The sequence below is a fragment of the Lytechinus pictus genome, chromosome 15 (genome assembly GCF_037042905.1).
Source record: "Lytechinus pictus isolate F3 Inbred chromosome 15, Lp3.0, whole genome shotgun sequence".
NCBI classification, from domain to species: domain Eukaryota; kingdom Metazoa; phylum Echinodermata; class Echinoidea; order Temnopleuroida; family Toxopneustidae; genus Lytechinus; species Lytechinus pictus.
In genome coordinates, this window is record NC_087259.1 from 853,034 (window position 1) to 925,122 (window position 72,089).

General features: G+C 36.9%; 1 protein-coding gene and 1 long non-coding RNA gene across 2 annotated transcripts; both read right to left on the minus strand.

Moving 5' to 3' along the window:
• Positions 1-950: 950 nt before the first annotated feature.
• LOC129278107 (uncharacterized) lies at positions 951-6,714 on the minus strand. Its single transcript, XR_008586216.2, has 2 exons — positions 5,432-6,714; positions 951-4,922 (listed from the first exon to the last, which is right to left on the minus strand). It is a non-coding gene; the product is annotated as an uncharacterized LOC129278107 (long non-coding RNA).
• Positions 6,715-15,696: 8,982 nt separating this feature from the next.
• Positions 15,697-36,857, minus strand: LOC129278134 (stomatin-like). Its single transcript, XM_064110609.1, has 6 exons — positions 36,849-36,857; positions 36,110-36,313; positions 29,234-29,289; positions 20,533-20,611; positions 19,792-19,961; positions 15,697-19,056 (listed from the first exon to the last, which is right to left on the minus strand). The coding sequence occupies exons 1-6, from the start codon at positions 36,855-36,857 to the stop codon at positions 19,032-19,034; spliced, it is 543 nt and encodes a 180-aa protein (XP_063966679.1). The 3' UTR covers positions 15,697-19,031.
• Between the last annotated feature and the right edge of the window lie 35,232 nt (positions 36,858-72,089).

Sequence of the window (72,089 nt, forward strand, 5' to 3'; positions counted from 1 at the left end):
GCAATCGTAAGATTGCCTCATCAAAAACAAAAGTATGGGAAAAACTGTTGCATTTCCATGTGTCGTACGGGACATTGCCAAAAATAAGTTCTGAAAAATCAGAGCTGCCCCTATTAAGGATCATGAAAATTTTGTAGATATTATTTGGAACCATCAATGATCTATTATTCTATTGATCTGCAATATTTTCAATCTTCTTGTGCTTTGCCAATAATAGTTTCAGGCAATGTTTGTACGTTAATAATTAATCAGTAAAATTATTGAAAATTGAAAATTCAATTCCCCCCCCCCCCCCAAAAAAAAGCTATCTCTGACTTCACTTTTGGTTATAACTTATAATTTTCATAAAATTTAGGTATCAAATACCGTGTTTACACTTAATCGGCATTTGAATCGGCTCGCGGTTCTGAACCGCGAGCCGATGCAGCATCGGCTTTTTCATAGCGTGTAAACGCGAGTAACTTGCATCGGCTCGCGGTTCAGAACCGGCAATTTGCACCACCAAAGTAGTAGGTTCTGAACTGCGAGCCGATGCAGAATCGGCTTTTTTACTACGTGTAAACAGAAAGCCGATTCTGCACCGGCAATTTGTGCGCATTTCATTTACTTTACCATTGTGACGTAATTGTAAGCGCACTAATCCAGCGTTGTCTTTATTATGACGTTAACGTTGGTGTGCGTATCATATCAGGTTTTTGCATCGGCTCGCGGTTCACCGCGAGCTGTAACAACGTGTAAACGCAAACCAAAAGCCGATTCTGCATCGGCTTTTGGTTCTGAACCAAAAAGCCGATTAAGTGTAAACACGGTAATAGTAAAGCTATGAGTAAAGCTTTGACTTATTGAAAGCATATTGAAATTCATATTTTTTTTTTTTTTTTTAAATGTTCGCCCCCTAAATTTTGATGCTTCCGCCGCCAATGTAAAATAATACAAATTACTCAGAGATATAACATGAAAGAGTATCAACATTTATTAACAGGTACACAATGTATGAAACAATTGACACTGATGAATAATTAAATTTATATTCATTACAAATGAAAATTAAAACACATTTGTGCAAGGAAATTAAGGACAAACTGCAAAGAATGAAAGTTCTACAAAGGGGGTATACAAAACGATCATACCATGGCATTTATAGTGCTGCAAATAGATGAACATAATTACTAGTTTCCTAGTAGTATATCATTTTCCTAATTATTTCCAAGAGCTACTTTTAAAAATATCCTCATGAGGGGCGTTGATTAAAAGTCTATCAAACTGGCAAGAGTTTGGAATTATTAACCTGGTATAAATCTATTACATGATAAAAAAGAAAAATTCATCAGAGTAAAATTGTCATGATTCAGTTAAAACAGCTATATAATGTTATACTTTGTATAGATTGAATACTTTCATTTTAAATATTGGATACATAAATAAACACGTACATCATTTCTTTCAGATAAATACATGTATCAATTGACCGTTATGTTCAGAAACATTCAACTCACTCAGCAAGGTGAAAATGATGTGATTTTAGCAGCTTCTTATAGACAAACTCTACCTTATTCATTAAATACAATATATCATTAGATTTTTTATTTTATTAATCATTAAAATTTTTGAGCACATGTCAAATATAAAACCTATGCAAGCTTGCATTACCAAATATTAAAAAATGTCATTTTACCGGTAATCAGAAATGACACTAAACTACCAATATTTCATGTATCATTACATGTTTCGAGATATCACTTTAGTATATGCCTAAAAAAATATTGGTTTGAGAACAAGTCAACACAAAGTTATTACTGTTGCATTGGATAACATACTAAAAGAATCGAATAATACACAAAACATGTGATAAAAAACATGCAAATATATATTAAGAAAATATTCTACAAATTATACCACCACATGTATATCATTTCTTTTAAATCCATTTTTTTTTTGCTTCTCAAAAATATATTCAAGAAGACTGACAACCATACTCTTCATTACAACGTGAATGATATAATATGAGAATACATGTACTTGAAAATGATGATGATGATGCACAGCATTTGTATAGCGCCATATATCTGTCAAAGACATTCAAAGGCGCTTTTTTGGAGCCAGCCAATCTGGGTCGCCTAGAAGTGCGCGCACACAGAACTGTGACCCGCAGGTCTCTCCTCCTGATATAACTGGTTGGGGGAATGCAGGTAGACCACTACACCGGGTTTCCCCCTACTCTTATTCGAATCAGTGCAGTGGGTTCTTAACGTGCAAAGGTGGTGGCTCTCCTCTCCACGGGGCCTCCATTTAACGTCCTATCTGAGGGACGGAGTGTTTTCCACTGTAACGTAGCATGCATCTATGAAACTGGGGAGAGGCATAATCACACAACGCACTGGCTTCAGTCATCCGCCCGGGGTGGACTCAAACCCACGATCTTTGCTTCGACAGGCACACTTTACCGACTGAGCCAACTTGGCTCTCTGTATACCTTTAAAACAAATAAATTTCTTTATTTTCAAGATAGTATGATATTCGATAACTGAATATTTGTCATAAAGGAGTAGGTGCTAATTTGACTTTTTAATTGAATTGCAAATACAAACTTCTAATCTTTCATGAAAGACAAAAATCTACACTGCTTCTTTGATCCTTTTAATGTTAACTATTAATCCAATACATACTAAGCCAATGATAAACAATGCTTTGTAATAAATATATGTTTTCTGTACTTTGTTTTTACAAAATGTAGATATTTACAACACTAAAATGTACCACATTCCTTTCCTTCTCACAAATTAAAATTACTTTTTTGACTTTTATTTTCCAAAATATTGTTCTTGGCAAAGAAAACAAAATGTCCTTGCCCGTAAAAATATAAGGGGAACTTGGGAACAGTAATCAGGGTTTGTAACCACTTCATCCATTGGCGTAAATTAGTAACGTCATACTCTTCAAGTAGGGGGATGAAATACTAGATCATCCCCACCCCTCACCCGAACAAAAGGTCCGTCACTTGGACTTAGGCCAGTGACTTGGTCTAATTACCATTTGGTCTAACCATCACTCGGTCTCATGTCCAGATGGTACGTATCATTCACACTTTGTCTCCTACGTACTTCGTCAAATAAATATTTCATCATATCATAATTTGTTAGACCAAGGGGATACACAATGGGTATAACAATTTTACAAAGTGGATAATGTCCTCACTGGCAATATGACCTGTGACAGATCTAGCCAGGTTGAACATTACACCATTTTAGGGGCCATATTGTTTTTGCAAACTTTCAAAACTATTCATGTCTAATCTAGCTAAATCCACACCTTTACTTGACCACATTGGCAGTAAAAGGTTGTATATGAGACCATGTGACATGAAATGGCAAATAGACAAAGTGGTTCACAATTTACCTTATTTTGTCATATTATAATAGGGTTCCCCATGTAAAAAATGTTAAAATATCTTTTTTTCCCTTTAGCTCAGAGAAGGGGGGCGGGTGTGGTAAAGAGAAACATCTTAATACTCTTTAGTTAGCTACCTTTCTCCTGAAACCTTCATGTTCATAATACTATCAAGTAAATATTCCTGGAATATATCTCAATATTTCATTACATTGATTATAATAAAATAAAACTAAGAGAAGACACCACTTTCACCTCCTTTTCTTTAAGTTTGGTGCAATGAAATTTCCTGACATAATACAAAAAATAACAATATTCATCATGCATAAATAACATTATTACAAATAATACAAGTACAACTTAGCACAAGTATATTACAATGGTTTAAAGTGAAGCTTATTTTGATGGGTTAAATGTTCTAGAAAGAATGTTGGGTCTTGATATTTCCATATCCTCAGATTTCCAACATAAAAGACACCTTTTCATGTTATTTAGCATACAATATCACATGAATTTCATCTAATCATAATTTTCTACACAGCTATACATTTGGCAGTAGCATAAGATCTTTGCATACATGCCTGTACAATTTTCTTGTTCACTAAGAAAAGATAAATTCATAAATCATCAATAATACCTCCTTCTATAATTCTGGCAAAACGTATGCTCATTTACTGAAGGAATATCAGCTGGCAGAAGTAAATTTACACAGCTAAAACTATTGCACAGATATCAAGCACCTACATTTCCTATTTGATTAAAATAATAAGATAATCACCCAAAAAGCTATCTTTACCATATCAATGGCTATTTCCTGCATTTTATGTTGTAAAAAGGAAACCAGGATTCCCATCTCATTATTTCTTCAAAGGCAAATAAATTATGATATTTTATTTACATAATCATTTACTTCAACTATTCCTCTTTAAATTTATACCTAATATGAGACAAACATTTTACGAATTAATGAGCAAGACGAGTTAGAAATTTCAATGTCAAATCCAGGTTGCGCAGAAAAAATTGGACAAGATGGGTTCATGATATGACAACCATGCTTATTCGACGAGTGACTCTTCAGCATTTCTTTTGTTAAGTTTCTTTATTAAGTTTCTATCACTGATCTCTGAAATGAGAGTGGATTCAGAATAACACATGAAATTTCTGCGCAAATCATTTCTAATATGCCTCAATATTAATATTGTTTGCAATCTGCCATGCGTGAATGATTTGCTAAGCTGTTGGTCTCAAATTAGAGATGAGATTCCAATCTTGCCATAAGTAGCAAATTCATAGTAAAGACATATTTAATAGTTGTGAAATCTATCTCGAGTGAAAAAGGGTTTCCTTTTTTTGTGGGATGCAATGTATATGTCAATTAACAAGCCACTGGTTTGCTCAAGCACAGGAGATGTATTAAATACAGTTGTTATATTAAGGAACAGGTTCTAGTAATATCATGTAATATGATATGCAGAGTTGAGAGATCTCATATCTTTGTAGAATATCTCCACTTGCGTTATTATTTCTTCAGGGCACTAAAAACACAAAACGAGAAAAAATATGAATGAAATACACATGTCATATACATGTTCATAAAAAAATAACATATTTCAACATACAACAGCAAAATAAATCTTATATTTTTCAGACTGACAAAGGAGGTTAATGTATTGGTGTACTTGTGATGGAGATAAATGCATCTACATATCAAATCCCCCTCCCCTTCATTTCCTATTCCTTCAAATTTCCCTTATTGATAAAAAACATGTGTTTGGTGACTTGCCTCCTAAAAACAAGGAATTCATAATTGCACATATTCAGGTGATTTGGGCATTCTACTATAGAGCCAACTCAATAATATTAAAACTGAATATGGCAATGAAATTGAAAAAAATATAGTTGAGAAATATAATTATTCAAACATGAGTTAAAGATATTTTTTTTTTTTTAATATAAAGAGATAAATTAAAGTGAAATAAATTAGACAAAATGCATTAACAGAATGAACATGCTTTTATTAATCTCGGTGCTGAAAAATGCATACCTATGAAGGAAATGAAAGTTTGACCAAGAGAGAGAGAGCACTCCCTATTTCCGTTTCTGGAGGCTCCTGTGATATGATAAAAAGCAGTGCCAAAAAAAAAGGAGAGAAAATGGAAGAGTGATCACATAAAACTGATACACAACATGCCTTGGTCAGGGGCCGCGGAACGGTTTTCAAAGTGGGGGGGGGGGGGCTGAGCCAAAAGTGGGGGGCTGACCATGCAAAAATTCACAATCATATGGTCGTTTTTACGTTTTCGTACACGGTTTTTGAAAAAAGTGGGGGAGCTGAAGCCCCCCAACCCCCCGCTTCCGCGGCCCCTGTTGGTTATATCCACTTTGTCTACTAGCAGATTGTCTAATTCTCAGACTGTCTCATAGCTTAACCAAATTGGTCTACAACTAACTTGGTCTATTAATTTTGTCAAACCATCACTTGGCCTGAATGTAACTTAGACTGATGCCTGCATGGCCTATTTTTCACTTCATCTACTTATCAGTTTGCACTTTGTCAAATGAAAATTTGTTTAAAAGGGCAGTTCATTTATCATATGGACTAGGTGATGTTTGACCAAGTGGATATTAGATGGAATGGACATAACCTAACTTGGAATTAGATAAAGTATAAATGGGCTAAATGGGTTGTATACATACTACAATTAGACCATTAGACCAAATGGAAAGTGGACCAAGTGGATGTGGACAAAGTGGCAATTTACCACATGCCTTATAAAATATAAATTATCATGAGATTGAAAGGCTCTTAAGTGAAAATAAAGGAATATTACAGAATGGTAACAACTATAATTTTCCAATCAAAATTGAAGCAAATCTTCAAACAAGTCAGCATGTACATATATGTATTTCAAATTTGACATTTTGAATTTGAAGGGAAATTACTTTGAATGCATCATTATAAGCAAAAAATTTGATACTACAGTGTAGTTATCATAAAAATAAATAACTCAAATGCATCAAGTTCATAATGTATCAAGAAAATGCTAATGCTAATTTTTGAAAGCTTATATTCAGAGATAATTGAATATTACATTTAATTTACCAAAATATGACTGACCATTTCCTCAGCTTTTAATTAATACCTTTCTTGTAACTCTTAAACCACCTGTGACTCAAGCGAATGATGATGATGGCATCAGGTAAACAAAATGATTTGCAATGCTTTATTACTTTTATGCAATAAATTCATACATGCACATGACACAAGATCAAGGGCATCAAACACTACAAGTTTACTTCACAACATTTCCTTTCTAAATGGTCAGATTAAAGTTATAGCTGTCCAAATAAAAGAGTATTATACCACGTAGAAGGGTTCACTGCTAAAATAATGCAACACACATAGGGTTTATATGTCGCACAAAGAGTTATCCAATCATGTATGATGTCAGTGGTAGAAGAGGTATCAATAAAAAGATGAATTGATCTTAGTAGATATAAAATATATTATTAACCGTATCAGACATCTGAGCAGGGCAACTTTAATACATGTACATTATTGCCTGCTTAAGACTGGGATCTAGTCATTAAATATGACTAATATTAAAGGGGAATGAAACCTTTGGAATAACTAGGCTTGTATCGAAACAGAAAAATCAAAGAAACAGATCAACAAAAGTTTGAGAAAAATCGGACAATCAATGAGAAAGTTATGAGCATTTGAATATTGCAATCACTAATGCTAAGGGGGGGTCTTAGCCCCACCAATTTCCTGGGGTTAAGCTTAGCCCACTTCATTTTCACATGACGTTTTAGCAAAGTGGTCTAGCACGGTAAATATTACGGTTCTATCTGGCCCTGCAAAAAAGCAGGGTTAACCGGCTTATTGTGGTGCTAGCACTACAATTGCGGTGCTAAGAGATGCAGTGTGAAACGAAACAGGCTAAGGAAAAGTGGGGCTAAGCATTAGCCAACAAAGAAGTTGAAATTGCATGTTAATCACGCTCTGTACGGTAAAATCATCAATATTCATGAGCTGTGTGATAGTCCAGGGTTAAGAAGTTAACCATAGCTAAGCAAATAGTATGGGGTTCAGACAGTGTGAATCGAAAAAAATATATATAGTATGGGGTTAAGGATAGCCCGGGGTTAAGGATAGTATGGGGTTAAGGAAATGCAGTGTGAAAAGCATATTAGAAGATCCAAGATATTTCATTTCTATGCTCTATCAACCCTGCATGGTTGTTTCACCTCCGCAGGCAAGCCTGAGCGATGAGCCTTGGTTAGACGATAAACAGCAGCTGTAATATTGCGTAAGAGCAGCTCTGCCTGTAGTAGGCCTTTTGGAATTAAATTATTGTATTTGATATTTAATAAAGCTTTCAAAGGCATATTGTATTTAGATATCCAATGTTTTAATTTGTTTTCAATTTTTAACAAAGAAAATTGACCCTGAAATAAGGAAACTATTAAAGAGAATAAAAATGACGGCATGCGCTGGTGAGCAGAGATCAGTGGAATCGTCATACTGTGTATGAACACACAAAAGAAAGAACAAAAAAAGAAAAAGAAAGCAGAATTCAGGAAGGAAGAAAGAAAGGACAACATTGAAAGAAAAAAAGAAATGAAAAGAAGGAAAATTAAGAGGAAAGGAGAATAGAAACATAAATGGAGATAAAGAGACAGAAAGAGAGAGAATCATTAGGTGTAGAAAAGGGGGAAGAGCAAAAAAAGTGAGGAAAGAAATTTTTAAAAAGAGAAAGAAAAAAAAGGAAAAAAGCAGAAGGAAGATAGAAAGATACATGCATCCAGCTTTGTATTCAAGAATATAAAGCTTTGTGTGTGGCCCCCTGCTGTGATTGTGACTTACTCGTAGTTCTTTTTTAACGTCATAACACAAATGTTTAGATACATGGCCTGGGGTGATTTAGGGTTTTCACGCTTCGAAACTAAAGATGATTATTCGTCATGATCATTTTTAACTTTTCACACTCATTCTTTTACTGCTTAAGGCCCGGTCACATATGCGTGTCGCATGAGGGACACACGGCCCGCGCATTGAAAAGTGGACAAAATGATCAGTGCGTCGTTGTGCGCCCAACTCCTTTCAGGTTTTGAGAGAGGGGCTAGCGAGCTTGCGCCAAATGCATAACGCGTTGCTGACGTGCTGCGCGTTTACTGGGCGCATACAGACCGTACATAGAGTGCATATCTTAAACATCCCAACGAAAACACTAAGTATTGCGAACGTGTTGGACGAATAGCTAGCGCATGCACTGCGTGTTCAACACACAGCCTGTGAACAACAGCATGCAGTTAGGTGGCTGTGGACGCCCCATTAAAAAAAAAATCATAAAATTTGCTAAAAATGATACCAAATTATCTGTGACTCTTCTGTATGCATAAATGGATTAAATGATCCCTATGGCACATGTAAAGAGATTAAAAGCGTGTGAACATTTTGCAATTGACGAAGTAGTTGCCGAAATTTAAATTGATTAACAAATGAAGAAGAAAAAACATTTTTTGTGATTTATGAATAAATTTTGCAAAAATTAGACTAAATAATTTTCCAGACAAAATTTCAAAATTTTGTGTACAAGTTTCGTGAACCTCATGCAGCTCTACCAGATGGAAGAAAAAAAATCAAAATCTGTCAACAAATAAAGAAGAAGAGGCATTTTATGTAATTTATGAATAAATTTCGCATAAATTAGCATAAATAATTTTCTACTGAAAATTACAAAATTCTGTGTAGAAGTTTGGTGAACCTCATGAAGTTCTACCAGATGGAAGAAAAAAATTCAAAATCTGTCAACAAATAGAGGCATTTTCTGTGATTTCTGAATAAATTTTGCATAAATTAGCATAAAAAATGTTCTAGTCAAAATTCTGTGTAGAAAATTGGTGAACCTCATGAAGTTCTACCAGATGGAAGAAAAAAAAATCTAAATCAGTCAACAATTAAAGAAGAAAAAGCATTTTATGTGAATTTTTAAAAATATGAATAAATTAATTTCGCATAAATTAGCATAAAAAATGTTCTAGTCAAAATTCAAAATTCTGTGTAGAAGTTTGGTGAACTTCATGAAGCTCTACCAGATGGAAGAAAAAAAATCAAAATCGGTCAACAAATGAAGAAGAAGAAGCATTTTATGTGAATTTTTAAAAATATGCATAGCATAAAAATTGTTCTGGTCAAAATTTTAAAATTCTGTGTAGAAGTTTGGTGAACCTCATGAAGCTCTACCAGATGGAAGCAAAAAATTCAAAATCGGTCAACAAATAAAGAAGCATTTTTTGTGAATCGTGAAAAATGCGCATAAATTAGCATATTTAATTTCAAAATTCTGTGTAGAAGTTTTGAATCCCCCACCTAGTGCTATCATATAAAGCAAACAGAATTGAAATCAGACTTGAAATGGCGAAGAAGAAGCATTTTGAAATTGTGGACGGACGACAGACGACGGACGACAGACGACGGACGCCACGTCACCACATACATGTACATGTAAGCTCATTTGGCCCTTCGGGCCGGATGAGCTAAAAACTTGAAGTGCGAGGAAATATATTTGGGGAAGATCTATAGAGTACCGAAGTTTGACATCATCAATTTTCCAATTTTGTATTTCAGCATTTTTTATACCATATTTTGGTAGAGCATGATAAAATACTGCCACTACCAACATTTGGTGCGAATCGGTCCGTGTGGCCTGAGATATGACCTGATGAATACATAATTAGCCTCATTGAAGTCAATGTATTATTGGGGGACATCCCGATAGACCGCGGGTCCGATAGACCGCGGGTCCGTTAGACCGCGGGTCCGATAGACCGCGGGTCCGATAGACCGCGGGTCCGTTAGACCGCGGGTCCGATAGACCGCGGGTCCGATAGACCGCGGGTCCGATAGACCGCGGGTCCGATAGACCGCGGGTCCGATATTATGCGGGTCCGATAGACCGCGGTGTGTGTAAAATTATGATCAGGATCTAATTCCAATGTCATCAAGAGGTCCAAAGGTCAAATGATACGAGGCCATGGGGTTCTATCAGGTGCGGATCAATTGGGGGGCCGATCGAGGGGGAACTGCCTCACCCCCAGCTCAAAAAAGAGGGGGTAGAGGGGAAAAGGGAGAGAATAAAAAAGAAAGAGGAAGATGGGAAAAGAAGAGAATAGAAAAGAGAGTAAGAAGGAGAAAGGAAGAGAAGAAAAAAAAGAGAAGAAAAAGGGGAAAGGAAAGACATAAAAAAGGGAGAAGAAAGGGGGAAAGAAGAGAAAAAAGAGAGGAGGGAAAAGGTAGAGAAGAAAAGAAAGGAGAAAGGAAAAAAAGGAAGAGAAGAATATTTAAATAAAGAGGAGGATGGGAAGAAAGATAAGAAAAAAAAGAGAGAGAGGAAGAGGTTGGGGAAAAGAAGAGAAGAAAGAGAGAGAGGGAGGAAGGGGAGGGGGAGAAGAAAAAAATATTAAAAGAGAAAAATGGGGAAAGGAAAGAAAAAAAGGGAGAAGTAAAGGGGGAAAGAGAAAAAAAGTGGAAGGGGAAAAGAAAGAAAAGAACGGAGTAAGGAAAAGGGGGAAAAGAAGAAGAAAAAAAGAGGAAGGAAGAGAATAATATTTAAAGAGAGAGGAAGATGGGAAGAAAGATAAGAAAAGAGAGAGAGAGAGGAAAAGAGAAGAAAAAAAGAGAGAGTAAGGGGGAAGAGAGGAAAAACGAGAAAAGAGAGAGGAAAAGAGGGAAAGAAAAGACAGAAAAAAGAGAAGAAAAGAGGGAAAGAAAAGAGGGGGGAAAGGAAGAGGGGGAAAGGAAGAGGGGGAAAGAAAGAGAGAAAGAATGAGGATAAGAGAAAGAAAAAAGAAAGAAAAGGAGATGGGAAACGGAAAAGGGAGATGTTGACCTGGACGTCGATTTGATGGCGCCAAAATGACGTTCGAACTATGGGGCGCCGAACTGATGTTTGAACTGGGAGAGGGTCGCCAAACTGATGTTCGAACTATGGGAGCGCCGAATTGATGTTCCAACTAGGGGAGCGCTAATTTGAATTTTGACCATAATGCGACAAATACATGTTTCAGAGAGGGAAGGGAGGGCAAAGTTATATTTCACATAGGGGCGCCAAGTTTATGTTCAACCGAGGGCGCCAAATTGACCTTGAACTTAGAGGGCTTCATGCAAATTCATTTTCGACCGGGGCTCAACATTGCTCGTATTGCCTGTTTATAGTGAAATATATGTCCTGCCCAAAAAAACTTAAATTAATGCGGCTGAATTAAAATATCCCGCTTTTACGATAACAGACAAAAACAATGTTTTCGAGTTTTAAGTCTGTTCAGCGAGATAGATACCCTGTTCAGGGTCACAAAAAAGGGTTATTATCAAATTCAGCTCGTGCTACGCGCTCGCAATATTTGATTAATGAGGTATGCATCCTCTGCTTCAATCCCACATGTAAGTGTTAGTGTTTTTCAAGTCAACATACATAGGCCGATCCAGGGGGCTTTGCCCCCCATGGTGGCGCAAAATAGGGGTAAGAAACAGAAAAAAAGAAGAGAAAAGGGACAAGCAATTAGAATAGGAATTATACCTTAGTCCTTCTTAAGTCAGTATATAAAACATTTGAGCTTGCGCTTCGCGCTGGCATCAATAAATTGTTTAGTTATATACGCATCCCGACCTTACAGATTTTTATGCTAACGAGAAGCACAAGCTGAAAATATTTGATATTCTAACCTGACAACTGAAAATGTATTTTTCATTTAATCATTATAAATGTTTTCAGCTAGCGCTTCGCGGTCGCATTCATTTCTTAATAGATATGCATCATGTTCATCATAACAACTACTAACATAGGCGGATCGAGGCGGCCCGAGGCCAACCTCCCCTCTATTGACAGAGCAAATAAATTGGGAAAAACGGTAAAAGAAAAAAAGGGGGAAAGAAAGGAGAAAAAAGAAGACGAAACATAAAAGGAGGAAGACGAGTGAATAAAATGAGGTCAGGAGAAGACTTTGAAAACAATTTTTGAAAATATTTAATGTCACTATATTAAAGTTTCGCTCGCGCATCGCGCTCGCAATGCCTGTTAGATGAGATACATATCTTGCTCAATAGGCTGATATGTAGTTATCAAGTTTTTATATCAATATACAAAACATAATTCAGCTCGGACATCGATCTTTCATTTTGTTTTATTTACCAATTTATGTTTTTAAGTGCTCTGGAAAATGTCCGTTTTATGGTTTGAATCAACATTTGCAACATTTTGTGCGCTCGCACTATTTGCCAAGTAGGCCTACCTATTGTATTTTTGTTTTTCATATAAGATTCTCTAAATATACCTTTTCAGGTGTCTCGATCGTAAAAAAATAATAAAGGCCTATGAGCTAGCGCTGTCTATATATTAATTCTATAACAAACTACTCAAATCCCCTCATTAAAAAATTCCGGATCGCGATTTGCGCTCGCATTATTTGCTAAAAATTTATCAACCAAAGAATCCTATTCATGATTACAAAAATACTTAGAATATCCAGTTTTCAGGCCTCATGCAGTGTCAACAAATTTCACACACTCATTAGGCTTAACAGATTAATAAATATGAAATAAAATTTGTATGAATTCATAATAACTAAATTGTCCCTTTTTCAGAAATAAATATTAACAAGTTTTAGGAAAAGAAATAGAAGATAGTCATCATTCTTATATGATGACAAAATGTCCTTAGGCCTAAAATGTCTCGATCCTAGGTCAAAATAATAATAAAATATCAGCTCGCGCTTCGCACTCGCATTATTTATATGCTGCTATCAAATTTCCCTATATACACAGTACTGTAAACAGTGCTTAAATTGACCCTTTTCATGTCGGAGTTTCAAATATTATTTTCAGCTCGGGCTCTGCGCTCGCATTATTGATTTTTATGATGAAAAATGAAATGTATTCAGATTGCCAGGATTCTGTCTAACTCTAAAACACGCACACGCATGTTTTTTGAGATACAAAGCTTGATCTTATTCAAAACGTGCTAAAATTATCCAGTTTCGAATCAGAATATAAAAAAATTTCACCTCGCGCTTTGCGCTCGCATTATTATTGTAGGAAGATACCAAAAATTACCCATCATTTTTCATGATTGACAAACATGAATCGAATGTCCCATTGGGGGATTTTAAATCTCATCTTTTTAGGTTGGAATATCAAAAAATGTTCAGCTCGCGCTTCGCGCTCGCATTATGTTGCTTATAAAGTAAATCTAGAAAATGACTGGTAGGACATGGGCGTTTTGCCCTCCCCCCCAAAAAAAAAGAGAGAATCAAGACTAAGAAAAAATAGAGAGAAAAGGAAAGGGACTAGGATGAAATATAATATTTTTTTCCAAATATTATGTCAAAATCTATCACAACCTTGTATTCTTGTAATAGAAATGTCGACATATTTGCTTGCTCGCTTCGCTCAGTGGCAACTTCTTATCAATTTTATGCGATACGCCATATATATCGAGCCCCCTCGAAATTGTTGGCTCATTACGGCACTGGGACAACCCCTCTCAAAGAAACAACAAAAAAAAAATCAACTTTGAGCGGCCGATCGGGGAAAATATGGGTGAAAAAAATGGCCCCTCCCCCCTATAGGCGGAAGCTGGGTCCGCCCCTGACTAAGGCTTTCAGAAAAAAATACAGGAAAAATAAAAAAATCAGATCGCGCTTCGCGTTCTCATTATTTATTTAGGCCTTGTGAGATACCTCAATGTGTTTTGAAAAATAAAATCTCAGATTTTCTTTAACGTCTACCCCCTTTCCATTTCATTTATTTTTTTTTATCTTGGTGCCCTCCCCCCCCCCCCCCGTGCACCCATGCTGAATAAATATGCCAATGATGAGGAGAATTGGTCGAGATTGCACTATTCCCAAGAGGTTATCATTAATATTATTGAAGGGTATACTAAAACAACAGTACAGAAACTATACAGCTCCCGTTCACACAATATTCTAGTAGTGCCTACATTGGTGAGTAGTTAAACCTAATTGAAAGCCCCCCAAATCGCTCGTGCTTCGCGTTCCCATTGATATTACATTATATATTCATGGTTCTATAACAATAACCCAATTAGGTCAATCACCCCCTGACAACTACTTCAAGGAAAATATCATCCCCATATTTTTACCGCCGGGGACTGTTACCCCCCCCCCCCCCGGAAATTTACCCTCCAGACAATTACCCCGGATAATTACCCCTAGTACGGAGCTGTGAAAATGCCATCAACGTGACGACATGGCGTGGTACTTTGTCTTACCATGTCTTAATTAATCATTGGCGGCGGAAGGCAAGACATTTACGGGGTCCACCTGAAATTTTGGGATGGACACAGGTAAAAATTTGACAAGCAAATAAACCAAACTTTTAGTAGGGACCACCAAAATTTTTTGACAAGAAAAAAAAAACGGTTATCAACCAAAATTAGGGGGAAAAAATATTTTAGGGGGGTCTACCTCAATTTAGGGGGGGGGGACGTAGAAAAAAATTGACAAGCAAAAAAAAGGTTCTCAACTAAATATTTAGGGGGGACCGTCCCCCACCTCAAATTTAGGGGGAATGTCTCCCCCCCCCCGCTTCCGCCGCCTAAGTAATTAATACGCTTATTATTTCGACACAGCGATATATTCAATCTTGTCAAGTCGATATGTCCACATGGCGAGATGTGTACAAGTCCCGGCAAGAAACCCGATATATCGCCATGTTGACATGTAACTTATTTAAGTCGACTTGGCAAGATAAAATATCTCACCATGATGACATATAACTTTTTATAAGTGGACTGACTTGGCAGGATAACGTATCTCGCCATGCGGACATAATATGCTTATTTAGTCGACATGGCAAGATAAAGTATCTCGCCATGTCGTCAAGTCGATGGCATTTTAGAGGCTCCGTATGGCGTCTAGAGGGTAAATTTCCGGGGGGGGGGGGTAATAATCCCCGACGATAAAAATATGGGGATGATATTTTCCTTGAAGTAGATGTCAGGGGGTGATTGTCCTGTGGGTCATCGTTATAGAACCCCATGGACTCGTATCATCGACCTTTTGACCTCTTGATGACATTGGAATTCACTAGATCCTGATCATAATTTTACACACACCGCGGTCTATCGGACCCGCGGACTATCGGACCCGCGGTCTATCGGACCCGCGGACTATCGGACCCGCGGTCTATCGGACCCGCGGTCTATCGGACCCGCGGTCTATCGGACCCGCGGTCTAACGAACCCGCGGTCTATCGGACCCGCGGTCTATCGGGCTGTAACCGTATTATTGGCCTGGTTCCCAAATTTTAGAACGCCAATAATACATTGACTTCTATGGGGATAATGAAGTATTCATGAGGCCCCCATGGACCGATTCGCACCAAATTTTGGTAGTGTGTTTGTCTGGGTGAGTGTGTGTATGCTTGCGTGTGGGTAATGTTCCTGTTGTGATCTTTAAATACCTTGTATATTCTTCTTTTTTTTTTCTTCTCATAGTTATTCCATGTTTGAGTAAAATATCATATGCAGGGGCCCCTGATTATAAGCTGTGCTTCTTTGGGGTACCAAACCTGTCATTTTTTTCAGTTCTTTATAATGTAACCATTTATTTTGTTTGTACTTTGTTCTCCTTTGACTGGTTTGAATAAATTCAATTCAATTCAATTCAATTCAATTCAGTGTACATGTAGGTATTTTATCATGCTCTTCCAAAATATGGTATCAAAAATGCTAAAATGTGACGTCATTACTTCGGTACTCTATCCGCCCTTTCACATGGTTAGAAAAATCATAGTTTGAATGATGATTCCAGTGAAAAATAAGGCTAATGACAAATTTTTAGCATTGTTTTAGTACCATTTGAACAGGAATATTTATCTCATTAAACAGACAATGCGAGCACCAACAGTGATGAACACATTGGCCTTATAAAGCAAATTATGTTTTATAAAGTTTCGTTAAAAAAATTCTTATGTAGACATATAGGAGCGCCTTGAGCACCTAACAAGATGGATATGTGCGCAATATAAATACCCTATATTATTATTATATATAATATAACATAATAATATACTTTTCAATAATTAATTCTTTCCCCACTATGTTTATCTTTCTTTCTCCCTTGATCTTTTTCTCCCTTTCCCCCAGTTTTTTTTTGGGGGGGGAGTTACATGTATATGAAATTACAGATATGTGCATTGGAACGTAATTTCCAGTAATTCATTGAATTTTTCAGCAAATCAAGTCCTAAATGTACATTAACAAACGTTGTGGTGGAAGGTATGAAAACATACAAATGCAATTGTTTGTGTTCTGTACAGGTGACATAGAAGGGCAAATATATGTAAAATGCATAATCCTAGCGCAAAAGCTTTTATGCCACAAGAGACAGGAAACAGGTTTACTCACATGATGATTTACTGATATTATATTTTGTTCTATGGTAATTTCATCCTTCAGTGTAGATGTAATACCACAGTGGCCTAAAATGGATACATAGAAATACTTTCCCTTTATCGATTTATTTTAGGGGGGGAGATAAAAATGACCACTAGGTAGTAACATTTCTACATGTTCAATCTATTGAGGGTATTAGATATTTTAAGGAACCCAGTTTGAAAAATAAAAAATTTAAAGACCTTTATGATATTAATTGAATGAATATGAAATTAGTTTTGTGATAAATCATCAAATTCAACACATTTCCTCTTACGATACCCTGTCCATCAACCTATGCGATTGTCCATCACTAATTGAGAAGAAGAGTGTCGCTGGGAGGAGCACATAATACCCCTGCCTGTAACGCGGAAAATAGAGTTATTGGTTAAGCAAGAAAACTGGGATCCATGCTAGTATGATACACACTAAATTATATGAGCCTAGGTTAAGTTAAACTAAAGTTATCACGTTTACAAGGACTTCAGAAGGGTAAGATGAAAACGGACGCACAGACAGACGGACACCGAGCGTGATATCATAATACGTCCGGTGGGATGGGCATATAAATAAAAATGTCACCTTCAAGTCACCATGTCTCATTCATAAACGCTGCCCCCGAATTGTTCTTTTCACAGATATTTGGGTTGGACTGGGACATGGTTAAGGGTTAGAATTATTTGAGGATGAGTTAAGGTAAATCTTAGCCATAGCACATTGGTACCATCCATCTTCCGAGGTGGTTCTTCTAGAAAAGGATTGAACCTTTGTCATTAGCATCATCCATTGGGGCCGGTTGGAGGAGAAGTCATGAGATGGCGGAGCTTGGCACATTTATTATAACATATAGTCATGGACATAAAGTCTTGTCGCAGGTACTTCTGATGTAGTAAACACTTTCTAACTTACCGAAAATCCTCCGATCTTTGATAAATATGTTTCAAATTAATTCAAATGATTCAAATATTATTTGGCAGCAGTGATATAACATTTAACCTAACCTTTTTAGAACAGTGACATAATAATGTCAAATGGGCCTGTTTTCGGATGGACAAAAGTCACAGCCCCAGCAATTAACTCGGGGAAAATGCCCAATTTGTTTCGAATTTCTAACCGTCAACCACGCACATAGAGACAGAGTTCATTTTTTAATGAAAAATTCACTTGCTTATATTTTCGCCGTATGTATACAAAATTTCCTAAAATTCTCACAACTTATTTAAAATGATAATATCATTCTATCCTGAAAAAATCATAACGAACAATCAAACAGTTTTAATTTCTTGCTTACATTCATTCCCGTTGTCTCCAAAATAGTACCCTCAAACTTTTTCCAGATATATCTACACTCTGCATTGAATATTCATGATATTCGCTGTGCATATTTATGAGATATGAACAGATTTTCATGCCATGTTTTCGCTGTGCTGAAGACTTATTTCTTGAGAAATCTCTGTATGAAAATAGGGTTCAGACACAAAATAACAAGGAGTTTTTGACACTGGCGAACCCAAGTCCCACCTACACCACAAGGCGGGCCCTTTAACACACTACATTAATTTGATTGTATCACTAATCATACACAATGACCGTTGCAATAAGCTTTGGCTTTTCAAGCCCTGCAATCATTTACTAGCCTTTCTGTTACGGTATGTCCAGGTCCAAGTGTTTACATGCATTTGAATCATACTGAGCTGAACGAAAGTACAAGGTAAGCATAGAAATTTCCCTTTTTCTCAAAATCAGCCAATAATTGCACCTCTCCACTATGCATGTCATGTCGCAATTTACAAATCATTCAGACTGAATTTAAAAAAATAGTTTCTGACATCATATCAACATCAAACTGACTGCAACACCAGGAACTAAACAATTTAGTTTATGCTGTGACTTCCTTTGGCCTTGATAACAGTTACCATACGTCTTGGGAGGGAGTTGTACTGCAGTTCGTTGATGAAGGCATCAGGAATGGCATAAAAGATGGCCTCACAAGCGTTCCACAACTCCCCCACATTCTTTGGCTTTGTTTTCCATGTGTCCTCTTTCATTCTGCTCCATACATGCTCAATAATGTTCATGTCTGGAGACTGTGCTGGCCAATTTTAAAGACAGGGCACCGTCTAGATCCAAGGTACACCCAGAAGACCGTCAAATTTGGAGGTGGGAAAATAATGTTGTGGGGCTACATCAGATATGGTGGTGCAAGAAAGATCTGCAGAGTAGATGGGAACAATGACAGTATTAAAGTATCAACAGATTCTGACCTCCAGCTACATTCCCACCAACAAGGGCAGATTTTCCAGGACAGAGCTCCTTGTCACACTTCAGCGTCCACCAAGAAATTTTTTAAAGCTCAAGATGATCAAATGTCTTGAAAGTTGGCCAGCAGTCTCCAGACATGAACATTATTATATCTTAGGTTAAGATTTGATGTTGACGCCGCTGCTATGCAGGCGAGACCAAAAATGAAATTCATGCATTTTACATTACATAACATACAAAGGCAGCTGCTCGTTTATGACGTCACAAATCCAAAAATTGAAATTCTATATAACTTTCTTAATCTTTAATGGCTTTTCCTCAAAAACTTCACCAATATTTTTCATTATTTTCTCTGAGCACTATTTCTACAGCAAAATTTTCTTCAGGGTGGAATTCCCCTTTAACGTATGCCCCGCATGTGTCTTGCTTTGGTCTAGCGCGTTCTATGCGTGTCTAACGTTCTTGTGGCGCGTACATTCATGCATCCAAGCTCTGCTCAACTTTTTCAACATGCTTAAAAAATTGCACCAGCGGATGGTGCCGAATAGAATGCATAACGTACAATGACGCACACCTAGCGAATGACAATGAACTGGCCAAAACTGCAAAATTTCAATTCACTGGCCGGGTGCCCCTTATGCAACACGCATATGTGACCGGGCCTTTAGCTGTGGGTGTAACTTACTTAAGAAGATCAATGGGCAAAGGGAATATGATGGTGGAGTTCTTCTCAGCTGAGATGGTGTTTAGAGTCTGTAGATATCTAAGTTGTAGAGCAGTAGGTGATTCTGAGATGGTATCAGCAGCTTCCTTCAGGGCTCGTGATGCGTTCTGTTCTCCTTCAGCTGCTATCACCTATAGGTTGGAAAGACAAATATCTGCATTTAACTTTTAAACAGACAGTAGGCAGATCCTCAAAAAGTAGGTTCTCTCATCCAAGTGATATTCATGACTAAAAGGGTTCCGCATATTTAATAAGCTGGGTCCAAATCAAAACACCTCTTTTTATTTGCCATTGCTGCTGTAAATATTGAACGATTTTAATGTTTTGCTACCTTTGTAAAGACGAAGAATAATTCTTTCTCGTCATGTGTTTAAATTTTTAAAAGAATTTGTAGTTTGTAAGGTGAAACTTAGACTAATTATTAAATTATGACTTTAAGTCATAACTTTGTAATTATTTGTTCAAATCATATTGTTTTCAGCCTAGAATATTCTTTAAACATATTAAGTTCATTGACTATGAATAGAAAGAAAACACATACTAAAAAAATTATTCCCTTTTCAGTGCAAAACAATGTGACACTCGTTGAATGTGACACTTGCTATTGAAACATTATATCCCATTGACTTTTTACATTAAATACTACTGAACTTTGACAGGCTACAATTGTCTGAACCAAGCCAGCTTTTCTTGTAGTAATACCTTGGCTCTTGCTTCTCTGGCTGCTTCAGCTTCAGCAGCCATAGCTCTCTGCAGCTGTACAGGCAGGCGGACATCTTTGCTGTAATCAAAATTAGAAAAAAATAATATAAAACACACAACAGTTCTGCAAGGAAGACATTAGACCCTCAACAAGTAATCATCCTTCCATGTCAGAATCTTGCTTAGAGGGCTACCCTAACAAGTAGTTTTCATTCTTCCCTACTCTGAATACAGCCTCAAGTATTCTCTAGTGGCTAGGGCGACCCCGATCCGATTGTCCGTCAGATAGACATATTTTCGACACTATACCAATTATCAATCGGATCAGGGTCGCCCTAGCCCTAGCCACTAACCCGTCTCTGTGGTCTAGTGGTTAAGGCACCGGCGTTCAAAGCTGGGGCCCCGGGTTCCATTCCCGGCAGAGACATTTTTTCGGCATCACCAATTTTTTCAAAGGGTAGATAGCTCTGGGGAACCTTGATTTAAGCTACGCCTACCATTGTTCTCTTCATCCATTTTTTCACAATATGAACAATTTCTGTAATGTCTGCGATGGAGCAACTCACACCAGTGCTTTCTATCTTGCTAAGTCTACTTTTGAAAAAACCAGGTTTTGCAGCCACAGAGACTTTGTTTCTATTTGCCTGCAACCGAGTGTCAATCCTGTTGGATATCACATCATGACCCGCCCCTGCCTTGGGAGGTTTAGTAACCACACTATCACCTTCAACCTCAGACTTATGAGACTGTCGCTTCAGTCTTTTCAACGCAAGGTCCAAGACCATTCCTCAAGGACGCAGTGAGCTGCAGAACATGTGTACAGACCACCAATTAGACCATTCCTCAAGGATGTATGAGACGCAGTGAGCTGCAGAACATGTGTACAGACCACCAATTATCTTCAATAAATCTACATCCATGAGTGCAACGGTAAATATTACACTTGTCTTCTTTCATACAAGAACAAAAATTAACATTATTGCACATGAATAAGAGGAGGAATGTTGATGGAAATGATGCTGATGACCATGAACCTGATCACTATAGTTCTTATAAATGTCATGACTTAAAAGAAGAGAATGAGATGAACAGATGTGACACTTGTGATGATCCGAATGTGATTACCAAACATAGGGCTACTGTTGTTGTTGATGCTTCTACTAACAGTAAAAGACTTGTGGTAACCATACCCTATTCACAACTCACAAGACTTCGCTGATTGTGCAGCAGCTATGCTGATTACCGTGAAAATCTAAGGAAATGGTCTCTTTCTTCCGCAGAAGGGGTTAACCCGGAAGATGTAATAGCAAGTGCTGTATGCAAGGCCTCCAAGTTGACACGTCAGCAAGCTCTTCAGGAGAAAAATCTTCAAAAAACTAAGAGGGTACCACTAGTGATGACTTACCGACCCCAGACAGCCAAACTTGTCTCCAACTCTAACTCTATCCTTGAAATATACCCATCACATTGCAGAAACGTAATGGAATTTATTTTGCTTGTATAATTTATGATTAATCAATTCATTTCGCAAAGGTTATAATGTGCATTGAATATACAGACTCCCAATAGTTTTCTTTTCCAAGTATGCACTTCATTTATGTCTTTGTTATTTGCATGTTTATGCTTATGTTTGATTATCTTTGCATGATTAGATGCAAGTTATACATGTTGTTTGGTTTTGTGCAACCATATCTACAGTGGGCCCCTGCCCATTTCTTTAACAAATTATTATCTTTTAGGACATCCTCCTCCATGTCATTCTCTCCATTTCAGCAGGCATATATTTATTTATTTATTTATTTATTTTGTTTTATTTATTTTATACTGCAGGGTAGGCCTGTTCAGTTCTTAAAACTGCTTTACAAAGGCGCCCTGCAGTTTAAAATACATGTCAAGATAACTATGAACAACAACAACAAACAACATCAAAAATACAAAATACAAAATATCTAACATCAGAAACAATTAACACCAAAATATAGAGTGGGAAGTGACAATTTAAACATACATAGCATTGTAAATCAAAGGAATATCATTTCGCTCTTTATCAATTCGTATGAAAGGCTTTGCATAATTTTTTAAAAACTAACAAGGAGGTACAAACTTGTAAATTTGAAGGAAGTGCATTAAATAATTTGGGTCCGACATATGCGAAAGATTTTCTTTTATGTTCAATTCTAGCTTTGGGAAGCTGAAGGGGGCATCGTAAAGAATACCGTGTCCTGTATTTCACGGGCCGTTTACATACTAAAGGTTTTAAATAATTTGGAACTAAATCATTCATTATTTTATATACAAGAACACAATACTGATATTTTATACGCTGATCTACTGATTGCCACTTCAGTGACTGCAACAAAGAAATTTGTGATGTATTATAATCTTTTTTCAAAAGCATTCTGGCATATTTATTTTGAAGTTTTTGTATCTTATCTAAATGTATTTTTGCACTGCTTCCCCAAGATGTAATACAGTAATCAATGTAAGGTAAAACCATAGAAAAGTACAGCTTCTTCATAATATCAAAGGACAGTAAGTGCTTAATCCGCCTTACACAACCTATTGCCCGAGATATTTTACAAACGATATTAGTAATATGTTCGCACCAAGTCAAGCCCGGATCGAGCATGACACCTAAGTATTTAATCTTTTTTACATTTTCTAATTGTATGTTCCTGAATTTCACTGACAAATGAGCACCCCTCAACTTTTTCTTTTGACCAAATACCATGGCTTTTGTTTTTTGCGGGTGTAAATGCATATTATTTAAGTCTAGCCATTTACTTATTGAATCAAAATCATCTTGCAAATACTTTTGTACCTCCTTAATTGATTCACCGTGATTAAAAATGGCGGTATCATCAGCATAAAGAGACATTTTAGAATGTACATGCAATTTCAAATTACACATGTCATTAATAAAAATACAAAATATCAATGGACCCAGTATAGATCCTTGTGGGACACCTGATTTTATCTTCAAAAATTCACTGCGACAATTGTTAATCATTACAAATTGCCTTCTGTCTGTTAAATACGATTCCATCCAGTTGTATTCATTGCCAGTAATACCATAGTACTTAAGTTTTGCAAGTATAAAATTGTGAGGAATAACATCAAAAGCTTTGCGTAAGTCCAAGAAAATACCACCAGTAACATGTTTTCGGTCCATTTTATCATACAAAAAGTCTGTAATCTCAGTTAGACAAGTGGCAGTAGAATAAGACGGTCTGAAGCCAGAATATGCCTTTGTATTACCATTATATAACTTGCAATACACAGATTCAAACTAGTTTTCCAATTCATCTATTTGCAAGGTGGTAAGACTGGATGGTGAGGTTTGTGGTAACACCAATTAAGTTAGTACTGAAAAAAGACTGTTGGCTTATTCTTTCTGATTATATTCTCCATGATTCAAGCACGTAATATTTTTACATAATTTTTTACCTTCTATCTTAAAGGGCCTAGAGTTTTGTAATTTGACAATTATAATTTAGATAGTGAATTTTTATTTCATTAGAAGTCAATAAATATTATTATATTAATATCAGTTAATATTTTGTTTATTTATAAACATAATTATGATTCTTTCTCTACATGAATTAGATGGCTATATTATTTTATTAGAATGACCAAATTTAGTATCTATCAGGTTTCGAATATTGCTTGAATATTTGGAAGAAACAGAAACTTGAAGGAAATTGGTATAGAATGATAAACCACAGGTTACTTTGAAACATAAATTCATGATGCTGGGAGTAAGTTTCAGTATAAGAATCATGAAAATTTCTATAAGTCTAGGTAAGGGTCTTTGAAAACTTTGAAAATCTGAAGTAAATTACAATCCTTAGTTTGAATGAATTAGAATGCCTGAATTTTTATCATGCTAGTTTTGCCATGATGGACAGGATATTATGAACAAGTAGCCTTTTAAAAATTGTGTCCGACAATTCCATTTCCCCATGGTTCGGGCTTAAGTTCCCCTTCACTGTAGGACTCCAAGGTTACAGTAGAAAATAAATTAATGTCTAGTTATCTAATGACCAGATGGTCTCTATTCCACAATCTAGTCATTAAATCCATGTATTATCAAACACATCCGTTCACATAAAGTACAATGCCCCAAAATAATATCATTGCCTATCCCTCATTAGCTAGGAATGTGAGCAAGAGCAATACTAGCTTGTTGTCATCAGCTTGGGTTTTCAAATGATCTTGAAATTACTTTAAGCAGACTATCATTTGGGATGTTTCACTAAGAATTAAACACATGAATTCCAAGTTGCATGCAGTAGCATCACAGAATTGGTATACAGGTGATTTACCCCCTACAAGTCAATACTATAACGCACTAATTACTCATATTAATGGTGATTATATTTAAGTCAGGTATGTTTAACACTCAAAATTTGTATGTAGGTTGCATGTGCTGACATTTGTGTGACACTTGTAGTTAGGTCCCATGCATAGAACATAAAGACAATATTATTATATTACAGTACTAGAATTGAGGTGACAGAAATCTGAACAAGAGTGTCGCTAAGATGAACACAAAATACATCCGCCTGTAACACAAAAAATTGAGTTATTGGTCAAGCAAGAAAAGTGGAAGGTGGCCAATTCACCTTTGACCTTCTGACCTCAAAATCAATAGAATTGCTGGGATCTACGCTAGTATCATACACACCAAATTATATGAGCCCAGGTTAAGTTCAACTAAAGTTATCGCGTTAACAAGGACTTCAGAAGGGAAAGATGAAAACATGTCCCTGTGACCTTGACCTTTGACCTTTTGACCTCAAAATCCATAGGCTTCTTGGGATCCATGCTAGAATCATACACACCAAATTATATGACCCGAAGTTAAGTTAAACTAAAGTTATAGCGTTTACAAGGACTTCAGAAGGGTAAGATGAAAATATGTCACTGTGACCTTAACCTTTGACCTCTTGACCTCAAAATCAATAGGCTTCCTGGGATTCATGCTAGTATCATACACACCAAATTATATGAGCAGAGGTGAAGTTAAACTGAAGTTATAAAACTGAAGTTATCATGTTTACAATGGAAAAGTTAACGGACAGACAGACGGACGGACACCGAGCGTGAGTCCGTAATACGTCCCGTCTAGGACGGGCGTATAAAATATTTATGATGAACCATTGCAGTTAAACCCTTGATAAACAAATGAAAGGAGATGCAGTTGTAAAGAATCCCCTTTCAAATGTGCATAAGTGAAAAAGAAATTAACCTGATTCATCGATTTACCTCCAACTCATGATCATAACATTTCTATCAGAATAAAGGGCATGGTAGCGCAGTAGTATAGTGCCCGCCTCATGAACGGGAGGGTATGGGTTCAATCCCTGGTAAATTCATACCAAAGACTTTTGTCAGGTGCTCATCATAATTGAATGAGAGAGGGTAACATAAAAACATTCTTATGAAGGGCCTGCTATAGTCTGCAAGCACAGACTCATATTTGACACTTTAACCAATAACAGGTCTAGAGTAAAGACTAGACTCCAAAGACTCTGTCTGTGTCAAATAGATTTGGTAGAGCCAGCCACAGTACATAGTGAATCTAGTCTCACTTCTTCAGACTCTGTGAATTGCAAAAAGCAAGGATCTGCAGACTAGGTCTGCTAGAGGAACAATTCCTCAGGCTGAAGTGGCTACCCTGAGAAATATGATCATTATTATTAATCTTATTATGATTAACACCATCATCAACATCATCATATTTATTATTACATTGAAATGTTTAGAAATTTTAATCTACTACGCAGCATTCCATCAAGGAGAAGTTTCATTTATGATGAATGAACAATCTTAAAATGATAGTCATTTTCAGCAATTAACATTTACACATTTAAATGATGTTAAGAGTAAAAAATAATGTTAAAGGAGCAGGTTCACGGGGCTCAATCACCCTGCATCTGCCTTCAAGGCCAATATTCATATCAAATGAATATCTGATGGTTTGTTGAATGTGAATATGAGAATATATGTTCCTCTTTGAAATGAAGGTCTTTTATTTGAGAGAAAAAGTTACCAGTAGCAGAAAGATGACCTTGATTATTTTACTATCTAGACAATAAATCATATAACACACATTTTTTACATGATTATACTCCAAAAAGATTTGTCATTTTTCCTCCCCAATGTTGTTCTACAAGATGAATGCAAGATTGCAAAGTGCACAACTTTAGTCCAGGTAAACAATGTATGCTTAAATTACATTTATCACCATGGAAACAACCATCGTCAATTATAATAAATGCTTTTAACACAACCTGCCATCCATTAATTCATTAGTACAAGTAATGGCCATCCACAACAGGATTCCCATACCTTCTTCACCTGTCTCTTAATGCACGCTAAATGACCATGCAAACTCTTTAAACAGAAATGGAGTTATGCTTAACCCGTTGCAATAGCAATGCCCATAATCGTTTTACAGCGACATGTCCCGGTAGGTAATTTATAGTTCATAAGTTCCCCATGCAATAACTATACTGTAACATCCCTTCTGTCATTATATTATCTCAGTATTCTTTGAATGGATTGAAAATATCAATGCATAAAATTGTGAGTTTTAATCATTACATTTATGCATATTTTATGGCATTACACATATTGGGTACATTTTAGTTAACAAAACAAAATACAGTGCGTATCAAAAAAAAGTTTACACTTTGAAAAAGCCCTGGGAATTAAAAAATATACAACATGTGGGTAATTTTGTCACATATATTTTTGGGTTTGGGTCTCATCTATCCAATGAAAGTAAGTTATGACAGAATGTTACACTTGAGTGAGCACTGTCCAATTTGGTAAAACTTGCAGAAATCTGTTTGCGCAGATATGCTCGTTTTCACGCTGTGTAAAGGGGAAAAGGCGAAATCAAACTTACCCCGGTAAACATTTCTCATACATTTCCCTTGCACTTTTAGTCAATTGAAATAAAACGGATACTTTCAAGCATTTTGAAATAATTTTGCCAGCCAAATTGAAATTTCAACACTGTCTTAGTAGGCACAACCTTTACCCTTTTTGTGCCAGCTGGATCTAAGGACATAACTGAATCTGAACAAAATTTTATACAGACATCTCCAGCATTTTTTCACAAAGTTTTTATCATTTAAAGTGGGTTTACATTTCATTTTTCATTTAATACTTGTTTATCCACACTTTTCGAAAGCTTCACAATGATTAACAAAATAAAAATCAAACCTAAGCCATTTCAAGTAAATCACAGCTCAGTGTAAAGCAATTATCGTCACGATGGCCTTGGTGTGTGGGGGAGTGGGGTGGGGCGCAATGCATTCTTTGAAGTGTTTTGGGCAAGGAAACAAGTTAAAAAAGGTAAAAGATATCTTCAAATCAATTTTACTAGCTAAATTCCACGTGTTCTTCATGATTAAGGTCTCCCTTTATTCGCATAACTATTTCAAAGTTCTGCGCAAATCATTTTTCACATTTGCTCACTCAAGCGGAAATATTTTTCGACAGTTATATCGTTATTTGCTTAAATGGATCTGTACCAATGCTAAAATGTGGAAAAATCTACAGGATATTACATATGTATAATTTTACAGGATTTTTTCTAAGTGTAAACTTTTTTTTGATACGCACTGTAGTTTAGTGGGCCAAGCTATGTTGAATATGTTTGACAAAGAGTGTGAGTATACAGAAACAAGTGGAATGCCTCTGGCCGTCTCACCTGCATCACGCGATTCAATATAGCAGCAGTGCTGATTTTGAAAACTACTATAACTCGCACAAGATGTTCAGTGATACTTGGTTACTCTTATTTCCACGTTTTATGAACTAGACCAATACACTTTCAAATTTATGGCTGTAATTCAACAAATACCCCAATTTGGCCAAAGTTCTTTGACCTTACATGACCTTTGACCTTGATCATGTGACCTGTAACTCGCACAGGATGTTCAGTGATACTTGATTACTATTATGTCCAAGTTTTATGAACTAGACCAACACACTTTCAAATTTATGGCTGTAATTCAACAAATACCCCAATTTGGCCAAAGTTCATTGACCCTAAATGACCTTTGACCTTGATCATGTGACCTGAAACTTGCACAGGATGTTCAGTAATACTTGATTACTATTATGTATAAGTTTCATGAACTAGGTCCATATATTTTCTAAGTTATGATGACATTTCAAAAACTTAACCTTAGGTTAAGATTTTGATGTTGATTCCCCCAACATGGTCTAAGTTCATTGACCCTAAATGACCTTTGACCTTGGTCATGTGACGTGAAACTCATGCAGGATGTTCAGTGATACTTGATTAACCTTATGTATAAGTTTCATGAACTAGGTCCATATATTTTCTAAGTTATGATGACATTTCAAAAACTTAACCTTAGGTTAAGATTTTGATGTTGATTCCCCCAACATGGTCTAAGTTCATTGACCCTAAATGACCTTTGACCTTGGTCATGTGACATGAAACTCAGGCAGGATGTTTAGTAATACTTGATTAACCTTATGGCCAAGTTTCATGAACTAGGTCCATATACTTTCTAAGTTATGCTGTCATTTCAAAAACTTAACCTCAGGTTAAGATTTGGTGTTGACGCCGCCGCCGCCGTCGCCGTCGGAAAAGCGGCGCCTATAGTCTCACTCTGCTATGCAGGTGAGACAAAAATGATGTGTTCATACTTACATTTCGACACGTTCCACTTTAATACCCCAAGGATCTGTAGCCTCGTCCAAACTTGACTGAAAAAAAATGAAGAAATTTTTTTTTATACATTCATATGAAATATGATTGCTTCAATGTTGTGAAGGTATTTATAACTGAGAACATTTATTTCTTAATCCTGACTGCCTTGACATAAGTAGAGCTAAATGAACACCTCAAACATAGCACAAATCAAATATATGTTGAGGTAATATGTACTCCTTTGGGCGTATCTAATTTAAGGGGGAGAGGAGCATATATATACGATGGCGGTCTCCTGCATTCATTTAAATAATCTTGTTTTTTAAAATGTATAACACATCTTGTTGATATTTATTTACAATATTTATACTATATGCGACTATTATTATTTTGTTATATGTATTAACTTTGTATATTGTATATATGTATTTTGTAATTCTGATACTGATGTGAATGCAGAAATAAATAAAATCAAATCAAATAAAATCAAATCAAATATACCCCAATCACCACATTCAAAATGTGTAAAAAGGCATAAATATTAAAGAGGAAGAAAGAATTAATTAACTAGAGATGCTCGGCGGGTCGCCTGGCCGAGCATATGTATCCTCCGAACCCACCGCATCATCTGTCATTGCGATATATAGAGCTCACACAGAAATTTGCCAAATAAATACAATTATCATGGCGACAATGACCCTGCCCACATTTTGCCTGTGGGTACCAAATTTGATGACAATATTATGACACAGCAGCGTGACTCTGCAGAACCTAAAGTACTGTCCAGTATCACCTGTTGGGGAATACAATTATAGAGTAATCTGGATATATACACAACAACAAAAATAAGTCCCCCCTTAAACAAACATCAATAATTTCCGAACCAATGCGAGTTTTTAATATATTTTTACATGAGCGTGTAGGTAATTTTATAGGCTACCCTCTGAGTAAATGTTATGGACATATTTTACGTCATGCTTCAGTGAGCACCGTCAGAAGGCAAAAATGTCACTTTTTAAAAGTCACAAGCCAAATATCATGACTTTGATTCCATTTTTATTGGAACTAATTCCACATTCTCATCATGAAAAATAGTCAGAAGGCTTGTACAAGGTACTTTCTAAAAGACGATACAACTTTTCTGACTAAATTTCACGGTTGAATGAACACAAGTCCAAATTTGCTATAATTGGATTTTTTACACATTTCTATCAATAAAGATGATAGAATATGATGACAGTTATTTTTGGGAAGAGTATCTTCAACAATATTCATTGTTTCACGGTTCAATGAACATTTATTGAAAACAAAAGATACAATTTTCAAATATCATAGGCAAGTATTGTTTCATTTTGGTAACTGAAAATGATCTTTTCTCAACTTTTTCGTTATGTTCATGACCAATTAACATGCTTCAATGATTCAAAGGCATTTAATTAAACATTCACGCTTGAATAAACATGTGGAATGTGATTAGCTCTTTTTTACGTTATTGGAAAAAATGCAATTTGTAACTATGGATATCTATCACAAACCTTGCATGGTTCATTTGATTTGATTTTTATGAAAATCCCGATGTTTAATGCATCAGTGAGCACACAATATTAGAAAATTATGCAAATGAGAAGAAAGTTCAAGGCCCTGGCCCCACTCTGTGCCGTATCAAATGGTTATTTTGGTGTGCGCACATTTTGGATAGTGTTACACTGAAGCCATGTGCGAAGTTTCATGAAATAACTGTTGGCAGAAGTAACAAAAACCGTCCATGAAACAAACCCTCATTTTACTTTTGTTAAAATGTTGACTTTCTCTCATAGACTTGTGTACATTATGGGTGCATATGTTTAAGAATAAGTAACCCCCTATTCAATGTGGTGGAACTTTTTTTCAAGGCTGTCTTTAGCAATGTCATTTGGCAGTAATGTTTATCAACCTATGGGCAGAATTCTGTGCAAAAATGAAATCAATTTGTTTATTTATGGATGAGTGAGCACACATCAAAGTGGGAAATTGGGTATTTTCAATGTCACAGACCCATTTTAAATGGTAATAAAGTGAATATTGGGGCAAATTCGGTTTCAAATGTGACTTTAATTGCTGTTGTTTTTATCATCCATCATTTCTATCACCACACACTTTCCGAAGTTTTAAAATTTTCATGGTTGAGCGAGCACATTCGAAAAACTTAGGAATGAATACTCTTTATACTGCATAAATGTATTTTTTCTTACAAATTCTCATGATCAGTTTAATTTATGGACAAATCAGTGGTGGATCCAGAATTTTAAAATGGGGAAGGGGCCTATAATCGGGGGAGCCACCAACATTTTCAAATTTTAACATGATCTAACAAGTTGTAGAGGATACTACCATAAGCCCCTTTGATGATACGTCACTATACAGGGGCCGCGGAACGGTTTTCAAAGTGGGGGGGGGGGGGCTGACCATGCAAAAAATCACATTCGTATGGTCATTTTTACATTTTTGTACATGCTTTTGGAAAAAAAGTGGGGGGCTGAGCCCCCCCCCCTGCGGCCCCTGCATTATTGTGCTCACTCAACCATGAACATATGATATCAAAATTGTGTGTGGAGTGGCTAAATGATGGATAGTAAAACAGCATTAACACCATAAAATTCACCTAAAAACAACTTTTGCCCAGCTTTGTATTTGCACAATCTGAAAAACGACTCTTGTGACTTTAAAAAATGGTCATTTTTAATTCAATCTTTAATTACTCATGCATGACTCAACCAGTCAATCTCATTTTCCCCCAGAGGTTGCTTAATGAGTGTAGAAAACCATCTATGAAATATCATATCTCAAAATAATTCCGTTCAAAAGTTACAGCAATTTGATTTAGGGGGGACTTACTTTTTTTGTTGTGTATATTTTGTAAACCTAACCTAAGACCCCCACCAAATACGATAGGCATCTTCGCTTCATCTTCTAATATTGCTTCTGTGTGCCAACTGTTATGACAAACTGGAAAAAAAGCAGAAGTTACAGGGTTTACCAAATTTTCCACAAAAATATGGTTACCATGGCAACCATGTCTCCACACACTCCAAAATCATTAGGCAGCTTTGCTTTACCATAATGGACCTTCATGCCACATTTGAAGATGATCGGACAAGAAATGCAGCTGGTAGAGCGCTCACAAGGACATCTCTGCTATTTCTACAAAACTTGTTACCATGGCAACAATGTCTCCACCCACACTAAAATAAATAGGCGGCTTTGCTTTACCTTAATGGACCTTTATGCCATATTTGAAGATGATCGGACAAAAAATGCAGCTGGTAGAGCGCTCACAAGGACATCTCTGCTATTTCTACAAAACTTGTTACCATGGCAACAATGTCTCCACCCACACTAAAATAAATAGGCTGCTTTGCTTTACCTTAATGGACCTTTATGCCATATTTGAAGATGATAGGAGAAGTAATGCAGCTGGTAGAGCGCTCACAAGGACATCTCTGCTATTTCCACAAAAACTCTTGTTACCTTGGCAACGATGTCTCCGCCCACACCAAAATCAATAGGTCGCTTTGCTTTACCATAATGAACCTTCATGCCACGTATGAAGATGATCAGCTAGAAGAAATGCAGCTGGTAGAGCGCTCACAAGGACATCTCTGCTCTTTCTACAAAACTCGTTACCATGGCAACGAAGTCCCCGCCCACACCAAAATCAATAGGTGGCTTTGCTTTACCATAATGGACCTTCATGCCACATTTGAAGATGATCGGAGAAGAAATGCAGCTGGTATAGTGCTCACAAGGACATCTCTGCTATTTGCACAAAAACTCTTGTTACCATGGCAACGATGTCTCCGCCCACACCAAAATTCATAGTGGCTTCGCTATACCATACTCTACCTTCATGCCAAATTTGAAGATGATCGGAGAAGAAATGCAGCTGGTAGAGCGCTCACAAGGAAATATCTGCGGTGGCGGCGCGACGAGGCCAAATCCACAGTATCCTCCGAACTTTGTTCGGGGGATACAATAATGAATAAAAAGACAAACAAGAGTGTCGCTAAGGTGAGCACATAATACTCCCGCCTGTAGCGCGGAAAATTGAGTTATTGATCAGGCAAGAAAAGTGGAAGGTTGCAGCTTCACATTTGACCTGCTGACCTGATAATCAATAGAATTCCTGGGATCCATGCTAGTATCATACACACCAAAATATAAGCCTAGGTTAAGTTAAACTAAAGTTATCACATTTACAAAGACTTCAGGAGGGTAAGATGTGACCATGACCTTTGACCATTTGACCTCAAAATCAATAGGCTTTCTGGGATCCATACTAGTATCATACACACCAAATTATATGAGCCTAGGTTAAATTAAACTGAAGTTATCGCATTTAAAAGGAAAAGGTAACGGACAGACGGACACCGAGCGTGATACCGTAATACGTCCCGTCTAGGACGGGCATATAAAAAAGGCCATTGATCATTTTAATCTACATGTAAATGAACAAGCGAAGAAACCAATTGGGTAAGAAAATAGCGGTAAGCGGGCACAAATTGAACTCCCATCCCAGGGGTGTGTGAGCGAAGTTGAAAGTGGGGGGGGGGGGCACAGGAAAAAAAGTGCACCTTTTCTTTCGGAAAGAAACAAAGAAAAAATGACTAATATATGTAGTGTAATGAGCAAATAAATTGAGGAGGCTAGATTTATCGTATCACATACAATTTATATGATGTTGCGAGCTCGAAAAGCGAGCGAGACAAATTGACATATTCATTTTAAAAATCCAGCCTTCTCTCTATCCTTTTCTCTCTTTTTTTCGCAGTGAATTTTTTTGGAGGGGTGGGCAAAAATCCCCAAGCCCCCCCCCTCCATCTGTATACCACTGCTTATCTACTCCACTCACATGACTCATGAAAATTAGAATATTGTTTTGTTTCAAAGGGGTACTCATTAACTGTGACACAGGTCCTTCTAGGGTGAAAGGGGCACTTTTCTTGGGTAAAAAGGGGCAATGATACAGGAAAGGGCACCTTTAAAAAGGCAAGGGGCACCTGCTCACACAAAAATGGGTCTTTCTGAGATGAAAGGGGCATGCACAAAACACGTTCGAGAGGGGCATTTTTTTGTAAAAATTGGCACTTATACGAGAAAGGGCACTTGGTACCACCGTAAAAAGGGTCTCCTCAGATAAAAAGGGCACAGAACACGTTCAAGAGGGGGCATTTTTCTTGCGTAAAAAGGGGCCTTTAGCTTTGGTTCATCCCTAGCTATGACTATGACAGTAGATAATAGTCTAGATGCATGTTAAAGACTGCCTTTAGCTTTAGTTCATCCCTAGCTATGACTATGACTGTAGATAATAGTATAGATCACTAGCGTACCTAAGGGGGGTGCAGGGGGGGCAGTCTGAGAGCCACAACCCATGCAAAGGACGTATCCCTGCCCCCCTGACGAGCTTGAAAGACCCTTTTTGCCCCCCCTGACGAGCTTGAAGACCTTTTGACCTTTTTTTTTTTTTTTTTTTTTTTTGCTTGTCAATTTTTTTTCTGGTATGAAATCCTTTATTTGTGATTGAAGACCTTTTTTTTTTCCCCTGTGGAAAAATCTTAGGTACGCCACTGGTCTAGATGCATGTTAAAGAAAGCCTTTAGCTTTGGTTCATCCCTAGCTATTATTATATCCTACATAAATCAAATCCTGTATGCTGATTGGCTTAAATAGCATAATGTGACCAAACATATTCTCACTATTTTGCGATGATATCGAAAATGAAACGCCTACCGAAGAAAAATGTGCTATTCCATGACATCAATGATGGAATATTCGACTATTCCATCATTGACGTTACAGATCGTGATGGCGCAAGGCACTAATACGCGTTCCATGCACTGAGTGTGTACCTAAGCACTTCAGGAAAAGTAGGTCAGTCAGCGCGGCTGGTTTGGTTCAGATTTAAAAAAGGATGAGCTAAGAGTACAAGAACTAGATTATCAAGATCTATTGCTCTAACTTATCAAAGTAGGATATAAAACAAATATACTAGGCCTTTATTTCGAAAGTATAGATGGAATTATTCATCCTCGGTTGTATTGGCAAAATAACCATTCTCGGGAAAAAAATTGTAGTGCCAGTCCAACCTCGTATGAATGATTCCCGCTATACTTACTCAAAGCCTGGTATATTTGTATACTATTCCAATTTATTACTAGACTATATGAATATGTAGACAACTTTTGCTATCTGACATGAACATGTATTTGATCTGGTGCCCGATCAAAATAAAATACCTGCATGGTTTTTCTATTTCATATAAAACCAAAAGATGGATTTTAGATATAATCTGTAGTATCTTGATATCCATTCCATAAATGTGTAAGATAAAATGCTCATAGAGCCTTTTTAAGAGTAAAATATCATTAATAGAGATTATAGTGATTGTGAAGCTAAGAGAGTACAACAAAAACAATGAAAGAATAGACCCTTCTTTCAACTTAAAACTTTGTTCATTATAATTGAGTTGGTCTAATTTCAGTGATAAGGATAAAAATAGCAGAGGTAAAAATGACAAAGGCACAATGGGAGATGTAAAAAAGAGACTCATAAAATCAATAATAGCAATACTACTTATTCAGGAAAAAAAAACCAAGACATTGTTTAACATTCTAATGAGGATATCAAAATATTTCAATTACTTGAATACATACATGTAGTACATGTAAATGACAATCAAGGGTTACCTCATATACCAACAAGGATATGAATACAAATTTTGTGAAATTAAGCAAAGGTTAACATTATCATTACTTCTTATTTTAAATCTTACGTTGATAACATTTTCAGCATTAAGCTTGTTTACCCTTTTTATTCAAATCAAGTGTTTGGAAGAAATACCTGCATGAAATGACTGATACCCTCTCTATCTGAGAGGATTTCTGATAGGTTCTTGGTTCCAAGTACGTTACGCAGGGTGGTTTGAGCAAGGAGTCTGGTTGAGGCATTGGCATCTTCCACATTAGCAATGCTGATGGTTGCATTCTGTACGCGATAGTAAACGACTGCATCCACTGATACTGTCACACTGTCTTTGGTGAGAATCTTTGAAATGGGAAAGAAAAAAGAAAAGAAAATTGATTGTTTGATTAACCATGCACCTTTGCATTGAACCATTTTGTAGAAGTGTATTTTCTGTGCATTTTCACTAAGTCTGAGATAGTTCTTGTTCTGTTGCAATCTCCAAACCACTGTGCAGTGCATTCAAGGAATTATTTCTGCCGGGTACACATTCACTTAACCTGCGTTGAGTGCAGCACAATGTGGGCAAATTTCCTGCTGAATGAAAATACACAATTCAAAATGGCGGTCAATCCACAAGATCAACCATTAGAGACATATTTTAATAAAGAATGGATGGAATTAGGTTATGTTTCACTTTCTACCAGTTTTAATCACTTTATTTGCTTCTAACCGTATATGTACGTATTTCAAGATGGAGGCTAATGAAAATGATCCGCCATTTCAACTAAAAGTGTACTAGAATATCACACATCACAATTCAATCATTTCCCTCCAAATTTTGAATGGTCTATAATGCTAACAAACAGGAGATATGGTTCATAATACAATATTTCACGGTGGCCATGTTTTAGTTCAAAATGGAGGATGAAACATGGTCGGAAAAAATAGGTCCAAAATTTATAAATTCAGCACCCCTGAAATGACAAAGTAAGCTTGAAAGAATAAATTTTGACACCATTTTCTCACAGGATTTTAGAGTAGCCTCTATTATTTGTGGAAATTTCCATATAATTTATCTCCTATGCTGGCCAGAGATTGCATCACTCATAAATTTTGCAAAGTAAAATGGGCACATGTAAGATTTCCACACAAACTGTGATATGTACCAAATATTAACTGTGAAGGTGTTTCCATTTTAGACGGGTCAATATACGACCAAAAATAGCCTTACCCGGAACAAATTGCAACAAATGAGTTTTCAACGGTATTTTGTACTATTTGACCTCAGGAATAACATACTAAAAATCTACCAAAATCTGCACACGGGAAAGTGGTTATTCTTAAGATGGCGTCCAAGATGGCCGCCATTCACTAAAAAATGGATACAACTGACACATTATCCCCCCAAGAATCCTAATTCGGTTCATATTCCATGGTCTGGGGTTCCAAAATTGATTTAGGCTAGAATGAATTATAAGCTCTCCAGTGTACCAGGCAAATCCAAGATGGCGCCCAAAATGGCTGCAGTATGCTGAAAATCCACAATTCATCTAAATTTGTTTTTTATTCAATGGTTTTAAGGGGGAAATAGTACATTGAAACAAGTTACAAGGACAGCCAGTGGTCTGGTGTGTCCAAAAATCCAAGATGGCTTCCAAAAATGGAGTTTAAAATGGCTGTTGATAATTAAAATGGACACAGTTCATTTCATATCCGCCTGGGACATAATGATTTTGGTGTCTAGACCACGATTTCAATGGTCAAATAAATGGCTGCAGTATGCTGAAAATCCACAATTCATCTAAATTTGTTTTTTATTCAATGGTTTTAAGGGTGAAATAGTACATTGAAACAAGTTACAAGGACAGCCAGTGGTCTGGTGTGTCCAAAAATCCAAGATGGCTTCCAAAAATGGAGTTTAAAATGGCTGTTGATAATTAAAATGGACACAGTTCATTTCATATCCGCCTGGGACATAATGATTTTGGTGTCTAGACCACGATTTCAATGGTCAAATAAGACATTGGGACAAGTTACAAGGACAGTCAATGGTGCAGTGTGTTAAAAAATCCAAGATGGCTTCCAAAAATGGAGTCGAAAATTGCTGTTGCTATTTAAAAAAACCCGACATAGTTTGCTCAGTGTCCAGAAATATGATTTTTGTGTCTATACCATGGTTAAATGGGTCAAATAATACATTGGGACAAGTTTCAAGGAAAGTCAGTGGTACGGTATGTGCAAAAATCCCCGATAGATTCCAAAAATTGATTCTGAAATGGCTGCTAATACTTAAAGCGGACAAAGCTCATTTCATTTTGGCCTGGGATATGTGATTTTGATGTCTAAACCACTAGTTTCAAGGGTCAAATAATATATTAGGATAAGTTACAGTCAATGGTCTGGCATGTCCCAAAAATCGAAGTTGGCTTCCAAAAATTGATTCTAAATTGACTGCTGCTACTTAAAGCGGACATAGCTTATTTCATATCGGCCTGGGAGATGCGATTTTGGCGTCTAAACCACTGGTTTAAGGGCCAAAATAATAATAAGACAGGTTTTAAGGCCAGTCAGTGGTCTGGTATGACCAAAAATCCAATATGGCTTCCAAAACCTGATTTTAAAATGGCTGTTGATACTTAAAAGTGGCATAGCTCATTTTGAATCCGCCTGTGAGATATGATTTTGGTGTCTAAACTATGGTTTCAAGGGTCAAATTATATATTAGGACAAGACAATGGCAGTCAGTGGTCTAGTATGTCCAAAATTACAAGATGGCTTCCAAAAATGGAGTAAAAAAAATGTCTGATGTTACTTATAAAAGGACATAGTTTGTTTAATATCTGTTTGGGGAATATGAGTTTGGTGTTCAACCATGGTTTAAAAATGTCAAGTAATACACTAGGGTAAGTTTCAAGACCAGTCAGTTGTCAGTATGTAAAAAAAATCCAAGATTACTTAAAAAAAGGGGTGTAAATTGACTGTTGCTACTTAAAAGTATGCATAGTTTATTATAAATACACCTTGGAGGTATGATTTTGCTGTCTATACTAGAGTTTACATGGTCAATCAATACAATGGGTTAAGTTGAAAGGACAGTCAGGTGTCAGGTGTCAGGTATGTCCAAAAATCGAAGATGGCTTTTAAAATGGGGGTCTTAAATGACTGCTGTTACTTAAAAGTTGATTAGTCCAGTCAATATAGGGTTTGACCCACCACTAATTGCAACACGAGATATTCCACTGTAATGCTTTCAAGGAAGGTCCCCTAAACAACATACTAAAAGTCCCAAGAAATCCAAGCCGTGGAAATTTATGAAATTTGCATATTATGCAAATTAGCCATACAAAGTTAGAAAAATAAGGAAAATAGCCCAAAGATTACAAATTGAGTGTCCAAAACAATTAAATTTGAGCGAAAATTCATGATAAATAACTGTAATCAATGTTTTTTGTCAATAGTGCAAAAAAAATCTACCTCATTTGCATAATATGCAAATAAGCATCCTTATATGGAAAAATGTCAAGGTATTGTGATTTTTCTCTCATTATCTGCTTGAAAATTTCATTAATGTTGGAATTTACATGCTGCTATCACTAAGGATGTTGAGTACATTTGTATTCAGCTTAGTGTCTGTAGTGTAATTTGCATATTATGCAAATAAAAGTATCTAACATGTTATGAATATTCAAGAAAACACACTGGTGATACATCCCTAAAAAATTGCAAGTAGATTATCTATTGAAATTGGAATATGGCAATACCTTACAGGAAGGTTTCCTAAACACAATATTAAAAGTCCTTAAATATACAAGTATATAGGAAAATCACAAAATTAGCATTTTATGCAAATTAGCCATAATAAATTACAAATAAGGAAAATAATCCAAATATTGGAAATCAAGTGCAGAAATCAATACGAATTGAACTGAAGCCCATGATAAGTTTTACAAATTTATTTATTTTTTTAATAAAAAATCGTAAATAAATCTACCTCATTTGCATATATATGAGCATCTTTATATGGAAAAAAATCCAGAAATTTTGATTTTTCTCACAAAAACAGTTATGAAAACATTTCAGTCTAGATCAATATGATGTGATCACTAAGAATGGCAAATACATTAACAATCAGCTTAATATCTGAAGTGTAATTTACATATTATGCAAATAAGCATCCGACATGTTATAAATATTCAAGGAAACACATAAGTGATACTTTCCTCTAAAATTTCATGTAGATTATGTGTATTAACCATGATGACCTTCCCTACACTTCTTGCTTGGTTGATATTGACTTTTGTCACGAGCAGTTACCCCACTCATATTGTACAATGAGTCCATTCTACATGGATCCCACTGCTTGAATGCTTCATTATTTCCATCCAAGTCTTGCTCTCTTCTTGACTTTGCGTTTCTTGCGAGTATAGTCCACGCTAGCAACTCCTGGATTGCCAAGTGATCAGCACAAGATGTCACACCCGTACAAATAAAAGCCCATTAGCTTCGAATATTTGGTCCTTGTAGCACACTAATTAGCTTATAAACTTGGGGTCCTTGTATTTAAAGCGCTTAACGATAAATCTCCACCCTACATCTCAGAGCTCTTATCTCAGCATAGACCAACATGCAGTCTCAGATCAGCAGCTCAAGCATTGCTGAGGGAATCTCTCAGCTACACAACCTGGGGTGACAGAGCCTTCTACATCTCTGGACCAAAGCTGTGGAACAGCCTTCCCCAATTTATCAGGAGAGCAGAGACCAAATCAACTTTTGAGTCTTACCTGAAGACCTTTCTTTTCCCCACTCCAACATTATCCCAAGACAAGAATAACTCAATTGTAGCATTACTAGGACAGTACTAGAACTGAATGATGATCCTAAGCACTGTTTGAAGACATTGAAATTTGTGAGATATTTCCTATTTTGAGCAAGCGCCATGAGCGCCCAGCTGAGGCGGATACCGGCGCTTTACAAGAACCCATCATCATCATCATCATCACTTGTCTTGGTGGTCTTGAATATGAGTACTTGCTTGGATCACAAGATCTCTGGGCATGCTTAATAAGAGTAACAATGGGCATTTGCCTATCGGACATGAAAGCCATTCATAAATTCATGATGAAGCATTAAAGTGCATTATAGGCATCTTTCTCAGATACAGGAATCGTGATTAGACGTTCTTGCTGAATCCAGTTGCTGCTTCATGATGAAGCATCCATTTTCTGTTCTTTCCTCTTTGATAAATCTCCTATGGCAACCATCTCCAAATATTAAAGCTATAGTTTATAAGTAAGTTGTATGCAAATAATAATATTAATTTCCTGATATTTGTGGTAAACAGAAATTCCTCAGTGAGACAATGAACAAACCAGATGGAGGACTAAGCCAGATTATTGCCTTTCCAACAAGAGGACACAACATAATGGAACACCCTTAACATCACCATAAAATACCATCCAACATTGATTAGACAGTGTGTACCACTTCCAGGATTTATTTGCCACAATGTGCTACTCATGGGTATACTGTGAGATTATCCAGAGGAATAAACAATTTATGGTACGACTAAGGATGTACTCTGGAGGAATACTGACTTTAATAGTGTCATGCAGATGTACTTTGGACAATCATACAACTCTCTGTATACTGAAATCCGACAAGTCGAGCATAGGAGACTGAATGCCAATCAAGAGGACTTTAACAAGAACACACCGTTAACCATGTCTTCTTCCGACACAAGTTGCCTCAATGAGACAATGGACATAAGTTGTGTCGGAAGATGTCAAGATTTTTAGAGAAAGGCTAGGAAGGCTTGCACATTTTAGAGCTCCAAAAGCATCAGTAAGGTAAAGCTCAGAATTGCTACAATGCATTAAAGAGGACCATATGAGGGTTTGTAGACAAGCCTATAATACATAATTTGTTGACCGGATTGACAATGATCCAGGCTGTAACAATTAGTATGTTGGGAGCCCTTAATATCAATAGCTATGACTAAATTGGAATATCATTATTAAAGGAAGGCAAAGATTTTTAGTCTTGGTATTCACCACTGATCATGATGATGATGACGCTGAAGTCCTGGGACCAAGTCCTGACCCAGATATGGCCAGATAACATATTGTTTAGTCAAGCAGGTGTAGCCAGACTACTGAAGAAATTGTTAAAGAAAACAACCTGCATGAAGCTACTCGGCCAGACAGAATCTCTGCTGCACTTAATGAGACTACTCATCAGATCTTACCTGCCATAAGTTTGCATTTCCTGGCCTCCCTTTATCATGTTTATGTGGTGAAATTTCAAGAAAGTCGAAGCCGTTCCCATCCATATGAGAAAGGGTTGTCAACTCTAACAAACTACACACCAATTCAAATACTGTGCTTTGTTCTTGCCAATCCCATCATCTTGTCAGACTAACAACGCGGCTTAGGAAGCGAAGAACATATTTCCAGTATTTTTCCTTGAATACAAATCATATTAGGACAGATTTGAATGCTTAGTGATAGCAGCATATGAATTTGAAAAACTGAAATGTTTTCACTGCAGTCAATGTGATAAAATCAAAATTTCTTGACATTTTCCATATAAGGATACTTATTTGCATAATATGCAAATGAGGCAGATTTGCTAGCTTTTTTAGATAAAGACATTGAACTTATTTATTCATCATGAACTTTTGTTCAAATTTACTTGCTGTGGACATTTAATTTGTAATCTTTGGATTAATTTCCTCATTTTCTATTTTCAGGCATTGGGATGAATTCTCATGCTTAGTGATATAGTAGCATATTAATGTCAACATTAATGAAATGTTTTCAAGCAGTCTATATGAGAAAAATCACAATATCTTGACCTTTTTTCCATATAAGGATGCTTATTTGCATAATATGCAAATGAGGTAGAAGTTTTTGCACTTTTGATTAAAAACATTGAATTCAGTTATTTATCATGAATTTCCATTGAAATTAAATTGTTTTGGACATTTAATTTGTAATCTTTGGATTATTTCCCTTCTTTTTCTAATTTTTCTTGGCTAATTTGCATAATATGCAAATTTCATAAATTTCCACTGCTTGGATTTCTTGGGACTTTTAGTATGTTGTTTAGGGGACCTTCCTGGAAAGCATTTCAGTGGAATATCTCGTGTTGCAATTAGTGGTGGGTTACCCCCCTATTCTGGCTAGATTGACTGGACCAGATGTAGAACATTATAAATACACCTTGGGGATATTATTTTGGTGTCTACACTAGGGTTTCAAGGGCCAAACAAAACTTTGGGACTGGTTACCATGATATGCAGCTATCCATTTTGCCTCAAAATCCAAGTTGGCTTAAAAATTGGGTTCTAAAGTGACTACTGTTACGTAAACTATCTACCTGTTAGAAATAATCTTGGTTCTTACACTTAAATGCATGGGACAAGTTATTATTGTTTCATGAGTTGGTAACAGCACCCATTTTGATGAAATTTTAGAATCCATCATGGATTCTTTGACAAAATTGAGTACTAACCATCCTTGTTACTTGTCCGATTGTATTATTTGACCCTTCATACCACAATTTGGACACCAACATTTTTTCTCACAGATGAATATTGTAGAACTCTGACCACTATTGAATATGAGTCGTTTTAGATTCCTTTTTTTAAAACCCTCTTGTTTTTTAGGCAAACTGGACAACTACATATCAATGTAACCAGTCCAAACGTATTGTTTTAACCATGAAACCATAGTGTGGACACCGAAATCATATCTCCTTGATGGATTTAAATGAACTATGTCCATTTTAAAAACAGCAGTCATTTTAGACTCCGGTTTTTGGAAGCTTTCTTAGATTTTCGACATACTGGACCACTGACTGTCCTTGTAACTAATTTTCTTCCTTTTGAAACCATGATATAGGCAACAAAATCATATGCCCTGAACAAATATAACATGAACTATGTCCATTTTTAAATACCATCGCGGCTAATTGATACTATTTTTAAGCCACCGTGGACTTTTGGACATACTTGACCACCCATCGTCCTTGTAACTTACCCAATTTATTATTTGACTCATTTAACCATGGTATAGACACAAAAATCATATTCCCGGATATTGAACAAACTATGTTGGGTTTTTTTTTAAGTAGCAACAGCATTTTTTACTCCATTTTTGGAAGCCATCTTGGATTTTTGAACATACCGGACCACTGACTGTCCTTGAAACTTGTCACAATGTATTATTTGACCATTGAAACCATGGTCTAGACACCAAAATCATATCTCTCAGGTAGATGTGATATGAGTTATGCCCATTTTCAGGATAAACAGCCATTTTAAACTCAATTTTTGGAAGCCATTTTGTATTTTTGGACACACCAGACCACTGGCTGTCCTCGTAACTTGTCGCGATGTACTACTTCATCATTAAAACAATCGAATGGAAACCAAATTAAAGCCACTTAAGTAATAGATGAATTGCGGGGTTTTTAGACTACGGCAGCCATTTTTGGCGCCATCTTGGATTTTCCTGGTACCCTGGAGTGCTAATATTCACTCTAACTTGCATAAATAAAATCATTTACCCATTGGACCTTGGAATATGAACCCAAATAGGATTCTAGGGTGGATGATGAGTGAGTTATATCCATTTTTAGTGAATGGCGGCCATCTTGGACGCTATCTTAAAAATAACCACTTTCCCAGGTGCAGATTTTGGTAGATTTTTTGTATGTTATTCCTGACGGCTGAGGTCAAATACTGCCAGAAACAGTTGAAAAATCATTTGTTGCAATTTGTTCCGGGTCAAACCATATATTGACCCATCTATTTACTGACACCCCTATTCTGCTACCCCTTTTCAAAGAAAGGGAATTTGGCCACACCTCTTTTTGATGAAAAATACATGAGACACTAATAAATATTCACTACATGTACAAAAGTGAATGGGGAAAAGGGTGTCAGGTGTCAGTAAATGGAAACACCCAACTGTGAATGCCAAAGGGGTAATCCATACAGGATTGACATACAAACATAGCAAAAACACTTTCGTCAGCAGTCATCTGAACCGTTGTACGCAATGAAAACCCATTTTAGAGAAAATCAACGTCAAAGTTTATTATAATTTCCACACTTTGTTTCCCAGCCTTACAATATTTTCATTGCCAGAAATATTCATGGTTAAAAGACCAAGAGAATTGCTTGACATTGGCATCTTTATTTTTACACAAAACCAAACATCAGAGAAAATGTCACAGAAGAGCTACAAACTTGTAATTCCAGTTCGAGTGGTTTAGACTTTCCCTGACTGACCGCGATTTCAATGCGCACGATCAAGCAATACTTTGTATCGCTCTGTCACGTGTAAATTCAATGCAGTGCAGACATGTCAATTTAACTGACCCCGCATTTGCATATTAAAGGGATGGCTGAAGATATTTATATCTGAATAAATAAGAGTAAAATGCTGAAAATTTGATCGAAATCGGTTACAAATAACAAAAATATTGAATTTTCTACCAAGAACTAAAACAATTGGATTGACAACTGATTAAGTGCATTAGTTATTTATTGCCGCAACTTATTTCATCATAATGGAGCCACATCATTTACACATGTATGAAATAGTGGGCGCGTCGTGATCTGGTGGTTCTGACTCTCGCCTTTTAAACAGAGGGTCGTGGGTTCGAATCCTAGCCATGGCTTGTTTTTCTTTAGCAAGAAATTTATCCACACTGTGCTGCACTCGACCCAGGTAAGGTAAATGGGTACCGGCAGGAAGTAATTCCTCAAAAAGCTGTGCGCACCAGAATCGGTAGACTAGCTTAGCCGGGGTAATATAGGACCGCCTTGAGCATCTAGCAAGGTGGATATGTGCGCTATACAAATTTTATATTATTATTTTCATTAAAACATTATAAACATTTATGATTTCATGTAATAACATAAGAAAAAGGAAAGTGGGGATGTGACATCATTAGCCCACCTAATGAATATTCATGACGTATATGTGTATATAACTGTTTTCACAAAATATTGATAAACTTTAAAATTCAATAAATTCGTTATTTGTCATCCGATTTTGATGAAATTTTCAGCATTTTGCTCTGTGAATTTTACTCTACTTATTAAGATATGAATATTTTCAGCCCAGACCATCCCTTTAAGTGCATGCAGCTGTTTGTTTGCTTTGCTACAGTACACATTTTCAATGGGTTTGCACATTTTATCAAAAATTTGTGTGGCATCGCATTGAAAATCCCCACATATCTCAGAAACTTAAATAAATGGCTGCCTAAAAATTTAATTGTATATAGAATAGGAATTGTTCTTTCATTATCTGCAAAAAAATATCAAAATTGACTGGATACGCCTCTAATATCCCTTTCAAACTGAGCTTTTCCCGATGAACTTCGCCAGCAGAGTGGAAAGTGTCCAGTATGAAAGGTACACAGGAGAACTTCCCGACGAAACGGTTTCCCTGGCAAAGCTCATCAGATAACTTCTCCACTTTGATGAAGTCAGAGGTCAAATTTCATATCCCCTAATTACAATAAACCAAGATTCCACACGCTGAATAAAGCAATGGCCGATCAATCTATAGAACCAAATACCCTCTTTTATACAGTTTCCTTTTTATAAAAATATTTATTACAAAAGCGATTTTTACATGCTAAAAATGCACTAAAAATATTAAAATACTCTTGACCCCTTTTGGTTTTGCTTATAATCTTTATAAAATAAGTTGCAATTTAAACTTTTTTTACACTTTTTGTAATAGATAAAAAGTAATGTTTACAATTTTCTTTTTGTTGTGCACATGCTTAACTTGTTCAGCCAGGTCTAACGAGTAACGTTGTATATTTGGGACACATACAAATTTCTGAAAAATAAAGTTATTCATCTCATGAGAAAAAGTAAAAAAGAATATAATGCTAACCAGATTTCACAAAATCAAAACAATAGTAAGAAAATGTGGAGATGTTTGAGAGAACTTGTGCCCAAGTCATTACCTATTTCTCCCAACACCATAAACGTAGATGGAACAGATGTGTCGGGCAATGCAAATATTGCTGAAGCATTTAATGAATTTTTCATTTCAAATGCTACTAATATTACTGAGGACCTGCAAAGGGATACGTCTCAACAGAGAGTTCAAGTAGAAAATGATACAAATGTTGGTTCAATTCACTCTCAATTTGAGCTAGAGTTGATTACTAGAGATTTTGTTTTGAAACAGATTGATAATCTGAGTATAGATAAATCAACTGGGGAAGATCATGTCAGCTGCAAACTTTTAAAGATGACAAAAAATATTATCGCAGAGTCCCTTTGTGATATTATTAACAAATCCCTTACTACTGGAGTTGTTCCTCGTGAATGGAAAAAGGCTCGGGTAGTACCAATATTTAAATCTGGTGATATGTCTTCGTTGAATAATTACCGCCCAATTTCTATATTACCAATCGTTAGTAAAATTTTAGAAAGGGCTGTTCACCAACAGCTAAGTGAATTCTTGGACGTGAATGATTTATTACACCCAAATCAATCTGGTTTTCGGCCTATGCTTTCAACAACTACTGCCCTTGCAAAACTTGTAAATCAGTGGTCGTTAAACATTGATAACAATTTAATTTCTGGAGTTGCGTTCATAGATCTTCGGAAGGCCTTTGATACCGTGGACCATGAGCTGCTTTTAAAGAAATTAACTTGCATTGGTTGTAGTAAGAGGACTATCACTTGGTTCAAATCATATTTATTTGATCAACAACAAGTGACACAATTCAAAGGAGCCAAATCGCACCCTTCAATCGTCAAATTAGGCGTGCCACAAGGGTCAATTCTAGGTCCCCTTTTATTTTCAATATATGTTAATAGTTTACCTGAATGTATTCATGAAGGTATTATAGATATGTACGCTGACGACACGACACTTACCGTCAGTGCGAATGATGCGACAGTTTTGGAAGAAAAATTAACTGTTGCATTAAACAAGGTCATGGCATGGATTAAAGATAATCAGCTCGTCCTCAACACTGAAAAAACTTGTGTCATGATAATAGGTTCTCGTGCTAATCTCAGGAAAATAGATTCTTTCACGATTTCGTTAAACGGTGATTTGATAAATAGAGTTCAATTCACCAAATGCTTAGGAGTTTTGATAGATGAAGAACTGAAATGGTCAAAACAAATTGAAAATGTATGTAAACTTACTCAGAAAAGCATTGGCATAATAAAGAGAGCGAAAAGTTTTTTGCCTGTGCAGTCCTTAAAGTTGCTTTATAACAGTTTAGTGTTGCCAAGATTTGATTACTGTTCTGCTGTATGGTCGAATAGATTTAAATCCCATACAATTAAGCTGCAAAAAATTCAGAAGAGGGCTGCAAGAATTATATTGAACAAGACATACGACACACCGTCGGCTGATTTGTTCACAAGTCTTAAATGGATGACACTAGACAAACGATTTGAGCTCAGTCGCGTTTTGATGATATTTAAATGTGTTCATAATTTAGCACCTTCTTACCTTCAGGTAAACTTAACCAATCCAAATGATGTACATGAACATCATACCAGACAGAGAGACAGTGGATATTTACGCGTGCCCAAGTTTCGCACTGATTGTTATAAGTGTAGTCCAATCGTATCTTCAATATTTGAATGGAATAAGCTTGATAATTCAATTAGAACAGCTCCTTCTGTCATTTCATTTAAGAGAATGTTTAAAAGAACTTGTAATTTATAAATAACTTGCGGAACATCCACTGTTGTGCTTATTTTGTGTTAGCATGACCTTGATGATTTGGTGTATATTATCAGTATTTTCAAGATGTCCTTCATAATTAATTTGATTTATTGATATTTTATTATACGTCAAACGAGTGCCCGTCTGCGTTTTGTTTACCGCAAAGTTTGTTAATGTTTCGTTTTACATTCAAATCCTAATGTGAATCTTAATGCTGTAACATTCTGTACATACGTTATGCATTTTGTAAATATGTTTATTGTTATTCAGGGCCCCATGGAAGACCACTACTTATTGGTGAATGGGCTACCCTGTCAAAATATCAGAAATAAATAAAATAAATAAATAAATAAAATATTGCGATATCAGAAAATTAACAAATTACTTCCACACAAACAAATCTCCTGAGTCCCATCGACTTTTGCCGGGAAAGAGATGTCAGTTCGAAAGGGCACAACTTTCTCTTCGCCAGGGAAAAAGGATGAGGCCAGTATAAAAGGGGTATAATTGGACAGTGAAGGAGAAGTTCACCCTGAAAAAAAAATAGTTTAAATAAAAACAGAAAAACAAAAGAAACGTAATTAATAAATTTTCAAAGTTTGATTTTGTGATGCAAGCAGCTCCCCCATATGTCATTCAACAAAAAAAGCAATTTTCTGAAAAACTTAAAAGAAAACTTTTACTTGTTCATTCAATACATCACCAGAAACCTAATTTCTTACCCGCTTTATGTAGGAAAATACTGACATATGGGGCAGCTGCTTCCACATGACATCACAAATTCAAATCTTTAATGATTCATAAAGTCTCTTTGATGGAATTCATCAAAACTTTACCAATATTGAGCATACTACAAATCTTGACATAGGATCAGTCAGTCATGTGATAAAGGATAGTTTACTTATCAATCATCACTCCCGGTCATCACTTTATCCCCATATCAATTCCTTTTTATAGGAAAAGCGCTCGTCACAATTTCTGTATATTTGGCACTTAACAATACGCCTTGACTGGACTGTGTGAAGTCTGAGCTAGGCCGGGCCATAAACATTACTTCTTGGGGGTGCATAAATTGCCCTAATTAATTTTATTGTGACGTAACAAAATAAATCACTGTAATTTGTTTATAAAATAATTGTGGTGTCACATAGGGATAATGAAGCAGCTTCTATTCATGTAAATGTATATTTGTAAATATTTTCTCTGACTCTGTGCTCCTTCCCTCCATCTACAGAGCTACTCTCAAGCTCGGGTTCAGTTGTCTGAGCGACGCGTTGTTTACTACTGTGCATTGTGTGTGTTCAGTACGTGTTTATTGCATAGAGATGTATTTGGTGTATTCTGTGGTGGTGTATGCCATATACACTGTTCAATGCACTGCACGTAGGGGCCTACGCACATATCATGAACAACCCTGGATTTGGCTTTTAAAAGTGAGACAAGCATGATTTAACATGAAAATTGATGGAGTTAAACATTAATTAATCAAGATGAATTTTATATGTATGCAAAGCTTTATATTACATATCCTTTTCTGAGAACAAGAATTTCCAAATCTAACGCAAAACACGCTGCTGCCAAGTTGAACATCGGTATACTAAAAGACAATGGAGCACAGAGCGACCAATCAATGGATATTGTGCATGATAAGCACAAAAAAGTTAATTGGATTGTAAAGTTTAACCTAAAAGTAACGAAGGATTTTTTATCAAGTAAGGGCATGATTTCATGTAAAGGAAATGTTCCCTAGCTCATATCTCGGATGAGGATATTGTACTCCTTTTCAATTTTGAATGGTAAAGGAATAAGTAAAAAGATGTCAAGAATTTTACAATATGTCATGTTATGTAAAAATACACACAGCTGCATAATCTATGAAAAGGAGCGCTAAGGAATTAATATGATATGGTCATAATGCATTATCAATTATTTTGAGTGTGCACAAAATAAGAAATCACTGTCACTTGATTTTCTAGTTCCATTTTTCAGCATCATATACAGAGGCATTCACATATGATTTAGATGCACACATTGTCACGTGGGAGTGACTTTTTTTTTAATTATTTACCTTCTGCTGCTTGACACCACTTCCGAACTTTGCACATCAACTTCGGATACCCGATCATCAACATCGGAACTATTCGCCGTAAGAACTATACTAGTGCCCCCTTCACATCATTACCAATAATGACGTCACACAAACAATTGGGCATACACAAGGCATTGATTTCTCCAATGAAATAGGGACAATCAAGCATGATATTTGCCCTAGGAAAACGTCTCAGAGTATCATCTATCAGCTTAACTAACTGAATCACTCCCGTGAACTGATCGTTTAACACCAAACTCGTCCTCACAACACTCGTACTACTCCCAGAATCCTTCAGCACGGAAACATGCAGGCTTGTTCATGGGTAACAACCTACCCGAAACAACTGGAATATCATCAATCATTGCACCAACCTCAGCGTATGCCATACCAAGCGTTTCAACACTCTCACTTTCTGACGGAACTATAATAATTGGATTGCCTATGAGTACACACCCAGCTGAACTTTCAACGAATCCAGTGGATTTCGACCGACTACTTGCCCTATCATCTGAACGCAAAGTTCCTATCGACATAAAATTATCATTCGAATGTAAACTCAACTTGTCTGATCTAACACTATCAACTGGAGTCTCCATACTCATAGCTTGAGCTGAATTAACTATGGGCATCATTGGACAATTCCGTTTCAAATGATTTGGACTACCACACATATAACACCCATTCTTCGTACCACTAGTACTATATTTAGGTTTTGTGTTATTTTTCATTGAACTAGTATACTTAGGTTTCCTATCTGCCTGTGGACCTAATACTGATTTAGAGTTTTGGACTTGGAAGATCGCCCAAAACAGTTCGCTGTTAGGATGAAAGGATACTCTGATAAGTGGTTGGATTTGTCTGGTGTTGGTGATTACGATTCCCTGGTCGATTTGGTTGTTAGGGAGCAATTTTTGGATTGTTGTCCCAGAGAGGTAGTTAAATTTTTTATATTCAGAGCTAAAAAGGGACATTACAATCAAATTTTTGTAATCATGATACCTACTTGCCTCGCTTACAATGCGAGCGCGAAGCGCGAGCTGAGATTGTTTAATACATTGACCTCAGACAGGGAGATTTTTTTTATAGGAATCCAATAAGAGTATGCATAACTCATCTAATGCGAGTGCCAAGCGCTTGCTGATTTGTTAGAATAACAAGTGAACACATGTAGCACTTTTAGTCAGCATTGTAATCATGATTAACATACGCATCTCACTAATCAAATATTGCGAGCGTGCGCGAGAGAGCTGAAAATTTAGCAAATTCAGACCTAAAGAGGGGCACTTTAATACTTGTTTGTAGGAATTCACTTATACCATACGTATTTCACTAACGAAATGATGCGAGCGCGAAGCGCTTTTTTTATATTCAGATCAGAAAAAGGGACATTTTGAGGAATTCATGGAGAACAGACATAATGTATCTCACCAATCCACTGATGCGAACCTAAGCACGGATAGGAAATGCTTTTTATTAAGACCTTAAAATGGGGCAATCACTATAAGTAGTCATGAAAAAGAAGCATCATGTCACTTTATAAGACAATAATAACTCGAAGTGCAAGGAAATATAATTTTGGTGTATAATGACTTGAAAACGGGAGGTTTCAGTACAACAGGATTATATATCTCATTAAACAGAGAATGCGTTCACCAGGAACAATGAAGATAAAGGTCCTAAGGAATTTATGTTTCATAAAGTTAATGAATGAAAAAGTTTCTTATATGTAATATAACATAACATGATTATAATATAACATTATAATGAACAATAATTTATTTTTTCCCACTGCGTTTCTTTTCCTTTCTCCCTCTTTTTCTCCTTTTCCCCTTTTTTTTTTGTCAGCCGATTGGGGGGGGGGGGCACGTGCCCCCCCTCCCCGTAGTTACGCCACTGGATGTATCTACCCTCTCAAGCCTCCTTTCTACCTGTCCACCCCCCCATCCAAGTATGTACACCGTGCATTGGCCTGTGACCATTTAGATGCCATCTTGTGTGTTGGTGGTTGGCAGGCCAGCTAGATGTGGCCCTACCTGGATTCGCCATTGATAAAAACTAATTTGAGTCCAAATTCAGTGGTTTTGCAGGATCAAAGCATCATAATAAATCACTTTCATTTATTCCTTGGGCCTGTGATCTGATGAGATTTTATTTGTGAGTATAATTAATTGATTTCATTAATGAGGTCTAAATCTAGTAACTTGAATAGATTTGGGTTTTTAGGGGGGGGTAGGTATTCATGCCTGGATCCATCAACTCTGTCTCTAATACAAGGCAAAAGCGATGTTGTGTCTTGCCCACTTGTGAAAGTAACCAGAAATATCGTTATTTGCGAGGGCACGCAACAGAATTGTAGGCCTATCAAAAGTTCATAGTAAATAACTGGGATGGAATAACATTTGTCATAAGAATCTTGCACATAAATTTTAATGTTGACCTCAAAATGACCTTTGACCTTACCATGTGACCTCTGTACACAATAACATGCAGGTCTCCTAAGTACAGCTACAACCCAAGTTTGGTTCAAAAGTGACTTACGGTTGCTAAGTTATGTCATAACACGTAGTGTTGGTGCAAACAAGTACATCCGTTATAAAGTATTACAATCTTTTATACCCTCGCAAATTGGACCGTAAACACGTAGCTTTCCTAGCGAGACAGATGTATACCTTTTTTTACCCTTATTATGTTACATACGTACGTAACGTGCCTTATCTTGAAAAAGAGATCCTTTTTACATGTTTTTTGGGTTGCGCATGGTATCCACTCGCCAATAGAAGTGGCCCCCTGGGCTAGGAAAGAATGACTTTAGTCATGCTCTTTCAAAAAATGTACCTTAAAGTATGTGATGGTCTCCTCCCTATTAAAACATGGCAATTTCCTATGGCGGAGCTTCTTTGTGCTCTGAAAAAGGTGCAAGTTTCACAGTCATTTAGCCTTATAACATTCCTGCTGTTATGTGGAAGAGTCATCTATTTCACAAAACTCTTCTCAAATTCTGTAATGAGACTCTAAATGGCAATAAACCCAAAGCCTTCTCTTTGTCATCCATTATACCCATTTCAAAGAACGGGGATCTTTCATCATCATCAAACTATAGAGGTATAACATTATCCCCAATTGCAGCTAAGATTCAATGCTTCTTAATCATTTAATTCCATAAGTTGACCCAATATGAAGGAAAAGCCAAAATGGTTTAGATCCACTTCCTCCCATATTCTCTCAATAAGGCAAATCATTAAAGAACTAAGAACTGGCGAACAAGGTACTAGCATCTTCCTTGATTTCTCAAATAGCATTAACCGTTGTAATATGATTAAAATTCTATCAAATTATGGTATCCCAAATGAAGTAATACAAGCAATTGATGTAATGTATACAGATCCACTTTCCTTTGTTGAACGTGTAGATGGACATTCTGAACAGTTTTTGACAAATTCTGGAAATCTTCAGCGTGACGCTTTGGCACCCTTTCTATTTGTAAGTGTAGGGTGCGTTTATGCACCATTTTTTACTCTAGAATCATGACTGAAATCATGATTCTGCAGAATCACGATTGCATTTAGTCAAAAGTGAAAATAAACATCTTTCAATTCACAAACATGAAACATGGAAAAAGGGGCATTTGGAAAGAAGTTTCTGTAAAATCACGAACAAAAAAAGTTGTATAAACGCAATCGTGATTTGAATCATGATTCTATGATGTCACTGTGTCAGGCTACTTTCGGTTTGACTCTTGCCAAGCTCAAGGGGCGCACTATGCACAGTGTATGTACATATGTGCTATGCATGCATTTCTTGCACGTGCATTTAACTTCAAGTTCTGTATTGGTCATCGCATCGTAAACTGCTTTTCTTTTATCATATCTTCAACTTCAAGTTCTAATTTCTAGTAAGAGAAGTAACTGGACAGACAAAATGATCAGTTATTGTTGTTGAGTTAACATTGTCAATATTAAATTGGATCTACGCTGAAATACACTTCCGAACACCATTTTCTATAAACCGACAAGATGAATTACAGAAGTAAACAAAATGAAGAATAATATACTGAATTCTGGAAGCAAAATATTGATTTTTTGAGAGCCGACACACGCGCAAAAAAGTTACACTTCCTCTGTCAAACTGCGCACTGTGATGCGCACTAGATCGGCCCAAATCCGAGGAGAAACAGCATAGGTATGAAGGTCATCTAAACGCTGATTCTGTGGCATTATGATTCATGTTTGCGTTTCGAATCATGATTCTGGCTTGAGGTCGCATAAACGCAGCCGTAGTCCATGTAGATTACATTCTAAGATATTCATCATATTCTGTAAGAACACATGTAATGGACATCAAACCTATGTCTACTCATCAGAACCAACAAATGTTTTTAGATTATGCTGATGATATAGCATTGTAGCTCTGTTGTAGGATGCACAAGAACCACTTCATGCAGTAGAGGATGCATCTGCTAAGTTTGGCCTCTACTTGAATTCCCCAAAGACCGAGGACATCACATTTAACAAAGCTCATCATCAAGCATCAATATTGAAAAGGAAATGGGCCAAGCTTAACCCTATCTAGGCCGGGGGGGGGGGGGGGGCCTCCGAGGCCCCCCCTCAACGAGTCGCGCGATATTTTCGCCGCGCAAATTTTTTTTGACCGCGCTGCTCGCTGACTTTTTACTTTCCAGTCTTGGGCAACTTTTGAGACCAATTTTGTGTCACCCGGGTACGCGGTTCCGAAATTACGCAATGTTATGTAAGTGCATGTCAGACCAAAAATTGCTCAAAAACGTGATTTCATGTACAAAGTCAATGTAAATTGTGTTTTCAACCAAAAATCATAAATGTATGATTATTTTTAGTTTTGCTGGTCTAAATGTATGCATTTTATGCTGTTTATGATCTTAGAAGAGTCCCCAACGAATTTCATTGAAAAAACAATGAAAAACAAAGGGTCCAAAAAACAAAGAAATACATAAGAAATTGCAAAAAACAATATAATACATAAGAAATTGATCTGATGTCACAATTTTGTTCATGTACACTTGCTAACAACACCACAAAGAGTTTCTATGCCAAAATTTAGAACATTTGGAGCTTTATTTATGGAGCTAGAGGAAAAAGTATTATTTTGCATACTAATTACGCATAAATTAGCATAATTACTTAATATCAATTTGCATGAAATAAATTACTATACAGTTTTGTAAATTATATCCCAGACAACCTGTGTGCCAATTTTTGGCGCGATCGCGCGGTCGACGGTCGAGATCTCAAGGGGGGCTTGGGAGGCCCCCCCCCCCCCCCCCCCGGCCATATGAACTCCCAAAATACCCCGGTCTAGATAGGGTTAAAGAAGTGAATGATTTCAAGTATTTAGGTTCATACATATGACTTTCTATCTAGAAAAACTCTTGCATGGAATACATTTGGGAATCAAATATTTCTCTGCCCGGCAACAAAATTCTCTGTTTAGAGTCGCATGTGTAGAAAGTATCCTTTTGTATGGTTCAAAAACATGAACAATCAAGAAGTCCTTAAGATGGCACATATACTTGACTTCAAGAGATTCAAGATTCAAGATATATTTTATTCAATTTAGCAGCTACGAAGGCTGAATTGACATTGAATTTACAATAAAAAACATATAAATTGCACATAAACATGAATAAAATCTCAATTACAATAATAATCTTAATTCAATTTAACCATAATAATTCAAATATACAGTGATAATTCAAATTTACAAAAATAATGATTCTAATTTGCAATACTAATTTCGATTAACCATAATAATTTCAATGAACAATAATGATTCCAAAATAAGAGAAATGATAAGTTGAGTGTGTGTGTAAGGAAGCGTTTACAAGTAGAATATAAAGAGGAAAAAACGGTCCTGCTGAACAAAAAATCGAAAATGTTCAACATAATGGGAATAAAGATATATGGAAGGGGGGGGGGTACAAAACCATCTTTCAGCAAATTATTATTAAGGTTTCAAAATAAATGGGGCATTGTTACAAAATAGGATAAAGGTATAATTGGTAAAATTTGCCATTGTTTCGTTCATCTGGTGTTTGGAATATAACGAAAATATAATTACTTGAACATACATAGGAAATTGATAATATTCAACATGGATATAAAAAGGGTAATTAATACATTATGAGATAAGTTCATTTGGGGAAATACGTAGCACGTTTAAGCTTCATAGAAACATCATATGTGTTACTCATCTATCATTTAAAAGCCTGATTAGATAGGGCATGGTACTTTTCTTGTATCGTTCTGTGCGGCACTTCGTCAGTCTATATTTCTCGCTATTTCGGAGGGCTCTAAATTCAGATTGTTTGGGGGGTAGCCAATGAGGAAAGAACTTTTCAAGGGACAGTGCAAATTTCATACACAAAGTGACACGTCTGTCATATAAGGTTGTAAGGCCAGAAGTTGAAAGTGCATTTTCATATGAGTAATAATCTTTGCCAAAAATGATACGCAATGCTCTTTTCAATAACATTTAGGTGAATTCCTTATGTGTCTTTGCTAGCAATGAATGTCGATTTGTGAAAAATTTGTGATTTCTTTTATTATATCAGAATGTTTTTTTACCCTTTTTTTAACCCTTTTAATGAGGGTACAAAATATTAGGTGAAGAGATCCCCACCCCTCCTCCAACATTCCTTACCTCTTGAGGGGGTACATCAAAAGAAACAGTTCTAAGATCCACCTTTGTGTAGCTCTCAATGCAAGGCAGAATCAAGAAAATACCTGTTAAAGATCAAAATTACAATCAGAAGAGAAATATTTATTACTTACTTTTGAAAATGTTATCAATATTGCATAAACCAACCTTTTATGTCAGAAATGTATTTAGTATTCTCACCAACATGTCCCTGGTGAGGTAAGCTAAGTCTTTGCATCTTTATTTTTATGTAATAAAGATCAAAACAAAATAAAAATGCAACCTTATAATCATTAATTCAAAAGTGACAAAATCATGTAAGTAGAGGATAATTATGCCAAAGATCATCAGTCACACGAGGTCCACAGGAAATGACCTTATAGGAAGTGCTTTCTTCTGACATCTATCACCCCTTCAATCATCAGAAATTAATTTTTTTTAATACCATCGTTGGCCCTTGCACCTCCCGTCCTACAAGTTACCCACTTACTTTTATCAACATTAAGTTTTGTTCATTTTTTGTCTCCCTAAATCTTCTGCCAAAAGAAATGAAGTTTCACAGAAACTGCCTGCACCTGACAAATGGCTAGAAAATTATTTTAATTCCTCTGCCTGTATTACAACAAAAATACAAAATTACTTATCCCTTGTTTGCCTTGTTGCACTCAAATAAAAGACATGAAAATTCTGAGAAAATGTACTATTATACCCAGGCATTCTGTAATGTGATACGCATTCTCTTGAAAATGTGAGCACGAGTGGCAAACATCTCTCGCCCCCGCTCAGTGCAAGTATAGTTAACTTTTGTATTAAGTACTTTGTACAGCACCAGACATAGATATTGATGTAAGGAAGTGTGTGAGTCTTACCAGGGCCTTTAGCACCTCCAGCGAGAAGCCGACCTAATCTAAAAATAACTGCTCTCTCATACTCCTGGACAACCTGTCATAGGAAAAACAAGGATAAAAATGTCATCTTTCTAATAGTGTTGTCATTCACATTATGATAATGATAAATACATAACACACAACGGCATTAATAACAATTACACACACAAGATACCATTGTAAACTCTTCTCTAATACATAGCTGAGGGCCAGGCTAGTCTAGACCAGGTGGAAATTTACCATAGCTGAGGGCCAGGCCAGTCTAGACCAGGTGGAAATTTACCATAGCTGAGGGCCAGGCTAGTCTAGACCAGGTGGAAATTTACCATAGCTGAGGGCCAGGCCAGTCTAGACCAGGGGCCCATTACATAAAGGACTTGCAACTGTTGTAACTTTGCTATTATGGCAACTACCATGGAAACAGGGCCCAGCAGCCAATCAAAATCAAGGTTATTATGGTAGTTGCCATAATGGCAAAGTTACAACAGTTGCAAGTCCTTTATGTAATGGGCCCCTGGTCTAGACTGGCCTGGCCCTCAGCTATGGTAAATTTCCACCTGGTCTAGACTAGCCTGGCCCTCAGCTATGGTAAATTTCCACCTGGTCTAGACTGGCCAGTTGCAAGTCCTTTATGTAACGGGGCCCCAGGTGGCAATTTACCATGGTAGTTATCACATTATGCTAAGGCCATTTTACAGATTGAACATCAACTGTGAAAAAAAATACTTCATGATACTATACAACTTGATACTTTATTCCAAATCCTGTGAAAAACTAGTTTTCTTGTGTTGGCTACTGGCCCTTTCACAATTGTTCACTGATCAGTTTGTGACCGCCTGCAACAAATTTTTTTCTGGTGTTACACGATCACATGGTGTCTGCGAGCATTCGCATGGTAGGTAATTACACGAACCTGGAGTGGATCACGACTGGTCATATCTGATCTTTGAACATGTTCAAAATCCAATGCGATAATTCACTCGTATCAGATCAAATGACAAGTTGTGTGATTGTCATGCAAGTATTTTTCAACATTGCATGACTTTATAAAAGAGTTGGCATGGTTATGCAACATTTCCATATGAGCTAGCGACCTATAGAGACTAGTCTTGTGTTTGGGTACAAGAATATATACCGTAAATCTCAGTGTATTAACCGCCCTCATGTATATACTGCACCCCACAGACAATTCTCCCGTTTCCCTCACAATCTTCATAAGATATGAAACAATTCAGATAATAAATCCTAAAATTAAACACAAGCATCATACAGAGCCCAATGTTACCCTGATTAATTTCATGACACAAAAACAAACACTCGACATCTTGACTTAGCGATGTCAAACTTGACAATGACTATCGGTCAATTGTTAAAGGAGGTTTAAACACATCACTAGCACAAACACTCACACCAATTTCATTCAATTGTACAAGCAATTGCACTGCTTCATGTCCACTCTCAACACAATGCAATAATAATAATAGCCAGCTCTTTTATGGTGCATAACACATAATAAGCTTCATAAAATAAAGAAAAGAAAAAGATGTAGAGCAACTATTAAGAAAAGTGTGCAGGGATGCCACTAGGTGTCCTCCAAAAATACTGAAACTTATCGTGGGCCGGGACAGTGTCCAAGAAAAAAAATTTTTAGGGGGGTCCACCTTAAATTTTGGGATGGACACATGTCACAGGTAAAAAATTGGACAAGCAAAAAAAAAAAAAAAAAAAACTGACAGTAGTTAGTTGTGTGTTTCTCATAGAACGCTAGACCAAAAGCTTCAGTCTCTATTTTGGTTGTTCAGCTGAACCGCGTTGGCTCCACTCACCAATACATAGACTGAAGAGTTGTTGGGCCGTACATAAAGACAACGTATCAGCTAACCCAGGGAGCTGATACGTAACCCAAGGAGCTCCGGCCCGCTTTCCGGGCCGGAGCTCCCTGGGTTCCGTATCAGCATGCAGCAGTAACGTTAGATCTAACATTCTGCGGAAACCCGATTTTCGGATCGTTTTTGGTACATAAAATGTCACATTATAAAAAAATAATTACATCCAAGCTTACGAGAAAATATATAAAATTCAGAAACATCGTACCTTAGACCGCAGTTACCGCTAATTCCTTTCAAATGATGATCAAAACTTAGTCATCCTCGATTCCTTCGTTGGTCATCGTAAGTTGCCATCTTGGATGACGTCATCATCTTTACAGACGTATTTACCAGTCGCTATTATACCGCGATTCGTGCCGCTGCTTTGCGCTTGTCTATGTGCGTGCGTTCGGAACTTGTCGCTCGCATTGATTGGCCAGGATATCGATAATTCTAATCAGAAAGCCTTGATAAAAGCATAACTCAATAAACGTAGTAGGCAGTGCGCGCGTTTATAAATTATGTACTGTATAAAAGCAAATATCTCGGGAAAATATCTCTCACTCGGTCGATCGACATGCATCGCAATCGGGAGAGATAGGGGGAAAAAAGGAGGACTTTCCGTTTTTTTTAATACACAGAAAACAGGAAAAGTCGGAAATACGGAAATAAGACAGATAGCAGGAAAAAAGCCGGAATTCCATATAAATACGGAAAAGTGGCATCCCTGCACATTGTGAAACCAGTCGCTGCAACACTACCATGTGAACACATGGCCACTTGCATGAGCATATGCAAGCACATACAACTAACTCATGTATACTGGTGGTCGCTTTTGTTGTACGATACATGTAGCTGTTGCAATTGCCAAAGCCTTTCTGCGATCTTATGAGATAAATAGTGATTGATGCCTGTTACAGCCTACCGTGTGTCCAAAAGGTCACAAATGGTCACAGAATTGTGACCATTTGCTTAAGTAGTATTTTAATGTTTAATTATTGAGGCTACTATCAGCACACTATTACATTTAAAAATGAAGGGAATATTAAACAATAGAAGTGCCTAGCTTAAACAATGAATTAAAGCACAAAGAGCTTTCTAGTATCCATCTTTTAAAGTGAAATGAAGCTTATATAGACCCAGATACATGTATCTGTGCACAATACGGGTTGTAATTGGTTGACCCACCCCCCCCCCCTTGAAAACCCCACAAATCTTTGTCTAGGGGGGGCACTCAACTATATTGCTGTACACATGCATGACCAAAACAACATGTAAACATGGTACTCTTTACTGATCAATGCACATCACGCTTGCAACAAGTTTAGGTTGTCAAAAAAGATGAAATCGGGCAAAAAGGGTATGGTTGTGGGGTAAAATAAGTATATTCTTTACGGGTTATACTTGTTGAGGAGGCAAAATTGTCAAAAATGCATGTGAAATTACTTGAATATGGTAAAGGTTTGACCAATGGATAAAATTCATTTAGAGTGGGTTTGTTAAAGCTGTGGTCACCGGTATGTACAGCAATATCTACCGTGTTTACACAATGACTCGGCTCGTGGTTCGACATGCGAGCTGTGCTCAACACGGCAATTTTATGCTGTGTAAACGCGATCAGTGCGATCTGCGAGCCGTGTCAAGCATGACTTTTTTTTATTCGCCAAAATCGTAGGTTTCAACCCGCAAGCCGAGTCAGACTCACCTATTTTTTCATGCGTAAACAGAAAGCTGTGTTGAACCCGCATGATTTAGGTAAAACATCGAGTATCTGTATAATTTCCTGCATTTGTGACGTCTATTCTACTTCCGTTCGTGATCCATGGGCCATGTCAAACTCGCCTTTTTTGCTTCATTATAAACAGGATTACAGTTGCCCTCTTCGCGGCGTTCGACCCTGATTGAGCACCCGTGCCGAGTCGTGTGTAAACACGGTAATGGTGAAGTGACCCCCCTGGGTCTTTGGCACTGTAAATGTGTGAAAGACCATGCAAACATGCTGCTCTGAATGGATACATGTAGTGTCAACCCTCATTAATGCCTGAATGCGTAATTGAAAATAAACTTCCTTTCCACGAGTAGAACCTACAAGTTACCTCATTCAAAATAGTAGTATACAGCTGAGTATTGATTCCTGCACTGACAAGGAGCACTCTTATTATTACAAGCTCATATTTTCCTGTATCCTTCACCTTAAACGGGTACCCAAGGCTAAAAATAATATAATTTGAACAGATTAAGAAAAATCACTCAAATAAAAACCCTGAAAATTTGACAATAAATGAAAAATAAATAGAAATGTATGTACCAAATATGAACACATTACGTCAAACCCTCGTTGCAGAGGCGACCGCACCAGCTCATGGCTTTGCTGTTGTTGTATACCCCGATAACAAAATCCTCATTGGAGGATTATCTTGGAACCAAGATATTTCTTTTCCAAGCGCTATCAACCCTGAATCGCCCGATAATCCCTCTTATGTAACATTTCTCCTTTCCAGGCGCAAGCCCAAGGGTTAGACCATGAACAACAGATGTGATATTACGTAAGAGTAGCTCTGCCTGTAGTAGGCCTTTCGGAATTAAATTATTGTATTTGATATTTAATCAAGTTTTCAAAAGCATATTGTATTTTGAAATCCAATGTTATTCTGTTTTCAGTTTCAAATGAAGAAAATCGGCCCCGAAATAAGGAAACTATCAAAGAAAAATAAAAATGACTGCATGCCATGGCGAGTGAGAACTTTGCTTGAATCGGCGTGATGCGTATGTAATTGCGGTTTAGCTTTTTTCCTACCCATCGAGGTCAAGAAACACATGTTTAGATACTTAAATAACTGGCCTGGGGTGATTGAGGTTTTCCATGGTTCGTAATCGGGGTTTGTCTTCTCCAACGATGGTTTTGCCTCATGATAATTGATGCACAAATAAAGAAATGAGAGCAAGTTCAACAAACACTTTAATATTTTGGAACAGACTAATGGACTAACAGATCAACAGACTAATATGCTTTTCACATTGCATTTCCTTAACCCCATTCTATCCTTAACCCCGGACTATCCTTAACCCCATACTATCTTTTTTTGGATTCACACTGTCCTTCTTAACGCCATACTATCTGCTTAGCCGGGGTTAATGCCTTAACCCCGGACTATCCCACAGCTCATGAATATTGATGATTTTACCATACAGAGCGTGATTAATGTGCAATTTCGACTTCCGTGATTGGCTATTGCTTAGCCTGGTTTCGTTTCACACTGCATCTCTTAGCACCGCAATTATGGTGCTAGCACCACAATAAGCCGGCTAACCCTGCTTTTTTGCAGGGCCAGATAGTACTGTACTATTTACCGTGCTAGCCCACTTTGCTAAAACGTAGTGGGCTAAGCTTAACCCCGGAAAATTGGTGGGGCTAAGGCCCCCCCCCTTAGCCCCACCAATTTCCCGGGGTTAAGGAAAAAAGTACAGTGTGAAAAGCATATAACAGACCAACAGACTAACAGGAATAGTGATTACTAGATCTCTGCTGAATTCATTCAGGCGAAACAATAAAAAGGGTCATTTGACCAAATAAAAAATTAAGTGACTGGATATCAGAAAGCTACAGAATGAAATCAGATTATTGGATGCAACTGGCATAGCCTCTTGTCAAGGCCCTGACAGTTGCTCCTTGTCTGTCGATTATGATCCCCAGCAAAACGAGGGATTTTGTATCTCACAAAGCATGTTAGGTCTGACCAACACTGTGAGCCAGGGCCTCTTGATATCTGAGTTGATTATTCTTGAGACACTAATGAATGTATATGTTCTCATGAATAGTTAACAATCACCCTGCAAATGCACCAATGAAATATCGGTTACACTTTGTAATTCCGAAGCTTCGTAATTCCGAAGGTTCTTTATTCCGAAGGTTCGTAATTCCGAAACACGTAAATTGCCTATACCTCGATGTTCGTTAATCCAAATTCGTTAATCCGAACATTTGTGGCGTTATTCCGACGGTTCGTTATTCCGAAGGTTCGATAATCCGAAAACGAAATAAGGTTCGTTGTTCCAAAGGTTCGATAATCCGAAAACGAAATAAGGTTCGTTGTTCCGAAGGTTCGTTAATCCAAACACGAAATAAGGTTCGTTTTTTTCCGAAGGTTCGTTATTCCGAAAACGAAATAAGGTTTGTTAATCCGAAAACAAAATAAGGTTCGTTAATCCGAAAAATGAAAACTGGGAAAGCAGAGGCAGAGGCAAGGGGGGGCGGGGGACACTGTTGCCGTTCAATTGTTATGAGGATGGGAAGGGCGGCCGAACGAATTTTCGTTCGGGGGGTAAAGCCAAAAAATGAAACTCATACGTCAAAATGGGCACCTTGGTGATATTTTCACCTTAAGATTATCATCTGCTTGAAGTCATTGTGTGTTTGATAGTGATTAAGTAGAGAAAAACTTTTTTGAAGTGACTTCTTATTATGGCAAAATGTATATTTAGGCTTTATTTTTGGGGAGAGAGTATAATGAGCGAGCGGCTTGGTAAAAAAAAATTTAAGGTGCCGTTGTAAAACTCGTTTAGGGGTCAATTATTCTTAAAATGGCATTATTGCGTTGTGTTGCGAGCGTAAATCACAAGCTAAAACTTAAGGGTATTTCAATAAAAAATGAAAATAAGTTTTTTAAAATCCGAGCAGATTTCTGCTGTCATTAAAAAGATGTGCATCTAACTAAAGAATAAACACGAGCGCAAAACGCGAGCTTAAACATACTGACCAGAAAAGGAACCTGTTAAAAAAAGCATTTAGTGACCTCTTTAGGATACATATTTCTCCAATCGAATGATTGAGAGTGCGAAGCGCAAGCTGAAATTTTGCAATATTCCAGCCTGAAAACTTAACTTGTATACTTTAAAAAGAGTATTTTATTTCGAAAAACATGAAAAACGGCATATTTATTTTTGAAAAAGGAACTTTCCCATTTTGGAAAAATATGCATTTCCCTGTTTTTTATTTCATTTTTGGGGTGCAAGTGCCCCCTGCCTCCCTCCTAGCGGATCCAACTTTTGTCAAATAGGGGGGGGGGGTAAATTTTTTTTCAGCCATATTTTCCTCGATCGGCAGCTTAAAGTTGATTTTTGTTTGTTTCTTTGAAAGGGTAGTCCTAACAGTCAATAATTAGCTTTATACTTATAAAATAAAGTAAATATGTAATAACATGATAAACCCTTTTTAAATAATGCGAGCGCGAGCTATATTTTTTTTTAATATGATGGGCAATATATGTTTGTGATCTTCAAAACGAGATGCCTATGTAACTAGATAATAACTGCTAGCAAGAAGCGCGAACAGAAATTTTAAATATAAGCTCTGACCTGATCTAAAGGGGACATTTTAAGAACTTTTTGCAGTTAGCCATGAAGACAATGCGTGTTTTTAAACCAGTGGCGGCCGAACGTATTTTCCTTTTTTTTTGGAGGGGAGGCATAGCCAAAAAACGGGCCAATAGGGGCATTTTGGTGCAAACGGATATTTTCGCCATAAGATTATCATCTGTGTAAAGAGGTTGTGTGTTTTGTAGTAATTAAGTTGAGCAAAATTTTTTAAGTGATCTCTGATTGATAAGTTATATATTTACGTTTCATATCTGCGAGCGTAGCGAGCAAGCGGTTTGGGGAAAAAAATCAAATCTGAAGATGTAAAATTCACCTTTTTGGTCAATTATTGTTAAAAGGGCATCCTTGTGAGATGTTGCGAGCGGATCACGTGCCCAAACTTTTGGAAATTTCATGTAGGCCTAAAATGATAATAATGGTATGGATATCCAGGGAAGCCACTTCAGTTCTGAAAACTGTTCTCCCAGCTATTATTATTATCCCGGCTTTAGCTGGGCTGCCTAGGCGCCCAAAGGAAGGCATTAACAAATTTCTACCGGGTACCCATTCACCTCACCTGGGTTGAGCGCAGCACAGTGTGAATAAATTTCTTGCTGATGGTAATAATTCCATGACTTGGATTCGAACCTACGACCCTCTGCCTTAAAGTCAGAAGACTTATCCACTGGGCCAAAACGCCCCACATAAAAAGTAAACGTTCCGATTTTATTTCGTAATCATGAAAAAAGGATGTGAGTTTAACTAAAGAATCAAACGCGAGCGCGAAGCGCGAGCTGAAATTTTTCATATACTGACCAGGAGAGGAACCTTTTGCATTTGGTGACTCATGAATGGGATATGTGCTAGGCCTACATATCTCACCAATCGATTAATGCAAGCGCGAAGCTCGAGCTGAAAATTTGTGATATTCTATCCATGAAACTGGACATTCTAGGAATTTTATTTCACCAGGATCAGAATGACTACCTTAATGAGCAATAATTAGTGCGAGCGCAAAACGCGAACCAAAAATGTGTGATATTCCAACCTTAAAAGTGGACATTCTATGCATGTTTTGTTACCAAGAACTGGACGAATACCTTATACCAAATAAAAAACTGATGAGGAGCGAGCTTCTTTTTTCTTTTTCTTTTTCTTTTTGAAATTTCATGATGGCCATTTTCTAGTCAATTTAAACAGATTATTGTGCTCACGATTCGATTTTTGTAGCTTTCAGCGAGATACGCGATTACGCATTGTTTTCATGATTACAAAACTACTGAATATGGAAAAAATGTTTAGCTTGCGCTATACGAGCTCCCATCATTTGATTAGGAGATTTATATCCCATTCCTGAACTCCAAGTAATAATCTTTGAAATATCCACTTTTCTTGTCAGTCGGCCACTCTGCCTATCTGCCTATATGCATTCGCATTAATTGTTTTGTTTAGATGCTCACCCTATTCATGATTACAAAAGGAGTTTAAGTTGCTAGAGCTAAATCGCCCATGCTCCAAAATCTTGCTCGCTTCACTTAGGGGTGGCGGAACCGGGGACAGGGGGGGGGGGTGGATACTTGCCCCCAAAAAATCCCGTCGGAAAAAAAGTGACCTTTTTCAAAATGGGATACCCTTTTGGGCTCGCGCTTATTAGCACTTGCATCAATTATTTTTTTTACAAGAATGCTTAGAATGTCCAGTTTTCAGGTTGGAAAATCGGAACAATTTGGCTCACGTTTCTCGCTCGCATCAAGTATTGTTTATTGAGGAACTCATTCTATTCCTGGTTACAAAAAAAATGTATAAAATGTCCGGTTTTCAGGTTGCAATATCACAAATTTTAAGCTTGCGGTTCGCGCTCTCATTATTTAGTTCGTGAGATATACTATTCATGAGTCACTAAATGCAGTCCTTAAAAGGTTACTTTCTAAAGCCTGTTGTATAAAACTTTTTACCTGAGAAAACTCTGGTAAAAGGTAAAAACTGAAAACTAAGGTTAGTCTGATTTCCACCATTGACTTTAGCACAGGGCAAAAACTCCGGTAAAAACAATCTGAGTTTTCTCAGGTAAAAAGTTTTATGCAACGGGCCCCAGGTCAGTATATAAACAAATTACAGCTCGCGCTTCGCACTCGCGTTAATTCTTTAGTAAGATACACATCTTTCTCACGATTACAAAAAATGCTCAGAATACTAAATAGGTTCATTATTGCGGATTGAAATAATCGCTAGAGGGTATTCATTTGTCTCGCAATCTACTATGGTCAACAAGGAAATTCGTGATCACTCTCGCAAAAAGTGTTCACTGGCTTTCTAGGAAATTCGTGATCACTCTCGCTGAACTCCCGAAAGAAAGAGCACACATACGTGGCGCCTTGTACAGCAACGGCTACCCACGCCGTTTTATCAAGAACACTTTCAAGAAAAAACAACCACCAAGGGATCAGAAGGTTTTCAAGACTTGCACAGTCTTGCCATACATAGATGGCCTCTCACAACAACTTAAACGCCGATTAGAAGGTCACGGTATCCGAACGGTTTTCCGCTCGGACACCACCTTACACAAACAGCTTGTACACCCCAAAGACCCTATCCCTGATCACAGACGTGATGGCGTAGTATACAACATTCCTTGCCAGGGATGTGACGGGTCTTACATCGGAGAAACAGCCCGACCGATAGTTGAACGCATTTCTGAACACAAGCGCGATGTTCGGTTACAGCGAACCGACACATCCGCGGTGGCAGAACATGCTTGGGAGAAGCAACACCACCCAGATTGGGAGGGTGTACAATGCATTGCCAAAGAGAGACATTGGTATACACGCAGGATTAAGGAGGCTATTAGTATACGTCTTTGTCCTAACAACTTCAACAGAGACAGCGGGATCGACATCCCCGACTTCTGGATGCGAACCATCCGACAGCACAATACCCCCTTACCTGGCAGTGCACGCCGACCCGATCGTTCCCGGCCCCGAATGAGGGACCGCTCAGCTAGTCAGCCCCCGCCCACGGGAAACTAGCGAGCCCGCCAATTTTGTCTAATTTGCATATTGCCGACCCACGGCGTATTTGCATATACCCCCGGCTTATTTGCATACACGGATTACCGGCCGTACCGCATCCGACGCAACGGATCAATGCCCACCTATTGTTCTCGCGTTCGTGCGTACGGTCCCGGAGATTAGTATAAATAGAATACGTCATCAGATAATTTTCGTCACTTGATAAAGAGTTGCAGCGGCACTCGAAAGCTCGTGAACTTGTAAGCTAGTGAACACTTTTTGCGAGAGTGATCACGAATTTCCTAGAAAGCCAGTGAACACTTTTTGCGAGAGTGATCACGAATTTCCTTGTTGACCATAGTAGATTGCGAGACAAATGAATACCCTCTAGCGATTAATGCTCAGAATGTTTAAGTTCAAGTTTTGTTACATGAAATGTCTACTAGTTTGAGCTTGCGATTCGTGCTTTCAAATCTCACAAGGATCATTATTAGTATTATTTTTATTTTTATTACCAGCAGAAGTTGTTATTAAAAATGACATCCCCTCCAATACAAATCCTATTATCTGGAGGTTACTCGCACGCGACCAACAAACTTAATCCCCTGCATCCTTAAACCATTTGCTAAAGGCAGCAATTGCTCAGATAAAATCGAAATTAGCCTATGCTTGATCCGGGCACCTATTCTTAATGAAATACATGCTTTTGGCCACAACACACGCATGTATCATCGATCCTTATTACTATCATTGCATAATATTGTGTTATCTTGTAATGACAACACCGTGTTTGTTACCAAAATGAATAATTTTTATTTTCGGAAATACGAACCTTATTTAATTTTCGGATTAACGAACCTTATTTCGTTTTCGGATTAACGAACCTTCGGAATTACGAACCTTATTCGTTTTCGGATTAATGAACCTTCGGAATTACGAACCTTATTTCGTTTTCGGATTGACGAACCTTCGGAATTACGAACCTTATTTCGTTTTGACGAACCTTCGGAATTACGAACCTTATTTCGTTTTCGGATTGACGAACCTTCGGAATTACGAACCTTATTTCGTTTTCGGATTAACGAACCTTCGGAATTACGAACCTTCGGAAATACGAACCTTCGGAAATACGAACCTTTGGAATAACCGAACCTTCGGAATTACGAAGCTTCGGAATTACGAATGTATGCGGAAATATCAAGGGTGTTTCAACTGGAGTTTCGAATAGTCCATTATTTGGCAATTGAAGAATTGAAGAAACTTTTTTTTTTAAATACATTCAGATAAATCATGTCATGACAACAGTATTCTTAATTTAATTGTAAATATATGTGCTTTTGAAGAAATTTTCTTTGAAAAACATATAATAATCATCATATATTAACAAATTAACGAATAATGTAAAATATATGATAAAATGTTCAACCCAGCTGTACATACATTCAGTGTTCCTTGAAATTTCATCGTCACTCTTCGCATAGGAGTAGAATCCAGCCACAACAATCTCAGCAGCCTCATGAGTGTTTAATACTATGTCATTGTATCTCCACGCTCATTGGATGATTTTCACCAACCAATTTTTGGGCGGAATATTAGTGAAAACAAGAAAATACAAAAGAAAGTTGGTGAAATTCATGGAAATAATCATCATATTTTCTCTGGTAAGGGTACAGGCAGTTTTCTTTTGCAATTTAATAAAACATCTAGGCTAAACATACAACATGTTTTTCTCAGAATGGTTTTCTAGGGATACCCTTAATTCTTGTCTTAGCCTCCTAGCACCTGTCTTTCCTGACAAAAATCACACCAGGGACCTCACTTAGTAGGATCAACCTAAGACAGTATTCTTCACACTATAACCTAATTAAATTGGCAGTTGCAGTGGAAGTCTTGTTGAATTTAATTCATTGAACTTATTTTCATCTTGGTGCTTGAATTGACTGTGCCAGCTTTCTTTAAATTTTCATCAAAGACATCATTATTTCAAGAAGCATATGAATGCATGTTATTGATGTGCTAACAGCTCAGAGACAGGAGTTCAGAAAAATGACGATGGTGGAAAACTCATGTCTCCTCCTAATTAATGTTTAAAAATTTATCCACATTTTTTGCCACACTTGATGTGTACCCAACAGGATTCCTAGAATGTTCCAATCACTGGAAAAAGCTGCTAGAGAGGCAATTATATCAACAGTGCTTTACATGCTTGTTAAATCTCTAGAGATTGTAGTAAGCTTTCCAAATATTTGTTAGTTCTAAAGGGATGATTTCCATGCAGTTTTTTTTAGATAGTAAAGCATGATACTTCTGAAGATTTATCTCTCAATACATATTTCTTGAATGGATAGAGTAATACCTGGAGAATACCCATTGGAGACTTCAGCCACACATATACATGTATGTGGGCTTGAGTCTATGAAAAACATGTGTTAAAGGAAACTTATTCAGTCTTAAACAGATAAAAACAAGCAACCTTGTCTCTCACGATTTCCAAGTAATTTTGATGCTCCACAGGGTTCTAAACTGCAAACCTTCTTAGGCCGTGTTTATGCTTCCACTTTTCAGGCCAGAATCAGCGTTTTAAAAACATGGTTGCGTCCATGCTTACTTTCACTTAAATGACGTTTCAGAACACCAATTTTAAACTTACAAAGAAGTGCGTTTCTAAACGTTGTTAAACCAGAAATAGGCTTTCTGGGGAAGTATACACAGAACCACGATCGTAAACGTGTTTAAATGACATGCTTCCGGTGAAATGAAAAATAGTTGCATGGTTCTTACATGGACTTACCTTTCATCCCTGGTTCTAATAATGAATGACCAATGTACATTTGCATGTATGATTATGTACTATCACTATTCCTCTAATTTGTCATCACGATAAATGTTGAGGGATTTACAAAAAAAAACAGAACATGAGTTATAATGCGGAAACATCGCTGAGCCAAAAGCCCCAGTAGTATAAACAAATAGATGTCTTATTATTTTCTCACATATACTTTAATATTCTTTATTTCATCTTACTATTGTCCTCACCATGGTGAAAATTCTAGAGCTATGTCAAGTAGCTCCATGCATTTACTTAAAGATCGAAAATTGTTTGAAATTAAAATCCCTTGAAATAATAGTCGACCATAACAACACTATAAAAAAAAATTTCGAAAGAGGGTGCGCCCAATATGATCTCGCTTTCCTGCAAGAAAAAAAATTACAATGCGAAGCCAGCTGCAGATCGCGATTCCGCCTCTGAAAAATTAAGCATAAACAGCACTCCCATAACCACGTTTGCGATCGGCGTTCTGAAACGACGTTTGAAAATGCTGATTCTGTCTCCGCAATGGAAGCATAAACACACCCTTAGACTTAAGCCACTATTTTACAGATGACATACCTCTATAGTATCATTTAGACCCCAAGAGGTTTATTACTTTTATCAATATGTGCTGACCATGAGATGTGTATGAATGAATATAAAACTAGAAATGCTTGGTGGGTCACGCAGCTGAGCACATGTATCCCCAGAACC

Excerpts from the sequence above, each read along its gene's own strand:
- LOC129278134 (XM_064110609.1), bottom strand. Across the intron at positions 20,612-29,233 it reads AAAGTGGAACGTGTCGAAAT|CAAAGATGTCCGCCTGCCTG; the intron begins GTAAGTATGAAC and ends TTTTGATTACAG. Across the intron at positions 19,962-20,532 it reads CCAGAGAAGCAAGAGCCAAG|GTGATAGCAGCTGAAGGAGA; the intron begins GTATTACTACAA and ends TCCAACCTATAG.